General features: G+C 49.7%; 1 protein-coding gene and 1 pseudogene across 2 annotated transcripts; one reads left to right on the top strand and one right to left on the bottom strand.

Annotated features, from left to right (window-relative positions):
- Window positions 1-6,377: 6,377 nt before the first annotated feature.
- On the bottom strand, window positions 6,378-47,579 carry FLT4 (fms related receptor tyrosine kinase 4). Of its 2 annotated transcripts, none has more exons than XM_040241376.1 (30): window positions 47,488-47,579; window positions 33,705-33,801; window positions 32,789-33,033; window positions 32,478-32,590; window positions 32,191-32,353; window positions 31,838-31,977; window positions 31,397-31,565; window positions 30,984-31,101; window positions 28,281-28,435; window positions 28,030-28,192; window positions 26,426-26,552; window positions 25,156-25,264; window positions 23,813-24,175; window positions 23,388-23,534; window positions 23,158-23,289; window positions 22,893-22,999; window positions 22,480-22,615; window positions 21,902-22,006; window positions 21,241-21,354; window positions 20,986-21,074; window positions 20,715-20,865; window positions 19,925-20,019; window positions 19,430-19,552; window positions 18,075-18,186; window positions 16,808-16,907; window positions 16,347-16,452; window positions 15,597-15,748; window positions 14,431-14,551; window positions 13,262-13,347; window positions 6,378-8,259 (listed from the first exon to the last, which is right to left on the bottom strand). In XM_040241376.1, exons 1-30 carry the CDS (start codon window positions 47,552-47,554, stop codon window positions 8,067-8,069), a joined length of 4,098 nt encoding a protein of 1,365 aa, XP_040097310.1. In that variant the 5' UTR covers window positions 47,555-47,579; the 3' UTR covers window positions 6,378-8,066. The 2 variants fall into 2 exon arrangements, with proteins under 2 accessions (XP_040097310.1, XP_040097309.1); XM_040241375.1 differs by having other exon boundaries at window positions 26,426-26,555.
- Window positions 47,580-60,475: 12,896 nt separating this feature from the next.
- LOC120864954 lies at window positions 60,476-60,584 on the top strand (annotated as a pseudogene).
- The last annotated feature ends 10,021 nt before the right edge of the window (window positions 60,585-70,605 follow it).

Here is a 70,605-nt window from a genome sequence, read left to right on the forward strand (position 1 = left end):
TCACAATAAACTGTGGAAAATTCTGAAAGAGATGGGAATACCAGACCACCTGACCTGCTTCTTGAGAAACCTGTATGCAGGTCAGGAAGCAACAGTTAGAACTGGACATGGAACAACAGACTGGTTCCAAATAGGAAAAGGAGTACGTCAAGGCTGTATACTGTCACCCTGCTTATTTAACTTCTATGCCGAGTACATCATGAGAAGCACTGGGCTGGAGGAAGCACATGCTGGAATCAAGACTGCATGGAGAAATATCAATAACCTCAGATATGCAGATGACACCACCCTTATGGTAGAAAGCCCAAGAAGAACTAAAAAGCGTCCTGATGAAAGTGAAAGAGGAGAGTGAAAAAGTTGGCTTAAAGCTCAACATTCAGAAAACTAAGATCATGACATCCAGTCTCATCATTCCATGACAAATATATGGGGGAACAATGAAAACAGTGGCAGACTTTATATTTTTGGGCTCCAAAATCACTGCAGATGGTGATTGCAGCCATTAAATTAAAAGACGCTTACTCCTTGGAAGAAAAGTTATGACCAACCTAGACAGCATATTAAAACACAGAGACATTATTTTGTCAACAAAGGTCCGTCTAGTCAAGGCTATGGTTTTTCCAGTGGTCATGTATGGATGTGAGAGTTGGACTGTGAAGAAGGCTGAGCGCCGAAGAATTGATGCTTTTGAACTGTGGTGTTGGAGAAGACTCTTGAGAGTCCCTTGGACTGCAAGGAGATCCAACCAGTCCATTCTAAAGGAAATCAGTCCTGAATATTCATTGGAAGGACTGATGCTGAAGCTGAAACTCCAATGCTTTGGCTACCTGATGGGAAAAACTGACTCATTGGAAAAGACACTGATGCTGGGAAAGATTGAAGGTGGGAGGAGAAGGGGACAACTGAGGATAACATGGTTGTTTATCATCACTGACTTAATGGACATGAGTTGGTGATGGACAGAGAAGCCTGGCATGCTGCAGTCCATGGGGTTGCAAAGAGTCAGACATGACTGAGCGACTGAACTGAACTGAACTGATGCTTCAATAAAAAATATAATCCATGTTGGATCCATTATTTTATATATATAACTATATATAGTCATTACTATGATGTTTTTCTGATTTAAAGCGAAATGCAATGAAATCTTTCCACGTCCTAAGTGCATCACTGGTCCTTAGCTCTTCTCTGGACATCACGTATCTTATGGAGAGCATCAGCCCTGAATATAAGTAACTGGAGAACACCTAGCATGTTGTCAGAGGAGCTCTATGGGCCTCTCCCAGCTTCTGGTGTGTATCTCTGTTCATTCTGCTCATGAGCCAATTGTCTTGCTGTATCTCACTGTATTCACTGTTCGCTGAACCCAGGGTGAAGTGAAGTGAAGTGAAGTGAAGTCACTCAGTCGTGTCCGACTCTTTGCGACCCCATAGACTGGGGCCTACCAGGCTCCTCTGTCCATGGGATTTTCCAGGCAATAGTACTGGAGTGGATTGCCATTTCCTTCTCCAAGGAATCTTCCCAACCCAGGGCTCAAACCCATGTTTCCCACACTGTAGACAGACGCTTTACCGTCTGAGCCACCAGGCAAGTCCCAGGGTAGGCAAGGCTAAAGCTGAGATGCTGGAAAAAGACTTGAGGAGCCGTAGGAATTGCAGACACCTTTATTCTCTCCTGGCTGACTCGGCAGCCGTAGCATAACCTAACACTACACAACCTCTCTCCTGGCTGACACAGCAGCCATAATGGTATTCTCTCCTCGCTGATGCAGAAGCTGTATCAGTAGACACACTACATTCTCTCCTCTCGTGGCGTGGCTGACACAACAGATACAGCCATGACGCAGCATTAAACCCGCCACTTTCTAGGGGGAGCTCATATAGCCCGTGACCAAGCGAGTACCTCGTGACGTGCATGCACAGTGCTACAAATGATCTCAGCTGCTACATAGTCATTATTTACAAAACGTGGGGTGAGAGAGCCTGAACAGGCCATCTTGGCCAGTTTGCTCTCTCCCCACACTCCACCTGCTGAGGGTCTCTCACCTCATATTCTATGCACAGTCCATCTTCTGCGATACTCCCCTGATGAGTAACGCTGGCCCTTGAACTTACATCCTGCAACAGCAGTAGCTACAACAAACAGCTACATCTCCAATACTTTGCAAAACGCAACGCCGGACATCACCTGGAACTTGGGTTACAGTCCTTGCACTCATGGGGCTGGAAGAGCCACCCACCACAGGTGCAGTGCCTTTATCTTCCATGGCCAAGTTCAGTCTACTGTCTGTCCATGTGAAATTGCAGGAACATCTCCACAGGGGCAATTCCACTGCCGTGGGATTTTTTTTTTTTTTTTGCAGCATTCACAGTCCATTCACATGATCACACTTCTCTAAATCTGAGGACACAGTCTTTCTAATGCACTGTCTACATCCTAGGACACAGCCTCTACAGTACTCTGTTCTAAATCTGTATCACAGGACACAGCTTTATAGTACACCTTCACACAAATCAGCCCACATTGCATCCACATAACCCAGCGGGACCCCTGCCAGCTCAGGCCCTCTTTGGGATCTTCACATTTTCAAAATGGAGTCTTGCATGCCATCCCTCTACTTCTCTCAGTGAGGACCCACAAACACCCCATAGGTGCTGGGCTCACCCCTGTGTTCCAGAATCACAAAAGGCAAGCTGCCGAGGTTTCCCCTTGCTTTTTGCCAAAATTGCTTACCCAAGTCGACCAATTCCTCCTGAGTATATGGGTGATATGTCATGAACTCAGTCACATTGGGGCCCTTTGAGGATGTTCCCCCCTGGGCCATAAGGTGCTCACGCTTCACTTTTTGCTGCACAATGGGCCTCCCTGCCAAGTGGGAACCCTCAGTCTCATAACGTTCATCATCACCGTCACTTACCGCCTTGCTGTCAGAAATGCTGGGTTCTTCAGTGCCACAGGGTTCTTGCTGTAACGCCAATATGCATTGCTCTAGTTCTTCCAAACGTCTCTGCACATCGCACACTAGCATGGCAACACATAGGGCATGATCCATATTTGCCTTCAGATCAATCAGGAAAATCCACCCCACAGTGCCAGCAGCAGTCACACACTGTCTCCAGCGGATTATCTGGGCTGAGTGCCCGGCCTCAAGAGTTGGCTTGGCACTGCTAAAGACAAGCGGCCGGAGGGATCCACTGGGGGTGAGGGGGGCCAGTGTCTGTGCTGGACGCTGCTTTCTGGGTTCCCCCTGCAGACAGTGAGCACTGAGTTCATGGATCCTGTACGTCTGAGGGCGCTGACAGGGCTGGGCGTCCTGGCCGACCCACTCGGGTGTCCCTCTGTCTCCCCAGGAGCCCAGCATTGCCACTTCATCCAGCAGGTCCTGGGTGCTTCCAATACTGCTCTCCCCTCTCTTCTCAACTATTTCTTCTCCCATTTGGACGCTGGCCCCTGCCCAGACCCGAGGAAGTCAGGAAGTCCCCTTCCTGGGTGTGGGTCAGGCCCCATGCCCCCATTGTTCTGTTGTCCTCAGGGCTCTTCCCCTGGCACTTGGATTCTTGGACTGAGAATGCCCTGGACCTCAGGCAGTGTGGGTAGAGTAGGTTTAGGACTGGCTTTTATAGAAGTCCACTTAGGAAAAGGGATTTTTCTGCATATCTAGCCTGGATAAGGACCCTCCTAAGAGTGGAACTTCTCTGCCCTTCTGGCATCTTCCAAAGCACTCCTCTCCTCTCCTCCCCTTCAGAGATCACTCTGGTGCAGCCCAGCCTCTTCCCACCAAGGTGTCACCCAGCTCCCGCGGGGTCCTGTTTTGCTCCTCTAAGAGGTGTGCTTCATAGAGCATGCATGCAACTCGAAGATTGTTGCCGCTTTCTCTAAACTTCATTTTGGGCTCCTAGGCCCATAGGCTGGGCTCCTGTCAGCCTCTGCGCCTCACCTCCACCCACCTCTCCAGATCCCTCTTTTCTTCTGACTCAAGGCCTTCAACATCAATCTTCATCCCTTGCAAAGCTCTGCCCACATGTCACTCCTTACAGTGGGGACTGTGGAGAAAGAGACTCGACCGTGTTCCAGGGCCTAGGACGATGTGTGGCTCAGAACAGGGACTGATGCTAAGGGGCAGTGGTGACATTACTGCAGAATCAAGGGACTCTCAAGTGTACCCTTGGCCTGATTCCTCCTATAGGAGGTGACTCATGACTCTCTGGTAGAAATGAGCAGGAGTGTGAGGCTGGGGAGGAGAGGAGGGGGGATGAGGGAGTGAGTGGGCAGCCTGCAAGGGGCTGGGGCCTGAGAGAAGAGACGCTTCCAGGAAGTGGGAGGGGCTGAGGGGTCGAGAGGTGGGAACACTGTTGCCTGGTGAGATGCTCCCTGACAGTGCCCTGCTGGCTGTGCTCCGATTCATACCGAGTCTCCGGTGCTCTGGGGACATGCAGTGCATCCCTGAGCATCCAGCCCAGGTGGCACCAAAGAGGCCCACGAGGGCAGCCCAACTTGGAATTGGGCACAGTCGGGACACTGGCTTCCACAACCTGTGGGCACACTTTGGGCTGGGTAACCAGGCAGGCATCTGGATGGCTGACTCCTAGGTTGAGACATACACCAAGGAAAAGTGGCTAAATTCAACCAATGATATTATAAAGTTAAAATGTCCAAACTCAGTGGAAGTCTTTTCTGTATCCACGTTAAGGATTATTATAGAGGTTAAAATAACAGCAAGCTCAGTACCACCAAAAGCTGCCTTTGTGGGGAGGCACTCTGTCCATGAGAGTGGCAAACAAGGCTGGGACAGTGGGTATCACCTCTAGGGGTGCAGGCATCCCTGAGGAGTGAGAGAAGTCTGAACAGGGTAAATGACAAGGGCCCGGCCACAGGGTGGCTTCTGGCTCCTGATCTTTGCTGGGCCTCTGTCTGCTCCCGAGGTGTCCACTGGGCTGACTGCTGCGTCCATGGGACATGGCCCACTTTCCTTCCTGAGCCTCTAGCATTGCTACTGGTCTAGCCCTTCTGAGGCTGTGTCCAGAAGGCCAGTGTTACACACCAATCTAAAGTCACTACTATGCCACTTGTGAAATCACGCGAACATCCCAGGGCAGGGCTATGGAGGGAGACTGAAGCTGGGGTCTTAGCTCAGAATCCCCCGATCTTGAGGTTCAGGCATGTCCTAGGTCATCCTGGAGGCACGCTTCACCTGTCCTGTCCTGTCCTGTCCTCATCTGTGGTCTGTGATGGAGATGTGCATAGGCTGTTTCTGGAGGGGGCAGGTGAGACTCGGGGAGGTGACTGTGAGGACTGAGCTTGGGCTGTGTTCTCAAGTCCATGGGCCACCAGAGCTCAGGGCCTGAAGTAGCATTGGGTTTTAGTAGGTGAGGACAAAATGCTGTCACTTTACTGATAAAGTTAATATTTGAGGAGTGCCCATTCTTAGCTCTCAGAAGCTAAGTTAGGCACTTCTTAAGTGAGTGGAGTTGAGTCCCAGTGTCCCAGTGCTTCCAGCGCCCTCTGCTGGTGGCTTTGGGGGACTCCCCAGCAGAGTGAAAAAGCTGGCTTAAAATTCAACATTCAAAAAACAAAGATTATGGCATCTGGTCCCATCACTTCATGGCAAACAAATGGGGAAAAAGTGGAAACTGTCAGATTTCATCTTTTTGGGCTCCAAAATCACTGAGGACAGTGACTGCAGCCACGAAATTAAAAGACACTTGATCCTTGGAATAATAGTTATGACAAACCTAGACAGTATATTAAAAGGCAGAGACATCATTTTGCTGACAAAGATCCATATAGTCAAAGCTATGGTTTTCTACATAGTCATGTATGGATGTGAGAGTTGGACCATAAAGAATGCTGAGTGCTGAAGAATTGATGCTTTTGAACTGTGGTGTTGGAGAAGACTCTCGAGAGTCCCTTGGTCTGTAAGGGGATCAAACCAGTCAATCCTAAAGAAAACCAACCCTGAATATTCATTGGAAGGACTGATGCTGAAGCTGAAGTTTCAATACTTTGGCCACCTGATGTGAAGAACTGACTGATTGGAAAAGACCTTGATGCTGGGACTGAGGGCAAGAGAAGTGGGTAACAGAGGATGAGATGGTTGGATGGCATCACTGACTCAATGGACATGAGTTTGAGCAAACTCTGGAGATATTGAGGGACAGGAAAACCTGGCATGCTGTAGTTCACAGGATGGCCAAGAGTCAAACACAACTGATTGACTGAACAATAGCAGCGTTTGGGGCAGAGAAAGGGGGCATGAGCTGCCTCTACTGCCATTTCCTTTGCATGGCTTGTCCAGTAGCCTTGTAGGGCTGACGATCAGGTGGGAGGAAGGCTAGAATAAAATCTTAAAAGAGATCTGGAATTTAGCTGAGACTCTATTCACTGTAACTCAAGACTGGCATCAAATTTATTATTATCTTTTGTTAAATACTTTATCTTTTTGGAGCATACGTCCTGCAAGGGGCAGGGGGAGGCTTTTTTCTCAGTACATTTTTGTGTGTGCAGTTATGTGACAGGAGCATGGGTGGACACGTGTCAGGAGGGGTCTTGGGCCTGGGCCACTGCACAAAAGTCCTTGAGAAGCTTCTCTGATGGAAACACCCTCTGGACTTCAACCAGGTAAACCTGAAACCCAGGTCTCACAAGCAGGTGATATCAGGGGAGAAGGACACCTGGGGACAGTTAGGGTTACAGCCACACTTACAGTCAATATATTTTAAAGGAACAATATACAACGTGGTGGTGGGGGGGGTGCGGTGGTTCCTGCCGGGCATGCCCCTGCTCACTGCACAGCCGCCTGTCCTGCAAGCGTCTCATGGTGGGGAGCGGGGTGTCAACCTCCGTGATACTAGGGATGAGGGTCTTTCTCCTGGAGTGTGGGTGGCCAGGCAGTGCGGAATGGTCCAGCCTCCAGAGGGCCCTCCACTGTTCTGTGGCAGCAGAGGCTTGACCTGCCAGACCACTGATGTCAGGTACAGATAAGGGGCAGGAGACAGGGGCCTCCATGAGGGTGTAGGGACATCTGTGGATTGCCTCTTGGTATACAGCAATATTGGTGGGTCCTCTGGGCCAGCCCCAAAGCCTTTCTTAAGGAACCCATAGTATTTGGCTCTCATAAGGATGTTCACAGCTTGGGTGGTGCCTTGGATAGCAGATCCAGGCCCCAGAGGGAAGAACCAGGTGGCTTTCCAATGGGCAGCTCTAGACCATCAGATGACTCTTCCAATTCTGGACCAGGCAGGTACAGCTGGGGGCCTTCTCCAGAAAGAAGTGGCAGCCACAGTGGGGTCTTTTATGACAGCAGTTGACTGGGTGTCAGAGGCAAGAATTTTCCAGATTCAGAAACACCTTTCCTGGGTTCCCTTCAGACTGAAGTTTTTAAAAGTAAAATTTTCACAGCAGCTCAAATAGCCTCTGAAATTCTAATGAAAAAAAAAAATGTTGAATAGTTCTCAGCACTCAGGAGAAGGCTGCTGTAACTGGTTTAGAACTGCAGAGATGGCTACTCTGAGCTGCTTGGTCAGGCTAAGGAAAGGAGGCCTCCATTCCTCTCCACTCAAATTTCTCATTTGTTGCTTTGAGTTGGAAATATGGCACCTTCTCTGAGCCTTGGAGAGGCTAATGAAGAAAGCCATTCCCACGGGAAGGGGCAGGGCTGGGAGACCACAGTTCAACCTCGACTATTATGTTATTCTCATATTTCTCATCAGAAGTCAGGGATCACACCATCTACCATGCTGAGAGAGGCACCCAAAGAGATATTTCCTATGAGAGTGCCCAGCCCAGAGCTGGCCCCTGTGGATGTTGAACTAAGTGGAATCTGAGTCTGAAGGGGAGGAGGGCCCCAGGGATCTGCAGGGTGTCCTGGGCAGGCATGGTGGTGGAATTGAAGGGAACGCTGGAGCCTGGGTTTTACTCTTCCTAGTTAAGGAGGAAGAAATGTTTCCTGGCCCATATTAGATGAGACAAGCTTCCAGCCTGGGTCTCTAGCTCTCTGTTCACTGGCCAGGCGTGACCCCCACCCACTGTCAGAGCCCAGGGTCCAGGGTGGCTTGTCCGAAGCTGCTTTAGTAGCTGCTGTCTGTGAAGAAGGGCGCTCGGGCGGCTGGGGTGCTGGAGCTCTCCTCCGGGGGCCCTGCCAGCTGCCCGTACTCGCTGTTGTAGAACACCTGGCCCTCGGGCCCCGGGTCGGGCCGCCGCCTCCCTTGGGGGTCGAGGTGCGCCGCGGTCACGCTCACATTCCTGCCTGGTCCTTTACAGCTGCTGAGACAGGAAGGTGACATCAGTCAGAAAAGAAGAACGATTGGCACTGTGGTCAGGTCTGACTGGAATCACCAGAAACAACCAGAGCAACAAGCAAAGCCAATGGAAACACACACAGATTTGACTGAAATAGAGAAACAAAGCAATGTGCCTGCCGGCAAACACCTGAACGTTCTTTGTCGCGCCTGGGCGCGGGACGATGGAGAAAGCCCGACTCCATCCCTCCAAACCTGTTTCTCTCCCAGTCTTGCTCATCTCTGTAAACGGCGGCACCAACGTTGATTTACTGTCTCAAGCACCCAGGCGTCACCCTTTCCTCCTCCCCTTCCCTCACCCCTCACTTCCAGCCCACTCAGCAGCCCGGTCCTTTCGGGGCTGAAATGCACGCTCCGCCTCCCTTTAGAGTGAGCTGCCACCACCGTGCGCTCTGTACTGCCCTGGCACGTCTTTTTCTCCCGCTCATGCCTCCCTATAGGCCAGCCTTCAGAGATCCTTCAAGTTACACCCTTCAACACAACTCATTCACTACAACTCACTCTCTGAATAAAGTCCAAGCTTCTGCCCCTGGGCCAGAAGGCCCTGCAGCTTCCTGCCCCCTCCTGCCTCACCGACGGCCCAGTGATTCCCCCTCCTTAGCACACATTTTCTTTGAGATTTCTGCAAGTTTGGTTCATTGTTTTTGCTTTGCATGTTGCCATTGAAAAGCCTGATGCTTCAATCTCTCTCTCTTTCTCTCTTTTTTTGGTGACTTGGTGTTTTACCTGAATGTTTATCTCTAGCCGAACCTGATACTTCAACTAGGAAATGTCTCAGAGTTTACTCTTTTTGGACCCGTTTTCCCAGGTACCCTTCTAATATGTAAATTTGGTCTCCTTTTATTTAAGAGCATTATCTTGAATTACATACTTAAATATTTGTTCTATTTCACTGTTGGCATTTTTCTTCTTCAGAGACACCAGTTGTACATATGTGGGAGTTTTCTATTTAACTTCTAAAATTTTCACATTCCTTCTGACCCTTTAGACCTCTTGATTTATTCTTGACCTCTTTTCATATCTATCAAATGTGCCCTCCACTGCAAGTCTGATCATATTCAATTGTCCCTTGGGCACTCTGCTCTTCATTTTTGAGAGGATTTGTCTTTTATTTCAATTCTTTCCATAAATTTAGTCGGCTCCCATTTGATATTGTCACACTTTGTCCCTTTTTATTCTGAATTTTTGAATTTATGATTCATAGTGCAGCTACTTATTTCATTATGAATTTATGCCACTGTGTTGTACCACAGTTTTTCCATGCTGTTTTTGGAGTGTTTATGGCTACTGAAAGGTTTTAATTCTGATTTCCTTTTTTATTCTTACAATAACTGTATGGATATTGCTCATTTTTCTCTGTTCATGCTTATCAGGCTGAGATTACCTTATGGGTTTGATCTGGACTGCAAGGAGATCAAACCAGTCCATCTAAAGGAAATCAGTCCTGAATATTCATTGGAAGGACTGATGCTAAAGCTGAAACTCCAATACTTTGGCCACCTGATGCAAAGAACTGACTCACTGGAAAAGACCCTGATGCTGGGAAAGATTGAAGGCAGGAAGAGAAGGGGACAACAGAAGCTGAGATGGTTGGATGACCTCACCAACTTGATGGACATGAGTTTGAGCAATCTCCGGGAATTGGTGATGGACAGGGAAGCCTGGCGTGCTGCAGTCCATGGGGTCGCAAAGATTCAGACATGGCTGGGTGACTGAACTGAACCGAACTACCCTATGGCAGGAGGGCCAGGAATGTAGGTGTCTCTGTAGCTTTCTTCATTCAGGAGTACTGTAACACCATAACACCTTGAATCCAACTGCATCTCTCTCTCCAAAGGCTCCATTTATGTCCCATGCTGTATCACCAGTGGGGACTCGCCACTCACTTAAGAGGGAGTGCTGGACACCTCCCCAGCTGCTGCTGTGCAGCCATACTGACCAACCACAAGCCTAGCGCTTTTAGATCTCCTTTTCACCTAGAGTTGGATGAACTGCCATGTCACAGGGATCCTAAGTCACATGGTGTCCTAAGTGCCGCTGAAAGGCCTGGGTGAGTCACCTTGAAGTGAGAATGAGTTAACTTCCCACAGGGTGAGTACTAACCAGTGGTTAACAGAAGATAGGAAAGAACTGAGGAGATAAACTCCTTCCTTTTCCCTGACAGATGCTTTCAGGGTACGTTCCATCCCACCTCTACATCTGTTTGGGGAATGTTCCATTTGCCAAGTGACCGGCTACACCTCTTTGTGGCTCATCACGGTGTTTCTAAGGGAACCTGGGAAGAGAATAATGTCTTCTGTCGCTCCCATCATGATGTGCAGTTTCTGTAATGAAGAGACCCTTGGGCGTGTAACTGTCTTTTCAACTCTTAATATAATCTTGTTTCTATAAGACCCCTCTCCCCGACCAGGCACCTGAGATGTACATTCCTCTCCTGCTCACTGTCCTTTCAGAAGCAGAGCCTTCCTAAGGCCACTGTCCTGGTGCTCACACTCTGCAGGCTCCTCAGTGTGTGAGGCCATGGTCCCAAGGACCTTGACGGTCCCCTCTCAGGGGGCAGTCCCCAGACGGCTCTCCTGGGCCAGGCTGCGGGCATGGCTGTGCTGGTTCTGCTGCTGAGTTCCCTACTCACACACACCTGGAGTCTCTCCCTTGCTTATGTCACAGTCACGGGCTCTGAGAGGTCTTGTTTCATGTGCTGATTTTAGAAAGATGTGTGGAGACTGGAATTTAAGTAGTTAACGTCTTCTGGCTCATCCTCTTACTGAAATAGTTTTTGGGGAGATTAAAAAAAAAACAACTGTTTGGTAAAGAAAAATTAGCCAGAAACTATTTTTGTTGAATAAGTAAAAAGCATTAATTTTTCAAAACTTGGTTACTCATACAGGTTACGTGACAGAATCAATAAAAACAAAGAAGGAGGCCAAGATGCATGCTCGAGGTGCAGCAGTCATCTGCAGGCATGCGACCCCACGAAACTCCGTGTTCACAGTGCTGCAAACATGCCTTTGCAGGCTGCTGGGAAGATAACAGATATTTGGCTAAGTTGCAGAGATCTTAATGATACCTACAAGAAAGGCGAAGAATGACCTCAGCTATCCTGCTGTGATACAAATTAACACCTGTGGTCTAGGGTAAACTATTCAATGATAACACCTACTGATTCAAAAACAGCCTAGGCAGAAGACAAATAAAACTACACCAGATGACCCCAAAAGGGGTCCCTGAAAGACACAGGTGTCACACAAGGATCTGTAAAAAGCAAAAAAGAGCACTGTTTTATATTAATATAATATTTTAGGTTCTATCATTTAAACAGCTATGAGCAAGTCAATTACTAAAGTAAATAAGTAGAAGTACAAATGGATACAGGGCACATGAAAAGATGCTCAATATCACTAACCATGAGAGAAATGAAAATAAAAATTACAGTGAAATATCACTTCACACTGGTCAAAATGGCCACCACCAAAAAAACACACAAACAATAAATGTTGGAGAGGGTGTGGAGAGAAGGAAGCCCTTCTTTACTGTTGGTGGGAATGTAAATTGATAGAGTCACTACAGAGAACAGTATGGAGGTTCCTTAAAAAACAAAAAATAGAGCTACCATATGGCCCTGCAATCCCAACTCCTGGGCATATATCCAGAGAAAAACATGATCCGAAAGGATGCATGCATCCCAATATCCATTGCAGCACTGCTTACAATAGCCAAGTCGTGGAAGCCACCTAAATGTCCATTGACAGAGGAACGGATAAAGATGTGGTACACATATACATTGGAATATTACTCAGCCAGGAAGAAGAATGAAATAATGCCACGTGGAGCAACATGGATGGGCCTAGACACTGTCATACATACTGAATGAAGTGAGTCAGACAGAGAAGGACAAAGATCATATGACATCCCTTACATGCGGGTGGAATCCAAAAAGACGTGATACGAAACAGAAAGAGACTCACAGACTTAACGGATGGACTTGCAGCTGCTGGGGGAGAAGATGAGTGGAAGGGACAGCTAGGGAGTTTGGGATGGACATGTATACACTGCTGTGTTTAAAATGGCAAGCAACAAGGATGTACTGTACAGCACATGGAACTCTGCTCAATGTTATGTGGCAGCCTAGACGGGAGGGGAGTTTGGGGGAGAATGGACAAGTGTATTTATGGCTGAGTCCCTTCCTGTTCACCTGAAACTATCGCAACGTTGTTAGCCAGCCATACCCCAATACAAAATAAAAAGTTAAAAGACTGCGTGCAGAAAGATACTAATCTTCACTTATGGTTCTATACGCAACAGAGTATCTGAGGCTATTGCCCAGACCCATCTTTAATGTGCAGTTTCCACTGGATTTTAAGAGATGCTGTGTGAAAAAAGAATTGTGTGTTCTAATGAAGTTGAAAAAAATGGATCAAAAGTTTTAAAAAAATATGTACTCATTAAACTATTTAATGTATACCCTTAAAAGTTTAAATATTCAGATCTATTTTTAAAGAGTGGAGGTATCTTCTTGGAAAATGGAGGTCATTGTTTATGGAGTTCACCCCCCCATGCAAGCACACTGGAAGATTTCTCTGTAACTGTATTCTCATCAAAGAAGTACAATAGCCAGCTCTAGGTCACAGGATCTGTGGCCTCCCCTGGCTGAGGGAAGGGTGTTACATCCATTGGACACAGCAGATGTTTCTTGGTTTCACAAAGAGGTTATTGTCTAGTATCTGTCAAACGGGAGGGAGGTTTTTGGGGACCAGCACCAGGGTGCTGGGTCAGGACAGTGACGAGGGGTGGGGCTTATGGGAAGGCTGGTGGACAAAATCCTCAAGTCCCAGTGTGGTCTGCCTTGAACACACAAAAAAGTAATTTGGAGACAGGAAAAGTTTCAGGTAAGAGAGTGAGAGGCACATGGAGGCCCGGCCTCCCTGCGCTGGGCCCTGGCCAGGGGCGTGCTCCAGAAGCCCTACCTGAGCCTGCTCTCTTCTCTGTGCCCGCTCTCCAGCTGCTCAAACTCCTCGGAGGCCAGCACCATCCCACTGTCCGTCTGGCTGTCCTGTGCAGAGAGATCACGCCAAGATTGTGGGTGGGCCCCAGGAAGGCCTGTCTGTAGCCAGCTGCCCCTCAGACCTGCCCCACTGCTGCCTGGACACTCATCCTGCGTGTGGGAAACAGGCCTCCGTTCCATCACGGAGGCTGTCGGTCAGGGTCTCACGCCCCTGCCGCAGAGGGAGGAACTGCGGCTGGCGGGGCCATGCCCTATGAGTCAGGAGGGTGGCAAGACTGGGACGCCCCTGTTGGGAGATACACAAGGCGGCCATACACCTGTTCAGGACACAGCAGAGCAGGAGCATCGGGAGAAACAGGGGAAGTCTAGAAAGAATCTGACAGCTCCCAGTACAGAAAAAGGATCCCCAGATACGTCCAAGGTTTGGTGGGGCTATGTCACAATCAGTGTGACTTGGAGTGGTCTTGACTTCTGTGGAGGTGGACTGAACCGCACTCTCATTAAAGATGGGGGGCCCTCCCCCTACGCCTTTATCTGACCCTGGGGATGGGAGCTCAGGTCTGCACAGTGCTGGTTCAGGGCACCCATCGCAACCCCTGTACCCAGCCTCCCCTGGGCCTGTACTCACTCCAGCCCCATCTGGATGGAGGCTAGAAGGCTGTGCTTTTACACAACGGTCAGATTGCCTCCAGCCTCACTGAGCTGTAAGAGGTCTCCTCTGCTTGACCGCATCTGAGAACATGAGTGGTCTTCCCATGCCTCTTACCCTAGACTTCTTGTCTAGTGACACCATCTTCTCCTCTCCGGTCACGGGGCCCGATGGCCACCCAAGGGGGGCCCTGACTTGGGTCGATCCCAGGAGAACCGTCTAGAAGGAGGAGCTGACTTTCCACTGGGTTTCTACTGGGGTTTCTACCTTGCTGGGAGAGAGAGGCTGGGTGCTGGGAAGGGGAGGCCCTGGGTGGGTGAGGAGGGCACAGTGAAAGGAGCAGAGACATGGTGGCACTGGGCTCCTTGTGCTGAGCTGGCTTCTGCCACGAGCCTCAGGACTTCCTGACGTCCAGCTCCCTGTGGAAGGAGTCCAGCGGCCCTGACCTGGGGCGGCAGCACAGGCCCACTCACCCCACTTACCACTATGGCCTTGTAGGTAGTTGGGGTCATGGGAAATTCCTCAAATGTTTTCATCCTGGAGGAGCCCTGGGTTTGAGTCCCTCTGGCAAGGCATCCCGGAAAGGACACACAGTTATAATATCTGTGGGGAGGAAACGGTAAGGGCTGAGAAGTGCAGTCCAGCACCCCTCCTGAACGCTCTCTCCACCTTTCCTTCTGCACCCCTCTCCTCTCTGGAAGGACCCCAGGGCTGGGGCTGAGTACAGGGGCTGGTCTAGACGGCTCCCCAGGTCCCCAAGTCTTGCCTCTGCTCCCAGGCAAGATGAGCGAACCTCCCTGAGGCCACTGCTGGGGAGGATGTGGGAAGCAAGCAGCAGAGGGCACCTGGCCTGGGTGTGACGTGGAGCTGGAGAGAGACTTGGGGAGGACTTCCCTCCAGGATGGGCCACCCTATGCAGGGCAGGCAGTACTGATGTGACAAGCCCCTGCCTGACCTGCACGTGTGTACGTGTGTGTGCACATTCGAGTGCCTACGGCAGGGCTGGTGGAAGGAACCTGGCAAAAACCAGTTGGGTGTTCCTGTTCCCCAGGCTCGGCTTGCTCTCTGCTAGGGAAGATGGCATGGAGAGTCCCGAGCTCTTCTCTCAGCAACACCAATGCGAATGTGGATGTATGACCTTCTTGGAATGTAAATATTCACTGGCCTCTGACCCCAAACTCTGGATACTTAGGCTCCATTCTAAATCCTGCATAAGGTTAGTGAGTGACCAGCCCCATTCTCAGGGTCCCTGGGAACGCGCCCCTCTCCCTGCCTGCTCCATTTTCTTTCCTTACAGGGAGGAGCTGGCCAGGGCATTGTGCCTGAGAGGGGCGCTCCCTTGAAATTGATGACGGAGGGCCTTTCAGGGCCTAGGAGTGTGGACAAGCAGAGGAAGCCAGAGGGAGGAACTGAGGGGGCATGGAGAAAAGCAATGTTGAGAGGCCACATGGGCTTGGAAGGACTCGAAACTGACCACACCCACCAGAGCATCAGCGATGCTGTCACTTAGCTCTTTGAATTGATAAACAATGGCCTCTTAAGTCCTTATCATTTGCTTTTCCTTGATGACTGATGAGGATAAAACTTACATGTCCAAACTGCTTTCCCCTTGCCCGGGGGACCCTTGGATCTGAAGAGGGGGGCTGACCTGGCGGCCAGGCTGTGCTGGTGCAGGCTCAGTGGGCTGTCCTCTGTGTCAGCATCCATCTCTGTGATGTGCGTGGCCGTGGTGGATGCCTGCAAGAAGCTGCCTTCCTCCGAGCTCTGAGAACCACAAGGAGCCACACAGTCCTCATCTTCCTGGCAGGAATGGCACAAAAAGCCAAGTTCAGAGGCCCCTAGGCCCCACATCACCCCTACTCCTGCGCTCAGGACTTCTAGAGTTCCTGATCCTTTAAGTGCTGTTCTCAAGGGCTCCCAGGGCTAAAGGAGCTGGGCAAGTTCTCCCCACAGCCCTTCCAGGTGCCCCGTCTAAGGAGGAGGCAGGCATAATAATCGCATCCTCGTTCCAGAGCCTGGCTGTCCCACAGCCTCGAACATTGGTACTTCCCACCCTCACCTTGGGCACCACTGGCCACCAAGCGCCCATCTCGAGTCCCTGAGGCTGGGGCAGGAGGCAGCTCCCTGCTTCTTTCTCTAGGTCTCAGGGCTGCCCTGAGCCAGCCCTGAGCTGGGGGAGGGAGATATAAGTCAGAGGTGGGTGCAGGGGGCAGAGGGGCCAAGAGGGAGGTAGAAGAACATGGCACTCTTCTGCCAGGAGGTGGGGGCTCCTTGCCAGCTCCCTGAGAACCAGCCTGGGCCTCTTTGTGGGAAAGTTGGGCTCTGACCATCCACGTGATGAGCCCTGGCTTGGGGGCCAGAGGTCACTGCAGCAGGACAGGGAGAGTCGGGGCCTCACCTGCTGGGCCCTGCCCTGAAGCAGGTTCCCCAGGATCTCCACCAGATCTGAGAACGCAGGCCTCTCTTTGGGGTCTCCCGCCCAGCAGCTCAGCATGATGTGGCGTCTGTGGGGACAGCTGGATGCTGGACGGCCGTCTGAGTGCACCCCGCACCCGACCCCAGCAGACCTGTCTCCCACCTCCTGCCGATCCCTCACACCTGCTCTGCCTGCCTCCCTCCCCTGGGCTTAGCCCGGGCCGTCTCCTACCTGCAGGGAGGAGAGCTGTCAGCAGACCCATGGTGGAGTGAGAGACGGTGTCTGCAGGCCTCCAGCTCGGCTCCTGTGCCTGAACCCCCTCCCGCCTCCCACTCCTGCTGGCAGGCCCCGTTTCCCAAGCCTGCACACAACCCCCCTTACTTTTTCCTGGTGCCCACCCACCCCAACGGCCCCTCTGCCTCGCGGCTTCCCAAGAGACTCACATGGCAGGAGTGGCTAGCTCTGGGGCCCGCATCCGGGTGCCCTCTTTCAGCCTCTGGCAGAACTCCTCATTGATCTGCACCCCAGGGTATGGGGAAGCCCCTGATGGTAGAACAGGATGGGGGCTGGGTGGGGAGCAGGCTACTGCTGTTCAGCTCAGGTCTGAACCGCCTCTGCCCCGGCCCCTTATGGCAGGAGCTCACCCTGCTGTCCCCCTCCCCTCGGACGAGTTCTTTGTTTGGTTAAGAGGATGGTGGCACCCGCTTGTGAGAATTGCCATGAGCATCAGAGCTTTCACAGGCACACTGGCAGAAGCACTTCCCATCCTGGGACCGTCAAGGTCAGTAGAGCTTTGCTGAGCCAGCTGAGTGGCCCTGTCACAATGCCCCCCTTCAGAGGAGACTTCTCCAGTTCTTCCTTAAGTCCTGTGTCTCTACCAGCAAAAGGGACCTAGCTCCTGCAAGCCATACAGTAGTGGAAAGGCCCTTTTAAGACAAGGGTCTCTCCCTCAAACCCTGCACGGCTCCCAGTAGACTTAAATTCCAGGCCCTCACCCCAGAGGGCCTGCAGAGGCTGCCTGGACCACCAATACAAGCTTTTGTGGCATCTCCCAGTGCTGACTGCTTACATCCTGCTCAGCTCCCCAGCACAAGGACCACGGCCCTGACCAACCCTGCACCCTGGACTGCTGTTTTGCAGGCCCTCTTGCCTCCAGCACCCGCCCCCCCACCGTCGTTAGCCTGCCCCTCCTGGCCCCTCTGGCTCACGTCCAGCACTGTCCTTCCTGTGCTCCCCCTGCGCTTTCATCTTTACTAACAGTATTGGTCATGGTTGCCATTCAGCGTTTTCACTTTTCTGCTTGTTTCCTGCCTCCCCCCCGCCCTGGTTGGGGCCCCTCATCTTGGATCCAGCAAAGCCCGGTTTACTACGTGAGGCGTTAGCAACTGTGGTCGTCGAGGGAGCAGCCGGTCTCCTTCCAGATGCTCCCCAGCCCCATGAAGGCAGGAGCAGTGTCCTCAACGGCTTGTGAGGAAGGGGCTCGGCCAGGGAGGGAGGGGTCTAGGGAACTCCTACGGCCTTTCCCTCTGTGACGGGTGACGAGCCCAGGAGCTGGTAGGTGGACACAGGGTTCTGCCCTGGGCACAGGCTGGACAGGAAAGGGGGACCCAGGGGGCCCTTCAGGCACCTGTCTCAGAATGAGCGGGATTGCTCGGCCCAGGTGTGCACCTCTGCTGAGCCTGCCCTGCCCTGCCCCCTTCCTGTACTCACCCAGGGAGAAAATCTCCCAGAGCAGGACCCCAAAGGACCACACGTCACTCTGCGTGGTGTACACCTTGTCGAAGATGCTCTCAGGGGCCATCCACTTCAGGGGCAGCCGGGCCTGTGGGATGGACAGTGTGTCCCAGTGGGGAAGGGAAGAACGGAGAGAGGCCAAACCCAGGGCCATCCCTCCCCTGCCCCTGCTCTCCCCAGGACTCTGGAGTCACCGCACAAGAAAGTGCTCTGGTCAGGCCCACCCTGCGTGTATGCAGATGGCTCGTGCAATTGCTCCGTCCCTGCTACCTCCTCCACTCCATTCCACAGGTGCCTGGTGACTTCTTTGAAGGCTTCTTCCCTGCTACTATTCTGGGCAGACATCCAGTCCCTCTCTTCCCCTGTGCTCTCCCAGAGAAAACTTGCAGCCTGTCTCCAGCCCCAGACCCCCTGGCCCAGTGTATTGAGGGATGCTGGATCCCTGCACACCCTCACCAGCTCCACCTCTATCCATTCACCTGGTCCCCACACTGGAAGCCTGGCATCACTCCTGACCCCTCCTCTGGTGGCTCCTAATGTGACTTCCCTCCTATGGCTTTGACCTGGGAGCCTTGAGGCCCATGGGCCTTCCTGACTTGCCTCTGCCTCCACCCTAGCACCATCCCCCAACCCCTCTCTTGTTATAGCTTGTAGAGGGAGTTTCTGGACAGCTGACTGTTACCTCCACATAACTGAGAGTTAGAATAAAGGACAAAAGCCTGCATGGTGGGCCTCTCATTGGTGTCTGTTGTCTGTTGTAAGTCGTGTCTTGCAACCCCATGGACTGTAGCCCACCAGGCTCCTCTGTCCATGGAATTTCCCAAGCAAGAATATGGGAGTGGGTTGCCATTTCCTTCTCCATAACCTGAACCCAATTTGCCTGTCAACCTCCCTCTAAGCCTCTTCATTCATCCCCTGGGGCAAAACCCTAAACAAATTTAGATGCCAGATGCCTGCTTGGCTACCTCTGAGCACCACCAATGAGACACAAGTTGCACCTAGCACCCGGGTATTTTTCTGTAACTGTGGTACACTAGGTGTGTGCACCTCGAGGACAAACAGCATGCACGATCTACCTCTGCATGGCCAGCCCCTACGGAGCAGGTGTGTGGAGTCAGGGCCCACCTAATGGACCCAAACGGCCAGACACGAGCTCCATCTGGAGCCCTGGGGCCCTTGTTTGTCAGCTCCTGTCTCCACTCACCTGCTCTAGGTGCCTCAGCAGGGTCTCCAGGATCCCTGTGGGTGCAGGTCCTCGGACCTTCCGGGTGGATGGCAGTGCGTCCCCACCCTGCTCCCAGCCCCCAGCCCTCTCTGTGGCCTGTACTCACGCTGCCCTTGCGCACGTAGTCAGGGTCCTTGTAGATGTCCCGGGCCAGGCCAAAGTCGCAGATCTTCACCACGTCGCTTTCTGACAGCAAGATGTTTCGAGCGGCCAGGTCCCTGTGGATACACTAGGGGGTGGAGAGGAGCAGTGAGGCGGTCAGGGTGGGCCCCTGTGACCACACCCGCACCTAGCGCTCCAGGATACCCTGCGTGAGTCCTGCTCTCTTGAGGACAGATTTCGGTGTGCCCCACGACTTGCCATGGAGAGAGCTGGCGGCACTGTGTGGACAGCGGAGAAGGCTGCGCAGTAGCACAGACTGGCTCTATACCTAGCTCTGCCTCTGACTAGCGGAAAACCTTGGGAGTTCGGTTTCTACCCTTTGGACTCAGTCTACAGCTCTGCAAAGTGGGAGAGATGTGCCTTGACTACAGCTTCTCTGCGGGGTAAGCTGGTGAGTTTTGGCCTTTCTCCCCTCTGAAGAGACTGCTGGGGCAGTCACCTTTCGAGAGGCCAGGAACTCCATCCCTCGGGCCACCTGGAAGCTGTAGCAGACAAGATCTTCCATGGTCAGCGGGCTCAGCCACAGGTCCTTGGCTGCACGAAGAAGTGAGGCTGGCTAGGAGGGTCCTCAGCCGTGACTCCCGCTTTCCACCCAGCCCCAAAGGGAGCTCTTATGTGTTCACTGACCCTGGCTGTGTCCCTCCTGGCCAGGCTTAACAAGCCCGCTGGTCCCCTCTCCTGCCCCTCAGCTTCCCTTCTCTCCGTGGTACCCACTAACTACTCCCAGAGCAGTGAGTACTGTTGCCACACTAGACCTCTGCCTCTGCGACTTCTGCCTGGATGGCTCCCCACCGTGTCTGCAGGGCAAACTCTTATTTATCTGCTGCGGCTAAGTCGCTTCAGTCGTGTCCAACTCTGTGCGACCCCAAAGACAGCAGCCCACCAGGCTCCACCGTCCTTGGGATTCTCCAGGCAAGAACACTGGAGTGGGTTGCCATTTCCTTCTCTAGAGACGACCAAATCAAACATCAGAAGTCTCACACCCCCAGGAGGTTGACCACCCGTGAGGATTAGGATTTTGAGCTTTGACATTAGGGAGCACGGCTCGCTGGCTATGGCGCCCTCTGGCGGGAGCATGGGTGCTTTGCTTCCTGAGGAGGCATCTTTCTAAGGCAGAGTGCATTTCTTACGCTCCCATGTTAAGTCCCTCCAGGAGGGCCCCAGCTTGGCTTATCCCAGGGTCCAGGAGCATGCCAGCCGTTTTAGGTAAGGGGAAGCCAGACTCTTACCTTCTTGGACTGGAGCGGCCCGCCCCGCCCCGCCCTTGCCCGTTAGAAGCCTTGTGAAGAGGGCCATGTCGCGGTTCCCTGGCCTCCTTTGGTCAGCCTTGGCGCCCTCCACCATGGAGCAGAAGCGCCTTTGCTGCTCAGCAGACTTCTCCTGAGATGCACAAAGCAGGTCGGAGCGGGAGGAGGCTCGCCATCTACTGGAAAGGCACTTTCCGCCCTCCCCACCCGGCTCACCAGCAGAGGCCTGGCCCTCGGTGGGGCGCCCACCTACCGCGCAGGGATTGAAGGCCTCCCGCTTGGCGCGCAAGAAGTTGGAGAGATTGCCATACTTGCAAAACTCCACGATCACCATGAGAGGGCCTGGGGCAAGGCAGGAGGGTGCGCTGGAGGGCAAGCAGCACAGCCAAGGACCCGCCCCCAAGCCCTCCTGTGTCCAGCCCATCCCAGCCCAGCTGGCCCTTCACACCCACAAAGATAAGGGCACCTTGGGGCTTTGCCCTCCCCGAAGGGCGCCCGAGTTCTTTACCATTGGGCTTGGTGCAAGCCCCCAGGAGGTTGACCACGTTCAGGTGGTTACCAATGTGGATTAGGATTTTGAGCTCCGACATCAGGGCGCGATGCTCGCTGGCTGTGGCGCCCTCTGGAAGCAACATGGGGGCTTTGCTTGGTTCCCGGGCCTACCTGGCACCTGACCCAGGCCCTGAATATCCCTTTTTCCGGGCCACTAGCTCAGACAGTAAAGAATCCCCCTGCAATGCAGGAGACCCAGGAGTCCCAGGTTTGATCCCCGGGTCTGGAATATCCCCTGGAGGAGGAAATGGCAACCCACTCCAGTATTCTTGCCTGGAGAATTCCATGGACAGAGGAGCCTGGTGGGCTATAGTCCATGGAGTAGCAAAGAGTTGGACACAGCTGAGCGACTAGCACTTTCACTTTCAGCTGAGCTGAGGCCTGACCAGCGTTCTTGCTGGTGGGGGTGCAGTAAATACCACTTCCCTCTCTGAGGCAAAAGGTTTAGGTGGGACTGATAAGTATTACTCAGAGGTGAGCCCCATGGATTCCCTGTATAACCTCTGGTAAGAATCTGTTCTGAACCTGTTTCCCTTCCAGCACCACAGACCCACCAGCCCACCCAGAGGTGCTGATCCTCACCAGCTAAGCCACCCCTTCTACCCACGACCCCACACCTTTCAGCATTTTCACGGCCACAGTGTCACAGCTGCTGCCCTTGTTGATGCCAAAGGCTGAGGCTTCCACCACCTTCCCAAAGGCCCCATGGCCGAGGACTCTCCCTGTGGGGGCAGGGAGCTGGTTCCAGGTGAGCTGTATGGGGGTGTGGGTGGAGAGGACTGGGCAGAGGGGACAGCCCCTGTGGAGGGCCAGGAAGGAAGGCCCAGGAGGGGGAGGAAAGTCAGGAGCCCCCTTGCCAAACAGGAAGTGCATGGGGAGCAGGGTGGGGAGAGAGGGAGGAGAGAGACAGACAGGAAGGCCTGCATCCTCTCCCAGCAGGTGTGACAGGCCCACCCTGCTCAGAGCAGCAGGAAGTGGCCCCGGGGGGCCTGGGAACTGAGAGCCCCTATAATAGTTCTGGGGATGCGTGCCTAGATGGATAGGTCAGGCCAGGTGGGGGCCAGGTGGGACTTTCTGGCATGAGTTCTGAGAATGGAGGGATTGCAGGGCTCCAGCCTGCCTGACCCCAGAGCAGCTGAAGCAGTGTCCGCCCAGCAGGACTGGGTGGGTGAAGCAGGCTGGGAGCGGGTCTCACCAAGGTGCAGCCGCTCCCGGGGGAACTCCCACTGACTAGCGTCGTAGGACAGGCATTCACACTGCTCCTCCAAAGGCACCTCCCCGGGGTCCATGATGATGGACAAGTAGCCAGTCTTGATGTCTGCATGGGTTGGCTGGGGGGTGGGGATGGGCACAGCTCACTGGCTCGGCCATACCATCCTAGCTTCAGTAAAGCTGCGCTCAGGACAGATGGCCTCTTCTTAGGGACTTCCGATGTAGGAGGAGACAGATGGACAACCTCTTGTCCTCTAAGAGTGCAGCATGGAGGGGTCTGGGGGGCCTCCCAGGATACAAGGCTTCCAGGTGAGTCAGGGTGAACCATATTCCTTCACTTAAGGGCTGGGCAGGGTGGAGAGAGCCCATGAGCAGCTGGGGACGAGGAGTGCTTACCCTCCTCATGTTGCAGAAGATGAGGAGAAGGAGGACCCAGAAGAAGACAGCGATGACTCCTGTGCCAACGAGGATCACGATCTCCATGCTGCCTTTATCCTCAGAGCCTGAGTGGGCAGAAAGAGGGGGTGGCTACTGTGCACATATTGTGAGCGGGGAGAGGGTGCACCCTTCCGGCGGGCACAACTGGCAGTGAGGTGGCCATGAGGAGACGGCAGCGAGTGCGGGCAGAAGGTGGGCTGGGGGCGCGAGGGGGAGGCGGGACCTTCCACAGCCACGCTGGCAGAGGAGTTGACGCAGCCCTTGGCGTTGCACACACTGCACAGATACTGGCCCGCGTCCTCCTCGCGCACGCGCTGGATGCTCAGCCTCTGGTTCGAGTCCGCCAGGTCGATTCCTGCAGCGAGGGCGGTGGATGTTTGAGTTCAAGTAGGTCTGGGGCTTTGGCCTAGAGAGCTTCTGGACCCCACCCTCCACCCATATCCATCCTCCTACCGGACTCTTCTTCCAGCAGCCTCTCATCTTTGTACCACACGATGCTGGGTACGTGCGCCCCAGCCACTGGGCACCGCATCTCCAAGGAATCGCTCACGTTCACCAGGAGGTCGCTTAGGTTCTGTGTGAGCCGTGGGGCTTCTAGGGCTGGGGGCGGGGTCGAGAGAGAGCTGAGTGGAGCTGCAGAAAGCAGGAGGGCACTCCAGGAAAGGGCCCTCCAGTGCTAGGAGCTCTCCAAGCTGAAGGGTCAGGGTTTGAGCTCAGGGTGGGCAGGGCTGTGCACCCCCCGGAGGGGAAGGAGAGGGGGATGGGTGCTCTTGCAGGATCGGGCTTGTGAATGGGCTGCCCGGGCGTGTGCTGGGCATGGGGGAAAGGCTCCTTGGGGAGCGCCGCCCGGCCTGGCCACTCCGGCCCGGGTGCCTCACCCTGCACCGACAGGTACTTCTTATGGCAGTGCTTGTCGTGGCTGCGCCGGTCCTGCACCTCGCACACGTAGTCACCTTCGTGTTCTGGTGCCACACTGGGGATGGTGAGGGTGAGCGTGGCGTGGGGCTCCCCGGGCGCCACCTCCTCCAGGCTGGCGGCCAGTGGCGTGGCAAATAGGTGCACGCTCTTGCAGTCAAGCAGCAGTGGGTTCCCCTGCGCGTCATGCAGTGTGGACAGGTTGAGGCGGTACCAGTGCAAATGCTCATATGTGTAGTTGTCGGCCCGGCAGCTCAGGCGCACGGCCTGGCCCTCCAGGGGCTCTTCTGATGGCTCTGACTCTATGCTGAAGCCGTCGGGGATGGCTGGGGAAGGAGGAGGAACCACTCACTGTGACACCGAGGTGCTGGCGAACCTACCCACCTGCTCAGGGACTCTCTCTTTCTCATTGACCTTTGAACTCACTCAGCTCTCAAACAGGGGTGTACGACACCCTGCCTGGGCCAGGGACACCACTCTGGAGACCTCTTCTCCCTCTCGCCGCCAAGAGACCAACTCTCCCAAGTCAGTTCCACCAGGGGCTCCTCCTGCCGTGCCTCCCTCTAGTTTTTCCTGAACAAGCCCCAGCTGGGTACTGCCCCTACCTCTCCCAGGAGCCCAGGCCACCAATGAGTTTCTTGCCAGCAGCTGAGCAGGTGCACGAGGGCCCATTCTCCCTCACTGCTGAGCACGCTCCCACCCCTGTCCTCTTCTTGACAGTCTGGTTCCATTAGCCTTTGGCAGTGGCTCCCGATTTCCTTTTGCCCCTCTGGCTGCCCACTGTCGAGCTCCTATGGGCTCCTCTCTCCTGCAGAGTGTTTTCTTTGGCTCGACCTCTCTTCCAGGTGCCTGCATTTAAACCTCTGGGCCCAGTGACTGTCCTTCCACAGTCTTCCTAGTGTTCCTGAGGTCATTAACAGGTTTGAAAAATCTGAGGCAACCATGGACCTTCTTCCCAGGGCCAAATGCACATAAGAACCAGCTGCTGTGCAGGATCCATGGCTCAGGAAGGGGGTGGGAGGGCAGTGGAGGTAGGTGGAGCTGTGGGGAACAAGATGGCACCCCTTGGGAGGCACCTCCTGGTCTAAGGGCACATGGCGCTGCCTCATCCCAGTTCATACGCCTGTAGCCTCCAAATCTGTCCTCCTGCTGAGGCCCAGAGGCCCGGGGGGCTGGGGCTCCTCCTGGTGCCTCACAAGACACTCACTGGGTCCCCAAAGCAGGCGTATTGTCTCCTCCCAGGCCTAGCATCCTCTTGCGCCCACCTGGTTCCTGACCTCTATCCAGGCCTGCCCAAATCACTCACTGGCCACGTAGAAGTAGATGAGCCGCTCATCCTGGCCCACTTTGTTGAAGACCACGCACTTGTACATGGCGGACACATTGGCCTCCTGGATCACCAGCTTGCTCACCGTCTGGACAGGATACATGTCAGGTATAAGGATCCATATCCTGCCTACGTTCCCCTACCCTAACCTCCTCTTTCTGCATGGAAGTTGCTGTGCCCACCAGAATAATGGGGAAAACTGAGGCTCTGGGCTGGAGATGACCAAAGGACTGGTGAGGCAAGGAGAAGGTGATGAAGTCCTTGGGCAGCAGCAAGAGGTGGCTCCCCTGAAAACTCAAGGGACAGCATGATGGGCAGCTGGCCTCAGCTGTGGCTGGGGTCAGAAGGCAGTGTGAGGCAGGGCCAGAGAGGCCTCTGGCTGCAGATGGGCTCAGGCTGCTGCCATGCTGAGGACGCGACAGGGGCCTGGTGGCACTGGGTTGGTCCAAGCCAGAGTCCGGATGCATGCTCTGGTCACATCGAGTGTCAGCCTGTGGTCCCAGGAGTTGCTGTGTGAGGCCCCTGTGACGTGCCCACAAACACTTCAGGGCTGCCCCCTGTGATGTGCCCACAAACACTTTGGGGCTGCCTGCAGTGCCTCTCAGTGCTCTGGGTCATGGCAAGGGGAGGAGACGGGGTCCAGGGCTCCAGAAGGACCCTGGCCTGGGGGAGTGGGCAGCTTGGAGGCAGAGGAAGAAAGAGGGCCATAGGCTCTGCCTACCAGCCCAAGAGCCCACCCCCCAACCTCAAGCTGGGCACTTCCTGGCCAGCCTGGAACAGGAAGAGGCTCTGGAGGTGTGTAGGAAAACAGGAAGTGACTGTAGGAAGTGGGTGCCTTTGTTCAGTCCTTCCCCTGCTCGGCCTCTTCTAGGGATTGCCCCCAGCCTGGGCCAGCCGTCTTTGGGGAGGATAGAGCTTGTCCCCAGCCCCAACTGTCCCAGCCCTTGCTAGTTTGGACCCACAGCCGTGAATCTCAGCTTCCCTATCTGGGAAGCAGCGGTAGGTCAGGCCCCTGCAGTCTATTGCAGGCAGGGAAGCTGATGTCCAGGGTAGCTGATGTCCAGAGACACTGCAGAAAGGTTACTGACTCTCAGCTGCTATTGCAAGAACTCTGCAAGTCCAGTGGAGACTGAGAAGGCTAGGAGAGGACCCCACCTCTCCTTCTGATCCCACCTTTCTTCTTCTGAAGAAAGGACCTCACCTCTCTCTTCTTCTCCCCCAGCCACTCAGTGGCCTGGCTGGTCCATACCTTATTTTTGCCCTCTACAAACTCCGTCCAGGTGTCCAGGCTCTCAATGGGGTTCACAGCACCCTGTGTGGTCACCTCCCTCCAGTCCTGGCACTGTGGCATTCGGTCTCGCTGCGGCCGCCGCCGGCTGCTGAAGACAAGGAAGGACAAGGGCAGTTAGGGATCCAGGCAGAGAGGGACTACACTAAGGGTAGGGTCAAGCTTTTCTCATACTCAGGGTCCTCTCATCTCGTGGTGGGGAAGGTTGGTCCCCCAAAGTAAGTGAGGAGAGCAGGGGCTTTGTTTCTGGCACACTGTTCAGGGCTCAGCAACCCATTCTGCATGGGCTGCCAGACACAGCCTTACCCAGTAGACCAGGATCTGTGCACCACACGCCTGTGACTCTGTGCCAGTCCTCTGGTCTGCTGTGCCCCCTGCCCCTAGCCACATGTGTCCCTTCCTGCAAAATCCACCTAGATCTCCTGGGGCAGCCAAGTCACTCCTGTTAACTCCTGCTACAGGAAGCCCTCTCCTTCCGTCCCTCTTCTACAGCTGCAGCCCCTCCCTGGGATGGCTGTGCATCCCAGCACCTTTGGTCTTCTGCTGGGATGAGGGCCTAAGAGGGAAGGCGTGGCTCAAGGGAGGCTCTTGTCTGCCCCTAGGGAAGCAGGACTGGCCCTGGGGCTCTGTAATCATGCAAGGCATAACAGTAGCGCATCAGCTGGAAACACATTTGGAGGTGCCAGTGATCTGCAGCCTCGCAGTCCAGAAGACTCTCTTATGAACCCCGAATGTTGTGGGCTGGCCACCCCTACTGAACCTCCCTAACTGACCATGCCAAGGGCCACAGTCTCTCTGCCAGTGTGGCTGCCCCGTCTCCCTTGGTTTCCCAGCTACTGTCCTTCCCCAGCCTGGGACCCTGTCCCTTAGGATCGCTTGCTAAATGGCAAATGTGACTAGTCCCTCCCCTGCTCAGCACCATTCACTGTCTCTCTAGTGCTTTCCAGACCACTAACCACCTTGGCGCCCTCCGTTCCTGGCCCTTGCTGGTTCAAGTTTTCCGTTCTCCTGGACTGACTGTCCCACTGGCACCCAAGTAGGGCAGTGTGGCCCAGCAGTTAGGCAAGCTCTGCTGCTTACTGCCATGACATTAGGAAAGTCATGTCCCTTCTCCAACCTCACTTTCTCCTCTCTAAGGGGTCATGATGAACACTACACAGATGAGCAGGTAAGCCTGGACATGCTTAGTGTGCCTTGGAGTTCACTCAGTACATGCCTTGCAAAACCAGCCCTGCTTGGTGAGGGGTGTCCTTCCTAGTGCCCAGAGGCATGTCCTTTGGTCCCCTCCAGACATGCAGCTGTGTGTCTGGGGAGCATTGCTTTCAAGGCAGAGGATGGTGGGGGCTTCACCATCCTTGTGTCCAGCCTGGCCTGACAGTACAAGGGAGGGTCTGAGCCTTGTTCAGGCAAGGTGAGGTCAGGGATTGACCATAATGCCTGAATCATGATAGGGTTTGGGTTTAAAGTGGAGCTATGGGGAGGGGTGCTGGTAGTGAGAGGGGGTTATGGTTGAAGTTGGGGATGGGGCTGGGAAGTAGGGGGAGGCAGGGTGGAGCCATACTCACAGGCTGCGCTGGCTGAAGGTCCTGCAGGGCGTCCACGGCCGCCAGTACCACTGGATGCCGAGGGGAGGAGGCACCCCGTAGGCCGTGCAGGTGAGGGCCTGGCGACTATGGCGGGAGTAGATGCTGGGGGAGGAGGCCTCCTTTTCATGGATGTGGGGGGGTACTGGAGACACAGGCAGCCAGCCAGTCAGTCAGCATACCCCCAAACACCCCCCATGCCCCTCCCCCTCTGCTGCGCCGCCCACACCTACCGTTCACCACCAGCTCCAGGCTGATGTTGCGCCTCAGGCCAGCGGCGGTGTTCCACAGGGCCAGGGTGTAGATGCCTGCACTGGCCTCCGTCACCTCCCTGAGCAGCAGAACATGGGGACTGTGGCGCCCGGACACCGCCTTTCTGTCCTTGTACCTGGCCCAGGGAAGGAGTTCAGGGGGCTGTGTGATCTCCACCCCAGCCCTGGCCTGTCCCTCCTTCCCTGAAGTGCCCAGCCCTGACCACTAGGACACAGTCAGGAGATGGCAGAGGCCTCCCCGCCCCACACCTGCTTCTGGACTGGGGGATAGACGGCCGTGCACCCCAGGCTCAGGACCAACGAGAGTCCCCAGGGGCCCTGGTCTCTGCCACAGGCTTCCCGGGGCTGAGCTGTGAAGGAGTGGAGGCGTGGTCCCCGAGGGTGCAGCTCAGACCCTGCCCACGTGGGGGTCCGGGAGCCCTGACTCTGACTCTGCCCTTCCTGGAGCTCTCCAGATGCGTGGGCTTCTTGTTGCCCTGCCCCCTTTCCCAGGGCCTTTGTACTCACTTTCCTGCTTCGCTTGGATGCTAGACACCTGCAGGGCTCCCTCTCTCCTATATTCATCACCCAGCCATCAGAGCAGCTGTGTGGACCAGGAGCTGGCCCTCGGCCCTGTCCCTGCTCGTCTGCACGCTAGCGTTCACACACGCGCCTGTTGCTTGTCGGTTCCCACCCTGAGCTGTACGTACGGCCACTGCTGTATGCCCTATGTGAAGAGTGGCACCCAGCACACATAGGTATAAATGGATGACTCATACCCCAAAGGAGACTCCTCTCCAGTCCTGAGTTGGGAATGAACCCAAGCTCTGGCCTCTGCCTGGAAGTAGCCCTGAGGCAGGCATCGTCTTCTGGTTTACTAAGCCAGAGAGACACGAGGAAAGCAGAGCCCTCGGGATGGAAAGTAAGAGCGAGGGGCATGCAGGGGACTGGCTCTCAACTGCTGCACCACAGCCCATTTAGAAGAGGTTTGACTTGCCAGAAGTCACACAGCAGGGCAGGGCAGAGTAGGGCCAGGCTGGGAGGCCTGCTGGGCTCTGGTGCAGAATCCTGGTTGCTACTTGCTGTGTTTGTGATCCTAGGCACACTCCTTCATTGACCCAAGCCCCCGAGTTTCACCTGAAAACCAGGGAAACCAAATGCTCCTTCTTGCAGGTGTGGTCAGGTCTCCCAAGATACGGCCTTGGGGTCAGTGGGGTGCTGGACACACAAAGGCTGCTTTGGGGGGAGGACCAGCCTGTCCACTAGATGTCTGTCTGTTCACTTGCTAGTAATCACCACAGGATTACCTGGAAGAATGGACCCTGGTGGGGCTATGCTCACCACTAATGCCCTGGGGCAGGTGTCTCAGTGGACAGTGGGCCCAGTGGAGCACTTCTTGGAGGCAGATATTGACCAAGTGAGGAAAAAAGAGAAAGGGCCAGATGTGGTGGGAATGGCAAGAGGAAGTCAGCTGCCTAAGGATCAGGCCTGGACCAGATCTTTGATGCAACAGAGCTGGCCACCCTCCCAGACAGGGTCAGTACTACTGGCCTTGGAAAGCAGGGGACAGGGCCTTAGCCCAGACTGCACCAGTGCCCTTCAGGATACTATCTCAAGTGTCCTGATCCTGCACCAGGTGGCCCTGACGGACCCCAAAGCCTGTGCCTCACAGGGAGAGTCACAGAAGTCCCAGGCCCAGGGCTTCCAGGGCCCTCTCAGGAGAAGCCTGCTTCCGGACTATGGCCAGAGAAGTGGGGTGCTGGCTGAGAATGTCTGGGCTGCTTCTTGCCAAGCTCTAGCCTTTCAGAAAAGGTCATCCTGCCTGGTTGGAGGTGCTCCAGGCTAGAAAGGCGAGGCTCCCCTGGCCAATTGTGAAAGGACAGAGCAGATGAGTCCCAGGAGGCACAGGGCTTGGGCAGGAATGCCCTTTCCCTTTCCTGGCCTATTTCCCTCCTGTGTGTGATGAGAGTCAGGCTAGAGTGTGACCTCCCAGGATCAGGCTGTATGGACTGCTCAGATGGCTGAAGGGTGCACGGTGGGGTGCTGTGCCTTCCCGAGTTCTCGGGGAGCATCTGGTGAAGGTAAAAGCCACCACTGAGGGACCCCTCTCTGACTCCTGGCATACCCTGCAAGGAGTATCTTACTCTCAGGTCACACCCAGGAGTGGGGATCTCGAATTTGTAGGCCTCCCGGAAGCTCAACTCACTGCCACACTGCTCTCGGGCCCAGCCCAGAAATCCTTGTGAAACTCTTATCATATCTCCAAAATTCTGGTTAGAAGTATCCTGGGGGAGGCAATTTGTTTGGAGAGGAGCCTAGGAAACCTGAGCCATTTCTCTATGATCCCCTCCAGCAGGGGCCCTCAGGGAGGCTGAGTGGGTGCAGGAAAGAGTTAGATAAAGCCCTGTGCTAGGCCCACCACACCCACACATAACAGGAGGCCAGTATTCACACTCTGAAATTTCACAGTTTAGCAGCAATTCAGGCCAACCTTCCCTCCAGCCAAAATATCACATGATGTGTATATTCCTTGGAATCTTCATAGGCGTCCCCCACTCCAGGCACAGGTCCCCATCTAGGTCTCAGGAAGTAGGCCCTGATGGGGGGCATTTTGCCCTTCCCTCTCTGTGGTTCTTTCTTACACTGGACTTGGTGGGTAGGGAGGGGCAGGAACAGGGGAGGTACCATTGGAACTCCGGTGGGGGATAAGCTGCCAGCTTCACGGGCAGCTTCACCAGCTCATCTCCTGCTGTGGCTTCTAGAACCGGACCCTTGAGCCACTCGACGCTGATGAAGGGCTTCTCTGTCAGACAGGAGACATCAGGGTAAAGCCAGGGCTGGTGGGGCTGACCCACCGCCACCCAGGGATTCGCAGCCACCCCCAGTTGCCAGATGCCCTGCTCTCTGGGGCGTAGGAACTGGGCAGTCCATCCATTCATGACCCTCCCTTCCCTCTGGCTGGACTCCACATGACTCGGGTGCACCACGACCTATGGCCCGGGGCCCACACTGCACAAGAACCCTTGTGCTCCAGGCTTGACAACTGACACCCAACCTAGCCCAGGCCACGCTGGGCACAATGGCCTGACAGGCCGTACCATGCACAATGACCTCAGTGCTCTCCTGGAACTGCTGGATACCGTTGTTGGCCTGGCACACGTATGGGCCCGAGTCACGCTGGCTGACGTTGTGGATGGTGAGGATGCTGGAGAGCTCTGTGTGAGTCTGCTGGGAGCGCCGCTCTGGTACCCACTTACCCCGCTCTGCCTGCCCAGGACCAGGGGAAGCCCAGGGTCAGAGCAGGTGGGCTCTGACAGAACTGACTCCCATAGGCACACCCCCCAGCCCAACCAGCAGCAGCTCCAGAAGCCTGGGACTCAGACTCTGACTTTTCCTTGGCATAGGAAAACTTCCCTATCAGACAGGGACTCCTGGGACAGAGGGAAGTACGAGTGGGCCAGACCAGGGCGAGTGTGGGCCGCGACAGGGATTCCTGGGGATGATTCAGGTACAGCCCCTTCCAGGGATGCTGAGCTCACCTGCTTCCCTGGATAGTTCCAGTCAAAGGTGACACCTGAGTTGAACTCGGCCCACACGGTACAGTTCAGGACTAGTTTTTCCCCAACCAGCAGCTCCAGTGATCTCTTGGGGAACAGCTGGATGTCATAGAGCTCATTGCCTGGTGACACACGCACAGGAACCCCCATGCCCTTTGTAGGACAGTGCATGCAGAGTACAGGGCACAGGGCATCCCCTGAGACCAGCCAAACCATGGTCCCTACAGCCCCACTGCTGGGAATTAGAGGGTTCCTGTCCTCTTTCTGCTCTTCTCCTCCCAGGACATGGGGAGTAGTCACTGGGGAGGGCCCTACAGCCCCAGGCAGCCCCCTACCTGTGATGTGCACAACGAAGGGGTTGGACAGGAAGGCCTGGCCGCCCCAGGTGGTCTCACACTGCAGGTACAGGGCATCGCGCAGCAGAGGGGTGGGCACCCGCATGCCGCGGCGGTCGTCCCACACCACCTCCTGTCCATCAGGCTGCAGTGCTGAGCTTTGCTGTAGGGACGCAGTGGCTGTCAGGGCCCAGCTACGCCCTGCCCGTTGGCCAGACGAGTGGCCATTTTCCCAGGGACAGAACCAGAGGGCCAGATCTAGGGTGGAGATTGGGGTGGGGCTGTACCGAGCGCAGCGTGACGTTCAGGCCAGGGATGGACACCAGGCAGGGCACCCACGTGGAGTCCTTCCTATTGACCAGGAGTGTGTCTGGCTTGTTGATGAATGGCTGCTCCCAGTCTGAAGAGAGGGGACAGGGTGTGGGAGGGGAGGCGGGGCTCAGGGAGTGTCTGCCCAGGTGTGGAGCTGCAGGGCAGCCCCCCTCCCCCAGGGTCCCAAGGCTGGGGTTGCAGCCACAGATGCCAGCCACCTCTTGAGGACCCAGGACCCTGCCCATGGCTCCTGAGTACCCTTGGGATGGGTGCTGGGTCCCCTCACCTCTCACAAACACATAGGTGCTGGCTGCAGTGGTGCCCTCGATGCGAGCCTTGATGTACTTGTAGTAGCAGCGGTAGCTGCCTGTGTCGTTGGCGTGGGCCTCCTGCAGCTGCAGAACCTTGCAGTAGGGCCGGGCGTCTGTGCCTTCACAGTCTCGCACAGTCCCCGTATCCTCACCATCCTTCTCGTCTGGGACTGGTGCATCCTGAGCCCCGGGCCAGGCCCACTCCAGGGGGTGCTGCCCCCTGGCGAAGGAGGCAGGACATCAAGAGAGGCCCAGGCCGCAGCCCTGGGGGACGGTCCCTGTGGAGCCTCTCAGAGGCCCAGCCTTGCTCACAGCCGATCTCACTCAGAGGTCAGGGCAGACCAGCACTTGGGCACATAACACAGGGCAGGGTACCCCTGAGCCCCCTGGGGCCTTTGCCTGGTTCCTGGGCCTGCATTTGGCAGGCTGTCCTTCAGAAAAGCCCGAGCCTCAGATTACAGCTGGGGCTGAAGGGAAGATAACAGCTTGGCGGTCTGTGCAGGTGGGTCTGGGGCCAGTGAGGGTGGCAACCTAGCATCTGTGTGGGCTGACCTGGGGGTGGGCATGGGGTGGCCCAGGTCAGTACGGGCTGACTCAAGAATGGATGCAGGGGATAGATCTGTGGTCTGGGAGATTGTGAGGGCTGGGTATGGGTGAAAGGGGGTAGGGTGCAGGATGCCTGTGTCTACAGGGCAGGGGATGGCCTGTGCCTCTAGGAACCTACACTGAAGCCACCTGGGAGCACCCCTAAGCCTTGAGGCCTCTCTGCCTTGGGGTTGGGGTGCTGCCTTCTGAGTCCTTTGCCACCATCAGCTCCGCCTTCTGTAGTCTCCTTGGCCTGCTAGGTAGGAGGGACTCAGGCCCAAGCCCCCCTGGGTGAGGGCTGAATACCTGCAGGAGATGGACAGGCTGTCACTGGAATCGATGACATATGTCTCTTCTGTGATGTTCAGGGCTGGTGGGGTCATGGAGTAGCCACTGGCCAGGCCTGGGTTGGGAGATAGGGTTAGTGTGGGATTGGGTCATACGTTTACATGACGATATCGATCTGGTGCTGGCGGGCCCCTCCGCAGGGCAGGTGCTGCCTAGCCTTTCAGCCCAGAGCAGGACTGATTCGACCCAAGACATCTGGGAACCTCTGCCTCAGGCTCAGCCTGCCCGCTGGCTGCAGCCCCAAGTGAGCCCTGATTGAGGCCTGGGCTGAACTCAGGCCTCTGGTCCCCCAGGAGCAGAGCTGCCGACATGAAGTCAACAGGGGAGACCACAGGCTTCCTCCTACATTAGGCGAAGCCTGCAGTACATTTCCTTGGCATTAAGACCCCCTCTAGCCACTGCTTGTGAGGGGGTCCTGCACAGCGCAGCCCCCCAAACATGCCCCAGACTGAGGCCTTGGTTTCTCCCTGGGATTCTTCCTGTGGCCTTGCTCTCTTCTACATCCCATGGAATCCATCTCACATGTGCTTGGTTCCATCAGTTTCTCTTTGCCCCCAAGGGACCTTTGGGCTGCCCTTGCTCCCTGCTGCCTGCTCCCCCTGCCTCAGCCCCTCCATGATTCCAACAGGTCTAATCCCCAAACAGAGAACTGCCTCGCCTGGTTAAACACTGTCCTGTAGCCCTCCAGGACCTCGGCCCTGCTGCCCACGCTGCTTCTTAGTCTCCATCCTCCTCCCAACAGGAAAGCGTTGCGTGCATGTGTACACGTGTGTGTTGTCTGTGTGCATCGGCGTCTGTGGGCATAGATCTGCGTTTATAGGACTGATGATGTGTGTGATTTTGTGTATGTGTGTTACTGAGATGTCTGTGTGCGTGCACGTGAACTTGTGTGTGTGTGTGTGTGTGCGCGTATGATCCTGGAGGAGGGTGGGAGCAGGCCCCAGGGGAGGTCTGGGCCTAGAACTCTGGCAGATGCATCCTGCCAGGACCATCCTGAGACAACAGGAAGTGAGGACTGTGTGGCTGGAGGCCCAGGGCTGTCTTCTGTCCCTCCCCCGAGTCCCTGTCCTCCTGGGGCGCACAGCCTGCTGCCCTGCCCTAGGCCCCAGTCCACAGATCCAGTTCCTCTGCCCTCCCCAGTTCAGCTTCCTGAGGCTTAGAGTCTTGCCCTGGCAGCAAACTGTGGGAGGCAGACCTTGGAGGAATCCCCACTATAGTTGGTTCTACATCACCCTGACCCCAAGCTGCCCTAGAAAGCAGCATAGGATGGCACACTCTGCACACCACGATCTCATTTCAGCATCACATGGACAAGATAGCTGCCAGGGTCTGGCCTCTTGCTGGCCAGACTTCTCTATGTACCACACCACCACTGGTCAGAGGCAGACGGTCCTCACTGAGCATCTAATCTAACTAGCATCTAGTCCAGCCAGGGAACATGAGGCCCTCCAGCTGGATTGTGTGGCCAGCTGCTGGGACCACTATGCAGTCTCTCCTTAGCTTGAAATCAGTGCACCCCTTCCTGGCACTCAGGACAGAGGCCCCACCCTGGGGTCCCCAGGTGGGAAAGTAGCAGGTCATTCCTTCCCAGGGTGGGTACCGGCTCCCCATCACACTGCCTCCCCTAGCCCTGGGGCTGCTCAGGTGGAGAGGCCCCACAGTGGGGAGGATTCCTTCTGGTGGTGAGGGGCCAGGAGTGGATGCCAGGAGGACACCTCTCAGGCGGGTTTTGAAAGAGAAGTAGGATTTGCCAGGCAGTGGAATGTGAATAAAGCCACTCTACAAACTGGCTTCCGACCTACAGAAGCAGAGGAGGCGCAGGGATGATGGACTTGGGTTTGGACGTGTGAAGGGTGAAAGAACCAGCTCCCAAGTGGACCACTCAGGGTTCAGGCCTGAGGCTGGCGTTTGGGCGCCAGAGCAGCCAGGCAGCGGCCAGGACCTGTTTGCCCTGGGCCATTTGTGCCCCATTGTGAGGGCTCTAGTGTTATGCTGGGCCGGGAAGGTCAAGCGGGGGCCCCCTTCCCTGTGGCGCTCCTCCAGGGCATGCTCTTGGCACTAGAGCTACGGCAGTCACCAGTCCAGCCTCCTTCGGCAGCTCTCCTTTGCTTCCAAGACAAAGCGGGGAGACCCCAGGCCTCTCCTGTCTGCCCACTCCTCTTCTTTCCGGCTTTATCGAGACATCTGAGAGGCACAGACTTCTCACTATTGTCCCAGAGTGCCAGACTTCATCTTGAAGTCTCTGTGTTCATTTTCACCCTGGACATTTGTACTTCCTTCCCTCCTGTGGATCTCCCTCTTTAGGTTCTAATTCACGAGTCCCTCTATAAGGGGCCGTCACTCAGGAGATACTCAGGCGGTGCCTGCCCCTAGGCTCATGCTGCTAGAACACTTACTAGACTAAATCATGGTTTTCTGGTCACATCTGAACAAAGACTGCATTTTATTCATCTTCCTAACCTTAGTACAAAAGAGATACACACCCAAAATTGAGGATATGTATTCAAGAATACGTGGGCAAACTGGGAGATTGTTGAGCGACAGAGAGGACTGATGTGCTGCAGTCTATGGGGTTGCAGAGTTGGACATGATTTGGTGAGTGAACAACAATTCAAGAATGGTAGGATGGATGAAGAATGATCAGATGAATGGATGGATGAATATGTGGAAGGATGGTGGGCTGAGTGGCTGGATGGGGTATGGAGCCTATAGGAGCCTCCTCCCTAGAGGCTACCACACCACCAAAGGAAGCATCTGAATCACCGTGCTAAATGGGAGGTTCATCCATTATGCTTGCTGACCCTTTCACCCATCTGAGAGCCTCTCCTTTATTGCCACATGCCCTGGTGCTCCTTTTCTCCGCCGCCTCCCCCGCCGCCGCCACTTCCACTGGACCCTGTGTGAGCAGTAGTCTGTACTGTACACATCACTGGCCTCCTCCATCCTTCCTGCCTTAACTGAAATCTGCATTTCTGAGGACACCGCTGCCCCTGGGGTGGTGACTGCTCGCCATTGCACACGTTGGAGAACTCCTTGTGGTCACTTCCCCTTTTCCAGCAGCACCACCCACTCCCCACTAAAGCTGTCATCAGCCCTGTCCTGGTCATTTCCCCTCATTCTCTGCTCCTGGCTCTTCAGGCCCCCCAACCTCAATCCAGGCCATTTCTCAGAACTTCGGCAGCCACAGGACTGAGTCACCAGCACCCCGCCTTCGTGGTCCTCACCTCCACTGTCCCCCGCCTCCCTGCAGCCCCTCACTTCCTGGGCATACCCAGGTCTTGGCCCACCCCAGAAGCTGTCCCCATCAAGTGCCTATTTTCCTGTTCTTGCTTTGCCTCCTCTGTCTCCTGCTGAGTCTCACCAGCGCTGTCCTCCAGCCTCATCAGAACGTCCAGGCCAGGAACCCCTCTGCACTGCCACTTCCTCCTGGCCCCACCCCTCTTCTGGCACTGCGTGGCCCACAGCCCATCATTCTGAATGCTCCCCAGCCCTGCAGTGCCCATGTCCCTGAGAGGCCCAGCATGCAGCACAAAGCCCGGGACCCATGCTGCCTCCCCTCTCTCCTGGTGGCAAAGCCTGAGCGGCCTTGGGCTGAAGTCCAGGGCGGTCCCTCCTCCTTCCCTTTCAGCACTAATGAAGTAGAGGCATCAGATGGAGACCCCTCATCTTCCCACACTCAAATCCCACACCCTTCCCATACCCACATCTCTGACATTCCTGCTCCCAAGGCCAAGCCCTCCAACATGTCGGGGATCCCCCCCCCCAGATCCGACCTCTGCAGATCATTTCTTTCTTTTCTGGCTACCAACTTTCCTCTATGCAATCACCTCCCATCTTGTAAACAAACAAACAAACAAACAAACAAAAACTCTCCTTGATCCTATATTCCCTTCCCCTTTTCTACCCCCATTCATAGCAAAAATTCTGTTCGCTGCCTCCTTCCTTTCACATTTGCTCATCTTCCTACAGAGTGCAGCCTCCCTCTACTCCCTGGAGCCACTGGCAAGGTATCCTATAGCCTCTGTGCCGCTGCAGGAGACTCTCCAGGGCAGAGAGCAGAGCTGTCCCCTCTTCTGCTACCTTCTGTGAGCTCACCCTCCCCTTGTCTTCCATCCCTTCTGCCCAGCACCAAATACTGCTGCTCTTAAGTGGTCGTGTATTAGGTTGGCCAAAAAGTCCATTCAGGTTATTCCATACGATCATATGGAAAAACCTGTACAACATTTTTGGCTGACCCAGTACTTATAAAATCTCTGCCTCCAGCCCAGAGCCCCTTCTCTCAACTGTAGCTTCAAAGGACAAAATCATGCTTAAATTTCGTCAATGACATTCCACTATACTTCAAGGAACATCCAAACTTCTGACTGTGGCCTGCCCATCATCCCCTTTCCACACCCTCCTGACCAGGAGGTGTGACCACTCTGGCCTCCTGCTCTTGTCTTCCAGCCCCCGTGGCCCCAGGCTGTTCCATATCATGCCACGCTCCTTCCTACCCCACCCAGGCTTTTACATACACCACTCCTCCTGATGAGCCTCTGCTCACACACCTTGTACAGCCAGGCCCTTCTCACTTTCAGGCCTCAGCTTAGACATGGCCTCTGCACTCCCACCCCCCAAACCTATTCTTGTCATAATATGTAATTTTGTCATTTACTTAGGTTATGTTTTTCCATTTCCTCTCCTAGACAATAAGTTTCAATGGGATAAGGACCCAAACAGTCCCTTTTCCAGCCCACTCCATGCCTAGCACCACACTTGACACAGAGCCAAGGCTCCATAAACCCTTGTTGAATGAATAAACAAATGGACAGATGAACAAAAGGACAAATGAGTGGATGGATGGAAGGATGGATGGATGCAAGGGTAGAAATGTGGAAAAAAGAAAGGGTGGTAAGATGGAAGGACAGATGGACAGTCAGATGGAGGGATGGGTAGAAAGACGAATAGATGGATGGAGAGAAGGATGAATGAATGGCTGACTGAATGAATGGTTGGTTGGCTAAACAAACCTCTGCAGTCAACCTTTGGGTTAAAACTCTGTCAAACCTTGTGACTTTGTAAAAGATTCCAGTTTTAAAGGCCAGGTCCCCTGGTGACCATGAATAGCCCAGACTGCCCAGCAGCTGGGGGAGATTCAGGCCTGTGCTGCCATGCCTGAAGCTCTATACTGCCCAGCCCCCACATGCAGCCCCAAAGAAGGCGCATCCTTCCTGCCTGGCTGTTGTCTGTCCCTGCTGTCCTTCCCTTCCCGAAGCAGGAAGCACTGTCATCCCGGCCTCTACTGCACTCCCCCTGCCTTCCTGTTCCTGGCCCAGGAACTGGCTTCTTCCTTCCCCTGGCCAGCAGCCCTGGCCCCCTGGCCTGAGCAGAGCAGTCAGGGTAGGCGCCAGGCCGAGGTCAGGGGGGCCAGAGTGCATCCCTCCTCTTCCCTGTGCTGTCAGCAGCCTTGGGCAGGGGGGCCCTGGGGTCAGCCGCAGGTGCTCGGTATGGGAGCAGCACACCGGGATCCTGGGTGAGAGCAGACAGGAGGGCAGGAAAGCCGGTGGGCTAGATGCTGACCACATCCCAGCACTTAGCGCCTCATTTGGTCCTTACACTTACTGGAAGGGAGGGACGGATTGGGAGTCCAGTCAACAGGGAGGACACTGAGGCTCCAGCCTCCACGTCAGCGGTAAGCAAGCAGCAGCTGTGCAGGAGCCCAAGTCTGCCCAAGTCCAGGCCCGACCCTGCCTGGGACCCAGCCCTCACACTTCTCCGTCTCCTCCCCTCCATTGCCACCGCTAGTGCCAGTCTCCTGACCTCTCTGCTCCCTAGCAGTCTCCTCCCTGGCCTCCAATTTGTCCCTCAGCCCAAAGGACACCTTCCAGGGCTCCTTGTGGCCCTCTGGATCTGTAAAGGCCCTTGGCCTGGCCTTCAGAGCTCTGCCCTGCCCCACTGGTCCCCTTCCTGGCCAATTTCACCTCCCAATGCTTCTGCCACACAGTCAGGATATCAGCCACACCCAATGTCCCCCGCTGAGCACCCCAGGAACTCATCTACCACAAAGGAAAGGGCTGTATCATTGAGTGGCTCCTGAGGGCCAGGATGTCACTGGGCCACGTCTCTGTCCTGAGGCCCAGCACAACCAACCCAGGCCCATGATATCAGGATGGTGCTCCAGCTCGGGGGTGCCATTCCACCTCTGACAGTGTGTGGCAGTAGTGGTTTTTGCATTTCGCAATTTCCTATTTCAGGCCCTGTCATGATCACCCAGTGGGTAAGAGGGGCTGTACAGCAGTTCTGGTAGTCAGATCCATGGTCTCCTGAGCAGCTGTGCCCTGCAGACTGGAAGCAAGCTGAAGGGGAAGCACCGGGGCCAGGCGAGGCCAGGTGGGGGCTCTATGCAGCAGCCCCAGGGCTCAGCCAAGCTGGAGAGCCTGCTCTCCCTTCACTCTTGGGGCCGGGCTTGTGCACTGACCTCGGGGGAAGGCTCACGGCGTGTTCTGCCTTGGCGTTCCCCCCAGCTCCAAGTAGATGGCAGTCTCTGTGCTTCCCGAGAACAAGGGTGAGGGCATCGGTCCTCCCGCCTCCCGCCCTGCGGGGCTGAGAAGGCTAAGCCGGGAGGGGCTGTTCAGAGAGAGTGCTCAGCCCTGAGAGCCCAGCCGTGTCCCCAGCAGTGTCACTCTGACTGTATGACCTTGGGCAAGTCACTTCCCCCATCCACACTTATGACATGAGAATTGTCCCCAGGATCACTGAGAACCACAGACCACAAATAACGTACTGTCACACGAAGAACCGTGGTAAGAATATGCTGTTGCGGGCTGAGGCACACTGAGAGCCTCTTCCAGCCTTGGAAAAGCTTTGCCTTTCAGAGCTGGAACAGCTCCTGTGACTTGGTGCTCTGGCCACAGTGCTAAGGTTTGGGGTGGTCAGAGAAAGTCTTACCAGTGGAAGGGAGTGTTCACATGAGTTGAAAAGGACTTTGTAGAATGAATAAGAAATCGCTGGAGGAGAGGGCAGAGGGCAGAGGGCCATGTGGCAGAGTGCTGGTGACCTTGGGCTGTCAGGCAGGCAGAGCTGTCAGGGCGGTGGTGCAGAGCGTGGGGCAACAGGCCTCAGAGTGGGGCCATGGGTCACAGGCCTAGCCGTAGGCTCTTAGCAGGCTCATTTAACTGGAGCCCTGCTCAAGGTGAGCTTCCTCCTCCTAGAGTGGGCCCCAAGACTTCAAGCCCACCTCTGAGCTCCCCCACCCTCCCTGGCAGCTCTCCTGAGCTCCAGCCCTGGGGGGCTCTGCTTCCCAATGTTTCCTGCCAAGTGCCCCCAGCCCTAAGACCTAGACCATCCCCACTACTGAGGAGGACAAGCAGCCACAGGGCAGCACAGAGGTGTCCCCGAGCCCAGATAAGCAAGCATTTCAAGGGTAGAGAATTCCCAGTACTGGCAAGGCTGTGAGCAAACAGGCACTCACAGAAATGAAAATTATGCTCATTCACTTTGACCCTCAAATTCTGCTTACTCCAATACATCCTGTTACGACAACAGACAACAAGCGCAAACACTTTCTGTGTGCCAGCACAGCCTACACACTTGTGCGTACCACACCCCTCTATTGCCCCCCTGAAAGAAGAAAGTGAAAATGTTAGTCACTCAGTCATGTCCAGCTCTTTGTGACCCCATGGACTGTAGCCTGCCAGGTTCCTTGGTCCATGGAACTCTCCAAGCGAAAATACTGAAGTGGGTAGCCATTCTCTTCTCCAAGGGATCTTCCCAACCCAGGGATTGAACCCAGGTCTCCTGCATTGCAGGCAGATTCTTTACCGTCTGAACCACCAGGGAAGCCCCCTGAGGTGGATACTATCTTGATCATTTTGCAGATGAAGAAACTAAGACATAGAGGTTAAGTCAACTAGTCAGAGATTACCTTTGGGTGACAGGATTATGGAAACTGCTGTTTACTCTATACCTTCTCAGAACCAGCATCAACAGTAGAGTGGCTGGAAGCACCAGGGTTGCTTCTCACCTCTCCCTACCACCCTGGCAAAGTGCTTTGCACTTCCAGAGCTCCAGCACTGAGCAGTAGGTGTCCTCTAGCCTGAGTGCGACCCCTTGATGTTCTGGGACTGCCCTTTTCAGCCCCTTTCCTTGCCATCCGACTGTCTGGCCAGCCTCAGTGTCCCATCCCCTGGTTACCACACTTTTCTCTTCCCACTCCAGGCCTTTCGCAGTGGTTAGAGGATCCTTTGAGAACACAAATCCTTCTTCTACCTAAAACCATTTCCTGCCTCTCTGCTGCTTGGAGATGGAATCTGAGTTTCTCATATGACTCTCTAGTCACTCTTGTCACTTGCCTGGTACCTGCTCCAGCCCTAGCCTTGCATTTTTAGGTTCCTGGGAGCCTCTCTGCATATTTCCACAGCTTCATGCAGCAGCCTGACTGATTACACTCAACAGTTCCTCAATGCAAGGATTAGATGGTGGCATCACTAGCATGGGACTTGGCCCTGGATTGCTCTTGACTGGCTTTGAGGATCCAGGGAACAAAATTAGAGTGCACAGCGTGTGGGCAGAGGTGGAGGTGGGGATGGAGGGGCAGAGGCCCTGCATTGAAGCACGCACACCTGTCAGGGGCAGATCCAGGGGGAAGCAACGTGTCTAGTGGCATGCTGTTTTTGAAAGCTCTCTGGGGCATCTAGGTGAAAATGTCCACGAGGTGGTCAGCAATTTAGGACCCCACATGCCCACCTTGCTGGAATATGGACACACCAGCTATGCCTGCCACTTCCTACTCCTTAGCCCTTATGCCAGGTGGCACCAGACCCCAGACACCTGTCACTTCCCTCAAAGCTGCTCAGACAATCTAATGAGCCATTGCACTCCTCTAATTTTCTAATTAATTTGACTAATCTCCAAAATGGGGACAATAGCCTATGTCACAAGGTTAAAATCTTCACACACCCTGTGTGGAGAAATTTGATTAACCATTTCAGACTGAGGTGGGACTCACTGGTGGTGTGTGCGCGCGTGTGTGTATGTGCGTGTGTGCATAAGTGCTGCTTCCCACAAACAAAACTTCATTAGGTAGAATTCTGAAGAGCTTTGAGGATGGTGTTTAGGTGGGATAAGGATGAGAGCCTCCCGTGAACCTACCCTACAGCTTAGATTCTGTGCTCCTGGGGCACACAAGGGGTGGCGAATGAAGCTCTCTTCCTGCCCTAGTAGATCCCTCCCACTTGGTGAAGCATGACCTTCTGCCTGAAATTCTTAGCAGCCTCTCGCATGAATGTGGAGCAGAAGAAAGCTCACACACTGAGGCCGTGGTGTGGGTGCAGGCTAGGTGGATATGGGGCTCGGGCTCCTCTTGGAGGAGGCCCTCTAGCAAGAGGGCCTGTACCACCAGCCCAAGGGGGACTGGGGGGCTGAGGAAGGTTCAGATCTGTGTTTCAGAGTGGTCTTGCTAAAGCAATTTTTGGAAGCAGGGAGTTTTGGAGAGGCTGAGTGGGACTGTAGGCTGCTTGACTTTCCTCAAGGGGTGAGATGGGGGAAGAGCACCCTAGTATGTACAGGGCGCCCCGTGCAGCAGTCATGGGTGCAGCCAGCTTTACCAGGCAGTTGCCCTGGCCTTTCTGGGGTCAGGGCTCTGCTCTGTGGCGGCAGGACGGGCAGTGTTATCAGACAGCCCAGCTGGCTCAGAGGTGGCCCCCCAGTGCTGCTAAATCTGGGCCACGGGCTCCTGCTGCAGGAAGAGGGAACGCAGGCAGGATGTCCTCTCCTGTGGCCGACAAGTCCTTTCCCATGAACCCATGCTGACCTCACTGGCCACGTGGCGGGGCTCTCCCACTTGCCACCCTGACTTGTGCGTGCTCACAGGACCACCCGCACCCCATCCGGCCCTCGGAGATGGGGGTGGCCTGGGACACTGGAGCCAGGCAGGTCTGTGCCTCTTTCAGGCCACACCCAGCCTCAGTGGCAGCCAGTCCCAAAGCCTGCATCTTCCTGCTCCCAGACTTCTCCCTTCAGTGTGACCGGAAAACGGAGATCCCAGAGGAAGCCAGTGTCTGAAAAGGATCGAAACTCAGGAATCCCTGGCTCCAGCTGGACACGTTGGCCATGTCTTGTTCAGAGGTCGGTGCAAGGAGTGTGGGAGTCTCTGGACTCCTCTCCCTACCCACCCCCCTTCGCCAAGGGATATCTCAGGACTGTGGGGCACAGACTAGGTCCTAGTGGAAAGAAATCTGCATGGTGGGGGGAAACACCACAATGGCAGCAGGAGGGGTGTAAGCTAGATGCAGGAAAAACCTTCCCCTCATGACTGAGACCCCACTTAATTTCCCTGGATTCCCTGACTTCCCTCTATCATATCACACTCCCAACTTTCTTCCTTCCTGCCTTTGACTGGAGGCCCTGCCTCCCCAGTGGAACGCCTCATCTTTCCCCATCTCCTCCTCTTCTCAGGGTTCCCATCTGGTAAACAATTTCATGACCTATTCTGCCACTTCAGCCAGAGACTGGCACTCGTCCCTCTCTCCACCATCCCCTGCTGCCTCCTTCCCTGGAATATCTCCTGGGTGCACCCGCAGCCTCCTTGTTGTGGCCTTTTCTGCTCTTGCCCCTCTGGCGATGCCTTCAGGGGAGTCTGACCATGTGGCTCCCTGCTACACGCCCCCTTCCAGGTGTGCCGCTAGCTCTTGTGTCTCCATTTCCTGTCTCTTCCACCCCATTGCTCTGCCCCCAGGACTTTAGCCTCATCTGATCACCATCTGATTTTTCTGTCTCTGGGCCTTTGAGGCAGTCTTTGTCCTACTTGGAACCCCTTTCCTGGAGTCTGCAGACCCCTCAAGGAAGCTCCAAGCTGGAAGCAACTTGGTGGAGCCCACACCACCAGCGGGACCACACTGGGCTCACTGAGCACCATCACCCCTGGGCCACGATGTCATGTTTGTGCCCCTGCAAGTCTGGCACTTGAGAAGCTCCTGCAGAATGGACTTGGTCCAAATCTTCCCTTTGCCACCCTGAGCAGACACTATAGCTTTCACCTTGTACAGGACTATAGTCCCCTTCACTGGTTAGGCCGCCTGCCACTGCCTGGGGGTCAGGGTGGGGATGGCACAGCAAGGAGATGGCCAGACAGTCCCCTTGTTACACCTCATGCCCAGCCTGGCGCCTGGTCATGTGGGCACTGTGCTGTGGAGAGGCAAAGAGTCCTTCAGCCACACTGACCCAGTGCCTCCAGCATGCTGGGTATGTGAGCACACCTGTATGTGAGTCCTCAGAGCACTGAGCTAAGGCCAGTGCTCTACCTGCACTGACTCACATGCCCACCCCACTCCCACACCTCTGTCCACGCCTGGCTCTGGCTCAGGGCTGAGGAGCAGGGACGGTAAAGAGCTGGGATGGTCATGAGTGTCTCAGCCGTGGCAGGAGCCAGTATCCTCATGGCAGGCCAACCAAGCTTCCTGGCAATTGCCTCCTTCCCCACATGTCCCTGAGCTGACTGCCCACTGTTCAGAGGCACAAACAGCCTCTCTAGAGTCTAAGCCCCAGGAGATAAAGGCTGTAGGAGGTGGCCTCTGCCATCTACCTTCTCTAGAGGGACACGATTGGGGTAAAGAGTCCAGCCCCAAGCCCAGCCCCTCAGAGCTTGCCAGCTTGTTGCAGTGCTATGCGTGGGCAAACTGAGGCATAAGGAGAGGAAGGGAGGGGTCCAGGCAACACAGCAAGGAATTTAGGGGTAGAGCCAGGAAGGAGCCAGCTCTGGGACAAGCACCACATCTCTGAGGGTCGCCTTCAGGCCAGGCTGCTCACCTGCCAGCACGTGGCCTCCCACTGGGGCTGCACTGGAATGTCTGTGCTTCTGCTCCAGCACCCCCATCAGTCTAGGGGCTTCTCAGGTCCTCTTCAGCCCCAAAGTGGGTGGCACAAGTATAAGGCTCAGGGACTGTGGCAATGGTCTGCTCTCAGTGGGTTATCTCCCTACCAGCCGTGCCCTGGTCCAGCCAAGGCCGTCCCCTCCATGGTCCCCTTAGCTTCATTCTCTCTCTTCTCCCTCACTGCCCAACTTTGGTAAGAATCACCTGTACTCACTGCGAGACTGACTTATCCCCCCTCTGTCTGCCACCTTGCACTCTGCTCCACTCAGGAGCACCAGGACATGAGTCTCTCCTGGTTTTCCTTACACCCTGCACGTTGGATGTTTTCTATCTCCCTGGAAGCCTCTCACTCTCTGGTCCCCTCTTTGGGGAAGATGGTCTCATCCTGGGACAGCTTCCTCTTCAGCCTCTCTCCTGAGCCTTGGACACTATACCCACTGCCTGCTGGATGTCTTCTCAAGGTGGGATCTCCCACTCCTCAGCCCTGAAGTCCAACCATGGCACCTGTGAAAGCCTGGTCCTGGGAAGTGTGCAGGGGAGCAAAGAAGGGCCAAGAGGCAGCCCCTCTGCTCAGACCTGCCCTGACTTAGAGGCCAGAAGATGTCTTCTTCCATCCTCCTCCCCCTAGGTTCACCCACACTTCCCTTCACTCCACTCTCCCCAGCCCTTCAGCCCATATAGACACAGAGAATGGGGTTCTGGTATCCCAAAGACCTGGGTTGAACATGTCCTTTACCACTGGCTTCCTGAGGACTTTGGGGAAGTTACCCCTGTCCTTGGTCCAAGTGTTCCCATTTGTAAAAAGGGTCTAACATTTCCTTGTGAGCATTAAAAGAAATGAAACATGTAAAGCCAGTATTCAAAGCCAACAGTGTTTAAAAATAGAGGTATCCATTTCTCCTTTCAGATTTTTCAGAACTACTCCCTCAAGCACTGGGGACCCATGATCGGTCCTCCGCCCTCTGACCCCCAGGGTCATTGGATCTCTCATGGGCTTCCAGCTCATCTGCCTCTCATTCCTGATGCTTTCCCCTTGACATCTCCAAACAGCCACCCCTTCCCTCACCCCCCAAATTCTCTTCCCTCCAATCCCTCAGAGGCAACCTTTAGTCATGCTCCCATCACCTGTTTCCACACTGCCTCTCCTGTGTTGAAGACCCTTCTTTGCAGCCCCTGCCTTATGATCCTTAGCTTGGCCATCCAGGGTGCGAGCCCTCAAATATGGCGAGGGCCGGCCTTCTACCTCTCCTGCAATGCTGATCACTGACGAGCTGCTGACTCAAGATCAGCCTCAAATTCCAACACCTGCACCCAGTCTTCCCGGACTACGCCTGATTCCCTCCATCCCCCAGCAGTCCTTGGCCTGGGGAAAGTGAACAGCAACCAGAGTTCCCTCAGGAATACTGATCTCGAGCGCAGACTAGAGTCGCGGGGAAGTGCGCCTCCGGGACTACGACCCGGCGGGGACTGCAAAGGCGCTGGGGGACAACCTCAGTGCGCGCGGATCGCAGGATAGAGTATGCGGTGCCCCGACTCCGCAGAAAAGCGTGTAAGCAAGCGAAGGATCCAGGCTGAGGATGCAGCGCGAAGGGGCCCGGGTCCAAGGGAGCTGAACCATAGACCGTGGAGTGAAGTCGAGAACCCATCTCCAAGCTGCTGGGCTGCCCCGCGGCCCGTCCTCTCCCTTTCCTCATCCCGGCAAGCCCGGCCCGACTCTCTGTGCTCCTTCCGGGATCTGAATTCCTGGCTCTCAACCCTGACTCCCCTCGTGCCCAAGGGTCCCGCGGGCCCCGTCCCCCGACCGGTCTCGCGTCCGGGCAGTCCCACCATTTGCCCAGGGAAAGCGTCCCCGCTCGTGGCCAGCTGCGCACTGGGGCAGGCGGAGGGCTCACCACGCTCGTTGTCGAGCAGTCCGAGGCAGAGCCACAGGCGCAGGCACAACGCGGCACCCCGCTGCATCTCCGGCCGCGGTGGCGCGGATCAAACGTGCGACCGCAGCTCTCGCTTGAGTGTGGGCGCGAGGCACCGCGCAGGCGGGGCCGGGGAGGGGCTGCGGCCGGGGCGGGGCTCCCGCCGCGGGCCTTGGAATCGAAAAGCAGCCCTCGCACCTCTTAGGACCGCCCTCTAGCCTAGGAGACTGCCGCAGAGATGTGAGGGTGCTGGTGGGAGGGAAGGCTGGCCCGTGCCCCGCTTCCGAGTCAACCACAACCCTTCAAGTTGGCCACTGTGAGTTAAAAAGGGCATGAACCCAGCCGCCAAGATTGGACAAAACGTGGCAGCACGTATTTTTCTGTAATTTTCTTCAGTTAATAAATACTATGTTTAAAGTAGGAAAAGGAAGAAAGCAATATAATTTAAAATAGCAATATATCAAATCTTTGAGACCATTCAGTAAACTTTATCTTACCGCCTACGTGGTGTAGATGGAGACTGTACCCTTGGGCCAGGCACCCAGTATAACTAACCTCCATCCTGCAGGCATGTCCTCTTTAGATTTCCTCCAAATAGTTTTGCTCTGAGCTCATTCATAAGTCCTTTCATCAGGTGACAGTTTGCTCTCTGACTTGGCAACCCTTTCATAGACTTCCTTTCTCTTTTCAGTTCTGTCTCTAGAATTTTCCTATTTAAAAGCAAATCCCATGAGCATGACTGTCTCCCTCTCCTGCTTTCATAACCACACTTTTACTATCCCTCCCCCTACCACCTGCAAAAGTCCATTCATCCTTGTCAGAAACCATTGTTGAAAACAATTGTTACTAAATCTCTAATGCAAGAAAGAATGGAACTTAAGTTGTAATCATATATGGAATATTTAATAAATAATGTGAAAAGTAGGCAACCAAATAAATGAAGTTAGATCCTTTTCCTCAACCACATGTTGATTTTCTTTCAACTTTTGTTGTTAGTTTTAATATATTGAAATTTAGTTTTAATATATTGTATTTAGTTTTAATATATTGATATATAATCAATGTATTATAAATGAAAAATTTAAAGCAAACACTTCTGTTTCAGTCCCACAGATTAAAGAGTATAAAATGGCACAAGCTTTCCAGAAGTTTGCCCTTTCTCCCCCTTAACCCCCAAATCCTGGCTTTATCATTTCCCTGCTTTTCTTTATCATTTTATTCCCCAGATATGTTTTGCTTGCTTTTAACCTTATTTAGATGGATTCATTGCATAATCTTTTGCTCAGCATCTTTTGTGAGATTCATGTGTATCGCTATGAAGACCTATGAAAAAGTGAGTGTTAGTCAGTCAGTCTTGTCTGACTCTTTGTGACCCCATGGACTGTAGCCCACCAGGCTCCTCTGTCCATGGAATTCTCCAGGCAAGAATACTGGAGTGGGTTGCCATTTCCTTCTCGAGGGGATCTTCCTGACCCGGGATTGAACCTAGGTCTCCTGCATTGCAGGAAGGTCCTTTACACACTGAGCCACTGGGCATGCCCTATACTTCACTGAAGACCAACACTCATTTTCACTGATGCATAGTCTTCTGTGTGATACAACACAGTTCATTTGTGCACCTACTGTTGATGGAAGTTTGAGTTGTTACCAGTTTCCAACTTTTGCTGCTACAAACATGTTTTTTGGTATACATGTGCCCTATTCTCTAAGTTATATGTACAAGAGTGACACTACTAGATTTCTTCTACTTTGTAGTTGGTACCAACTATTCGTCCATTATTTATACATTTTGCACTGTAATGAGTTCCCTGTGTTCCACACCTCCACTGACACAGATTGTCAGTTTTAATGTTCGAATTCAGCCATTTTAATTGATTTGTAGTGGCATCTCTTTATGGTTTTCACTAGAGTTTCCCTAATTAATGTTGAATTTGAGAACATTTTTTATAATTTTCCATTTGAATGTCAAGTCCTTTGCTTCTTAGCACTTCTTATTGTCTTTTTCTTATTGCTTTGTAGGTTTATTTTTTTCTTTTGGCTGCTGAAATGTTTTAATCTATTTTAAAAAAAATTTTATTTTGTATTGGGGTGTAGCCAGTTAACAATGCAATGTTGTGATAGTTTTAGGTGAACAGTGAGGGGACTCAGCTATATATGTATATACATGTATATATGCACATATATATATACTCCCCCAAACTCCCCTCCCATCCAGACTGTTACATAACATTGAACAGTGTTCCATGTGCTGTAACACTAGGTCCTTGTTGGTTATCCATTTTAAATATAGCATTGTGTACCTGTCCTTCCCCTTGGCAACCTTAAGTTTGTTCTCTAAGTCTGTGAGTCTCTTGTTGTTTTGTAAGTAAGTTTCTTTGTATCATTTCTTTTTAGATTCCACATATAATGGATGTCATACAAGATTTCTCCTTCTAAGTCTAACTTACTTCATTAAGTATGACACTGTCTATGTCCATCCATGATGCTGCAAATGGCATTATTTCGTTCTTCTTTATGGCTGAGTAATATTCCTATATATATATATATATATGTACCACATCTTTATCCATTCCTCTGTCGATGGACATTCAGGTTTCTTCCATGTCTTGGCTATTGTAAACAGCACTGCAATGAATATTGGGATGCATGCATCCTTTCGGATCATGTTTCTCTCTGGATATATGCCGAGGAGTGGGATTGCAGTGTCATATGGTAGCTCTATTTTTAGTTTTTTAAGGAACTTCCTTACTGTTCTCCATAGTATCAATTTACAGTTTACATTTCCACCAACAGTGTAGGAAGATTCCCCTTCTCTTCACATCCTTTCCAGCATTTATTGTTTGTGGATTAAAAAAATTAATTAGTTTGTTTTAATTGGAGAATAATTACTTTACAGTATTGTGGTGGTTTTTGCCATACATAGACACGGATCAACCATAGGTGCATATGTTCCCCAACTTGAACCCCCCTCCCATCTCCCTCCCCACCCCATCCCTCTGGGTTGTCCCAAAGCACCAGCTTTGAGTGCCTGCTTCATGCATCAAACTTGCACGGGTCATCTATTTTACATATGGTAATATACATGTTTCAATGCTATTATCTCAAAACATCCCACCCTTGCCTTCTCCCACAGAGTCCAAAAGTCTGTTCTTTACATCTATGTCTCTTTTGCAGACTTGCATATAGGATTGTCATTACCATCTTTCTACATTCCATATATATGCATTCATATACTGTATTGGTGTTTCTCTTTCTGACTTACTTCACTCTGTATAATAGGCTCCAGTTTCATTCACCTCATTAGAAATGACTCAAATGCATTCTTTTTTATAGCTGAGTAATAGTCTGTTGTGTATATGCATCACAACTTCCTTATCCATTCATCTACCAACGGACATCTAGGTTGCTTCCATGTCCTAGCTATTGTAAACAGTGCTGCAATGAACTTTGGGGTACATGTGCTTCTTTCAATTCTGGTTTCCTTGGTGTGTATGCCCAACAGTGGGATTGTTGGTTCATATGGCAGTTCTATTTTCACTTTTTAAAGGAATCTTGTTTGTGGATTGTTTTGGTAATAGGCATTCTGACTGGTGTGAGGTGATATCTCATTGTAGTTTGGACTTCCATTTCTCTAATAATTGGAGATGTTGAACATCTTTTCATGTGCCTATTGGCCATCTGTATGTCTTTGGAGAAATGTCTATTTAGGTCTTTTGCCCATTTTTTGAGTGGTTGTTTGTTTTGATGCCATTAGGCATCATTTGCTATTTGTAAAATTTGGAAATTAATCCCTATTGGTCATATCATTTGCAAATATTTCCTTCCAATTTTTGGGTAGTCATTTCATTTTGTTTATTGTTTCCCTTACTGTGCAGAAGCGTTTGCATTTATTTTTGTTTTTCTTTTCATTATTCTGGGAAACAGATTGAAGAAGATATTGCTGTGGTTTATGTCAGAGAGTGTTCTGCCTATGTTTTCCTCTACGAGTTTTATAGTATCTGATCTCACATTTAGGTCATTAATCCATTATGAGCTTATTTTTGTGAATGGTATTACACAAAGAATGATCTAATTTCATTTTTTTACATGTAGCTATCCAGTTTCCCCAGAACCATTTGTTGAAGAGACTGTCTTTCCAACATTGTGTAATCTTGCCTCCTCTGTCATAGATTAATTTGTCATAGGTGCCTGGATTTCAGGGTTTTCTATCCTGTAACCTTGATCTATAGTTCTACTTTTGTGCCCGTATCATACTATTTTGACGAATGTAGCTTTGTAGTATAGTCTGAAGCCAGGGAGCCTGATTCTTCCAGGATTATTGTTCTTTTTCAAGATTGATTTGGCTATTTGGGGCCTTTTGTGTCCCTATACACATTTTGAGATATTTTTCCTAATTCTCTGAAAAATGTCATTGGTAGTTTGATAGAAATTACACCGAGTCTATAGATTGCCTTGGGTAGTTTAGTCATTTTGACAGTATTGGTTCTTACATTCCACAAACTTGATATATCTTTCCATCTGTTTATGACTTTGATTTCTTTCATCACCATCTTATAGTTTTTGGAGTACAGGCTTTTTATTTCCTTAGGTAGGTTTATTCCTAGGTATTTTATTCTTTTTGATGTGATAGTAAATAGAAATGTTTCTTAATTTCTTTTTCTGATCTTCCATTGTTAGTGTATAGAAATGCAACAGGTTTCTGTGTATTAACTTTGTAACCAGCAACATTACCAAGTTCACTGATGAGCTCCAGTAGTTTTCTGGTACCACCTTTAGGATTTTCTACATATAGTATCATGCCATCTGCCATTAGTGACAGTTTAACTTCTTCTCTTCCAATTTGGATTCCATTTACTTCTTTTTCTTCTTTGATTGCTAAGACTTCCAAAACTATGTTGAATAAAAGTGGGAAAGCAGATAGAAGAAGTAAGAACTACAATCCTGCAGTAGCTAGAATGAAAACCCCAACACAGAAGGTTAATCAGAATGAAGAAGCAGAGTGTTAGTTCCCCAGATGAAGGGACAAGACAAAATCCCAGAGGGGGATTCTGGTTCAAGTTGGCAGAGTAGAAGAACCTGTGCTCCTCTCCTCCTCTGCAAACACCAAAATTGCAACTAGTTGTTGAACAGCCATCGACAGGAGGATGCTGAAACCCAGCAAAAAAAGATACCGTACATCCAAAGACAAAGAGTAAACTGCAACGAGATGGTAGAAGGGGTGCAAACACAATAAAATAAAATCCTGTACCCACTCAATGGGCAACTCACAACCTGGAGAACCATATAATACCAAAGAATCCCACTGTTATGAAGGTTCTGAGCCTCATATCAGGCTTCCCAGCCTGGGGAGCTGGCAAAAGAATTGGAAATCCCCAGGAAGTCTGACTTTGAAGGCCAGTGGGATTTGATTTTAGGACTTCCACAGGACTGGGGGAAACAGAGACTCATTCTTGGATGGCACATACAAAATCTTGTGCACACTTAGACCCAAGGGAAAGGAGCAGTGATCCCACAGGAGACTGAACTGGACTTACCTGCTAGTGTTGGAGGGTCTAAGTGGAGGAGTGGGGTGGCAATGGCTCACCCTGGGATGAGGGCACTGGCAGCTGTGGTCCTGGAAAGAACTCCGTGGCATAAGTCCTCTTGGAGGTCACTGTTAACCCTATTACAGAGTTCCCATAGACCCCAAGGCTGCGTCCCCACAGGCCAAGCAACTAACAGGAAAGGAAAGCACCACCACCCATCAGCAGATTTTTAGATTTAAGTTTTACTAAGCTTGGCTCTGCCCACCAATGCCCTGTTTCCCCCACCACCAGTGCCTCCCATCAGGAAGCTTATACAAGCTCTTAGCCCCATCCATCAGAGGGTAGCAGCAGAAGAAAGAAGAACCACAATTCCACAGTGGCTAGAATCAAAATCACACCACAGAAAGTTAACCAGGATGAGATAAACATAGGGTTTTGTTCCGGATAAAAGGGCAAGATAAAACTCCAGAAAAACAACCAAATGGAGATAGGCAACCTTCCAGAAATAGAAATCAGAATGATGATAGTGAAGATGATCCAAGATTTTGGGAAAAGAATGGAGGCAAGAAATAATTACCAATGATCTAGAAAACTAAAGAACAAACAGAGATGAACAATACACTAAAAGGAATCAATTAGCAGAATAAGTGATGCAGAAGAATGGATAAGTGACCTGGAGGGCAGAATGGTGGAAATCATTGCTGCAGAACAGGATGTAGAAAAATGAATGGGGAAAAAAGACAGCCTAAGAGACCTCTGGAACATTAAATGCACTAACATTCGCATTATAGGGGTTCCAGAAGAAGAGAAAGAAATGACCTGAGAGAACGTTGAAGAAATAATACCTGAAAACTTCCCTAATATGGGAAAGGAAATAGTCAACCAAGTCCAGGAAGCATAGAGTGTCTCGGGCAGGATAAACCCAAGGAGGAACACACCAAGACACAGAGTAATCAAATGAATGAAAATTAAAGACAAAGATAAAATAGTAAAAGCAACAAGGAGAAAACAACAAATAACATACAAGGGAACACCCATAAGGTTATCAACTGATTTCTCAACAGAAACTGTATAAGTCAGAAGGGAATGGCATAATACATTTAAAGTAATGAAAAGGAAGAACCTATAACCAAGAATATTCTAACCAGCAAGACTCTTGTTCAAATTTGACAGAGAAATCAAAAGGTTTACAAACAAGCAAAAGTTAAGAGAATTCAGCACCATCAAACAAGCTTTACAACAAGTTCTAAAGGACCTCCTCTAGGCAGAAAATGCAAGCCTAGGAAAAGACCTACACAAAATAAACCCAAAACAATTTAGAAAATGTTAATATGATCATATATATCAATAATTACCTTAACTGGAAATGAATTAAATTCACAAACCACTAGGTAAAGACTGGCTAGGCAGATGAAAACACGTGCACATATATAATAATTTTCCTTCCACTTACCACATCATTCCACTTAACCCCCGAATTGTATGTAATTATTTTATATTGTTAGGTTAATCATGTTTCCTTTATGGCTTGCAATTGTAATTATATTTTGTCTGGCTATTGATTGTGAAAACTGGCAAAGATCTTTACTATTGTGATTATGTCAGTATTATTCACTTAATACCATTGTATCATGATTGGTCAACAGAAAACTAGAAAAAATAGAATTAAAATGATGAGAGTTAACATTCTTGTCTTTTTCCTGATCTTAGAGGAAATACTTTCAGGTTTTCACTATTGAGTATGATGCTAGCTGTAGGTTTGTCATATATGGTCTTTATTATGCAGAGGTATGTACACTCTATGCCCACTTTTTAGAGAGATGCTACCATAAGTGGGTGCTGAATTTTGTCAAAAGCTTTTTTTGTATTTATTGAGATGATCATATGGTTTTTATTCTTCAAGTTGGTGATATGGTGTACCACATTGATTGATTTGCACACGTTGAAAAATGCTTGCATCCCTGGGCTTTCCTTGTGGTTCAGTTGGTAAAGAATCTGCTCACAATGCAGGTAAGCTGGGTTTGATCCCTGGGTTGGGAAGATACCCTGGAGAAGGGAAGGGCTACCCACTCCAGTATTCTGGCCTGGAGAATTCCATGGACTGTATAATCCATGGGGTCCGCAAAGAGTCAGACCCAATTGAGCGACTTTCACTTTCTCACTGGGATGAATCCTGCTTGATCATGATGCATGATCTTTTTAATGTACTGTTGGATTCTGTTTGTTAGTATTTTATTGAGGATTTTTGCATCTTTGTTCATCACTGTAATTTGTGTGTGTGTGTGTGTGTGTGTGTGTGTGTGTGTGTGTGTGTGTGTGTGTGTGTGTGGTATGTTCGTCTGGTTATGGTATCAGGGTGGTTGTGGCCTTATAAAATGAGTTTGGAAGTTTTCCTTCCTCTACAATTTTTTGGCACAATTTCACAAGGATAGGTGTTAACTCGTCTCTAAATGTTTGATAAAATTCACCTGTGAAACCATCTGATCCTGGACTTTTGTCTGTTGGGAGGTTTTTAATCACAGTTAAAATTTCAGTGCTTGTGATTTGTCAGTTCATATGTTTTATTTCTTCTTGGTTCAGTCTAGGGAGATTGTACCTTTCTAATAATTTGTCCATTTCTTCCAGGTTGTCCAATTTTTTTTTGTCATACAGTTGCTAATAGTAATTTCTTATGATCCTTGGTTTTGGATTGGTGCTTTTGAACTGTGATGTTGGAGAAGACTCTTGAAAGTCTCTTGGAATGCAAGGAGATCAAAGCAGTTAATCCTGAAGGAAGTCAATCCTGAATAGTCATTGGAAGGACTGATGCTGCAGCTGAAACTGTAATACTTTGGCCACCTGATGCAAAGAACTGACTCATTGGAAAAGACAATGATGCTGGGAAAGATTGAAGGCAGGAGGAGAAGGGAGTGACAGAGGATGTGATAGTTGGATGGAATCATCGACTTGATGGACTTGAGTTAGAGCAAGCTTTGGGAGTTGGTGATGGACAGAGAAGCCTGGCATGCTGTAGTCCACGGGGTCACAAAAAGTCAGACATGACTGAGCGACTGAACTGATCCTTGGTATTTTCATGGAGTCGGTAACTTCTCCTTTTTCATTTCTAATTTTATTGATTTGAGTCTTCTCCATTTTCTTCCCTTGATGATTCTGGCTTAAGATTTATCAATTTTGTTTAAAATTTCAAAGATCCAGCTTTTAGTTTCATTGCTGTTTGCAATTTTTTCTTTGTCTTTATTTCATTTATTTATGCTCTGATATTTATGATTTCTTTCCTTTTTAGTAACTCTGGGTTTTGTTTGTTTTTCTATCTCTAATTGTTAAAACAATTAGATGTAAACAAAAAACCACATAAAACAATTTAGGTGTAAGGTTAGGCTGTTTACTTGAGACTTTTCTTGTTTCTTGAGGAGAGATTAAGTATTGCTACAAACTTCACTCAGAATTGCTTTGCTGCATCCCAGAATTCTCAGATAATTGTGCTTTCATTTTTCTCTAGATATTTTTTGATTTCCTCTTCATTCTTTTCAGTGATCCAGTGGTTGTTTAGTAGCATATTGTGCAGCCTCTACATGTTTGTGTTTTTTATAGTTTTTCTTCTTGTGGTTTATTTCTAAAGTCATAATGTTGTCATTGGAGAAGATGCTTGATATGATTTCAATTTTCTTAAGTTTACCAAGGCTCATCTTGTGGCCCAGCCGGTGGTCAGTCCTGGAGAATGTATAGTCTGCTACTTTTGGATGGAATCCTCAGTTATGTCAAACTGATCTAAAGTGTAATTTAAGGCCTCTGTTTCCATATTAATTTTCTGTCTGGATGATCTGTCCATTGATGAGAGTTGGGTGTTAAAGTTCCCCACTATTATTGTGTTACTCTTGACTTCTCCCTTTATGGTTATTAGAATTTGCTTACATATTGAGGTACTCCTATGTTGGTTGTATATTTGTTATATCTTCTTCTTGAATTGAACTCTTGATCATTACATAGTGTCCTTGTCTCTTATAACAGTCTAAGTTTTAAAATCTATTTTGTCAGATACAAGTATCACTACTCGAGCTTTCTTTTAATTTCCATTTGTATGGAATACTTTCTCCCATCCCCTTACTTTCAGTCTGTAAGTGTCCCTAGGTCTGAGATGAGTCTCTTATAGACAGTGTATGTATGTGTGTATATATATATATAAGGATTTTATACATATATATATATATGTATATATAAAATCTTGCTTTTGTATCCACCCAGCCAGTTTATGTCTTTTGGTTGGTGAACTTAATCCATTTATATTTAAGGTAACTATTGATATGTATGATCCTATGGGGCTTCACATGTGGCTCCCTGGTAAAAAAAAGTTGCCTTACAAGCAGGAGATGTGGATTAAATCCCTGGGTCAGGAAGAGTCCCTGGAGAAGGAAATGGCAATCCACTCCAGTATTCTGGCCTGTAAGTCCCTTGGGGAGAGGAGCCTGGTGGGCTACTGGGTTGCAAAATAATCAGACACAACTTAGTGACTAAAGGAGGAGTAACAACAGTAATCCTATTACCATTTTCTTAATTGTTTTGGATTTATTTTTTGTAGATTTTTCCTTCTCTGTGTTTCCTGCCTAGAGATGTTCTTTTAGCATTTGTTGCAAAACTAGTTTGGTGATGCTGAATTCTCTTAACTTTTGCTTGTTTGTAAAACTTTTAATTTCTCTCTCAAATTTGAACAAGAGTCTTGCTGGTTAGAATATTCTTGGTTATAGGTTCTTCCTTTTCATTACTTTAAATGTATCATGCCATTGCCTTCTGACTTGTACAGTTTCTGTTGAGAAGTCAGTTGATAACCTTATGGGTGTTCCCTTGTATGTTATTTGTTGTTTTCCCCTTGTTGCTTTTAATATTTTATCTTTGTCTTTAATTTTAATCAGTTTGACTACTATGTGTCTGCGTGTGTTTCTCTATGGTTTTATCCTGTCTGAGACTCTCTGTGCTTCCTGGACTTGGTCAGCTATTTCTTTCCCATATTACAGATGTTTCAGCTATTATCTCTTCAAATATTTTCTTGGGTCCTTTCTCTCCCTTTTCTCCTTCTGGGACCCCTATAATGTGAATATTGCTGTGTTTAATGTTGTCCTAGATGACACCACCCTTATGGCAGAAAGTGAAGAGGAGCTAAAAAGCCTCTTGATGAAAGTGAAAGAGGAGAGTGAAAAAGTTGGCTTAAAGCTCAACATTCAGAAAACGAAGATCATGGCATCTGGTCCCATCACTTCATGGGAAATAGATGGGGAAACAGTGGAAACAGTGTCAGACTTTATTTTTTGGGCTCCAAAATCACTGCAGATGGTGACAGCAGCCATGAAATTAAAAGATGCTTACTCCTTGGAAGAAAAGTTACGACCAACCTAGATAGCATATTCAAAAGCAGAGACATTACTTTGCTGACTAAGGTCCATCTAGTCAAGGCTATGGTTTTTCCAGTGGTCATGTATGGATGTGAGAGTTGGACTGTGAAGAAGGCTGAGCGCTGAAGAATTGATGCTTTTGAACTGTGGTTGTGGAGAAGACTCTTGAGAGTCCCTTGGACTGCAAGGAGATCCAACCAGTCCATTCTGAAGGAGATCAGCCCTGGGATTTCTTTGGAAGGAATGATGGTGAAGCTGAAACTCCAGTACTTTGGCCACCTCATGCGAAGAGTTGACTCATTGGAAAAGACTCTGATGCTGGGAGGGATTGGGGGCAGGAGGAGAAGGGGATGACAGAGGATGAGATTGCTGGATGGCATCACTGACTCGATAGATGTGAGTCTGAGTGAACTCCGGGAGTTGGTGATGGACAGGGAGGCCTGGTGTGCTGAGATTCGTGGGGTCACAAAGAATCGTACATGACTGAGCCACTGAACTGAACTGAACTGAGAGGTCTCTTAGGCTGTCTTCATTTCATTTCTTTTTTTTTTTTTTTTACATTCTGTTTTGTGGCAGTGATTTTCATCAATCTGTTGTTCAACTCATTTATCTGCTCTGTCTCAGTTATTCTGCTGTTTATTCCTTCTAATGTATTGTTCCTTTCTGTTTGTTTTGTAGTTCTTCTATGTTATTGGTAAACATTTCTTTCACCTTCTCCATTATTTTTGTAATATCCTGGATCATTTTCATTATCATTATTCTGAATCTTTTCCTGGAATGCTGCCTAGCTTTACTTTATTTAGCTGTTTTGGGGGATTTTTACCTTGTTCCTCCATCTGGGACATAATCCTTTTTATTTTGATTAGCTTTCTATGATTGTGGGTTTTGTTCTGAAGCCTGTGGCATTGTGGTTTTTCTTGCTTCTTCTGTCTGCCCTCTGGTGGATGAAGCTAAGAGGCTTATGTAAGTTTCCTGATGGGAGGGACTGGCTGTGGAGAAAACTGGGTCTTGCTTTGGTACTCAGTAAAACTTTAACTTGATTATCTGCTGATGGGTGGGGCTGTGCACCCTCCCTGTTGGTTGTTTGGCTCATGCCAGTGGTTACCTCCCAGGAGTGCTGCTGCCAGTATCCTGCTGCAAGTTACTGTTGACCCGTGCCTCCACAGGAGACCCTCTAATACTGTCAGGGAGGTCTTTTTCAGTCTCCTGCAGGGTCACTGCTCCTTTCTTCTGAGTCCTGTTGTGGACAAGGTTTTGTTTCTACCCTTCAAGAGTGGAATCTCTGTTTTCCCCAGGCCTGTGAAAGTCATGCAATCAAATCCCACTGGCCTTCAAGGTAAGTCAGACTCTCCGGGGATTCCTAGTTTCTTTGCTGGATCCCCAGGCTGGGACGCCTTACTTGAACCTTCACAACAGAAACATGTGAACCTTCACAACAGTGAGAGAACCTCTTTGGTTTATTTTTCTCCAGTTTGTGGGCTGCCTGCCCAGTGGGTGTGTGATTTGATTTGATCATGATTGTGCCCTTCTACGGTCTTGTTGAAGCTTCTTTTTTTCCTTGGACATGGGTATCTTTTTCTGGTAGTTTCCAGCACCCTCCTGTCTATGACTCTTCAACAGCTAGTTGTGATTTTGGTGCTCTCACAGGAGATGAGTGCACATCCTTCTACTCTGTAATCTTGAATAAATCTGTTTTTGTGGTTTTGATTGGCATTTCACTCATGGTTGGTGATGTTCAACCTCTTTTCTTGTACTTACTAGCCACTTGTACAAATTTGGAGAAATATCTATTCAAGTCATTTGCCCATTTTAAAAATTGAGTTTTTATCCCTTTACCCTTTTTTCCCTCATGTGTTTCTTTTGCAGAGAAGAAACGAACTCTGACTCCATGTTGGAAACTGTTTGTTTTCATTGCTTTTGTTATTATAATCATACATAACTGCCTGCCTCAGAAGACCCTGACCTGTTACCTGAACGTAAACTAAAGTGCCTTTGTTCAGCTCAGAGAGAGATAATCTGACCCTGCCCACCTGTGAATAGAAGACATTAACACACCCCCAAATTTATGGCCATACCATCCTGAACGCACCCGATCTCAGAAGCTAAGCAGGGTCGGGCCTGGTTAGTACTTGGGCAGGAGACCGCCTGGGAATATCGGGTGCTGTAGGCTTTTGGGGCTTCCCTGCTGGCTCAGAGGTTAAAGCGTCTGCCTACAATGTGGGAGACCCGAGTTCAATCCCTGGGTTGGGAAGATCCCTTGGAGAAGGAAATGGTAACCCACTGCAGTATTCTTGCCTGGAGAATCCCGTGGACGAAGCCTGGTAGGCTACAGTCCACGGGGTCACAAAGAGTCAGACATGACTGAGCAACTTCACTTCAACTTCAACTTCCAAAGACTAGAAATGTTTTGCAAGACGGAAGATCCTTTCACTTTACTTCCCTACTGCCTCTCCTTCTCTATTCTGCCTTTTGACTTTGGTTCCTTATAGCCTCTCTTTTTGGCCCTGCAAAAGAACGTGGCTTCCAAACCCCAACAAGATGGTTACTTTGAGATATTAGTCTACCATCGTATGTCTTCTCTCAACACCTTGTCCCTTGGATTTATTGGCCTCTTGTGCAGTGAGCAGTGAGCTTGTACTCAATAACATTGTTTTTGAAAATATGTATGTTTGTATTTATTTAGTTGGCTGCACTGGATCTTAGGTTTGGCACACCAGCTCTTTGATCGTCCTTGTGGCATGTGTGTTCTTTTTTTAGTTGTGTATGTGAGATCTTTTATTTGTGATGTGTGGAGTCTTTTGTTGCAGCATGTGCAATCTTTAGTTACTGCATATGAACTCTTAGTTGTGGCTTGTGGGATCTAGTTTCCTGACAAGGGCTTAGTCCTGGGCCCCTTCTACACTTGGGAGTGTGATGTCCTAGTCACTGAGCCAACAGGGAATTCCCCCTAGTGAATTTCCATTCAGTTCAGTTAAGTTGCCCTGTCGTGTCCAACTCTTTGCAACCCCATAGTCTGCAGCACGCCAGGCTTCCCTGTCCATCACCACCTCTCAAACTCATGTCCATTAAGTCGGTGATGCCATCCAAAGATCTCATCCTCTGTTGACCCTTTTTCCTCCTACCTGCAATCTGTCTCAGCATCAGGGTCTTTTCCAATGAGTCAATCCTTTGCATCAGGTGGCCAAATTGTTGGAGTTTCCAGCTTCAGCATCAGTCCTTCCAATGAATATTCAGGATTGATTTCATTAGGATTAACTGGTTTGATCTCCTTGTAGTCCAAGGGACTCTCAAGAGTCTTCTCCAACACCACAGTTCAAAAGCATCAATTCTCTGGTGCTCAGCTTTCTTTATGGTCCAGCTCTCACATCCATACATACATGACTATTGGAAAAACCATAGTTTTGACTATATGGACCTTTGTTGGTAAAGTAGTGTCTCTGCTTCTTCATATGCTGTCTAGGTTGGTCATAGCTTTTCTTCCAAGCAGCAAGTGTCTTTTAATTTTTTAATCACTGCAGTCACCATCGGCAGTGGTTTTGGAGCCTGAGAAAATAATGTCTGTCACTCTTTCCACTGTTTCCCCATCTATTTGCCATGAAGTGATGGGACCAGATGCCATGATCTTCGTTTTCTGAATGCTGAGCTTTAAGCCAACCTTTTCAGTCTCCTCTTTCACTTTCATCAGGAGGCTCTTTCAGTTCAGTTCAGTCACTCAGTTGTGTCTGACTCTTTGCGACCCCATGAATCCCAGCACGCCAGGCCTCCCTGTACATCACCAACTCCCGGAGTTCACTCAGACTCACATCCATCGAGTCAGTGATGCCATCCAGCCATCTCATCCTCTGTCATCCCCTTCTCCTCCTGCCCCCAATCCCTCCCAGCATCAGAGTCTTTTCCAATGAGTCAACTCTTCTCATGAGGTGACCAAAGTACTGGAGTTTCAGCTTTAGCATCATTCCTTCCAAAGAAATCCCAGGGTTGATCTCCTTCAGAATGGCCTGGTTGGATCTCCTTACAGTCCAAGGGACTCTCAAGAGTCTTCTCCAACACCACAGTTCAAACGCATCAATTCTTCAGCGCTCAGCCTTCTTCACAGTCCAACTCTCACATCCATACATGACCACTGGGAAAACCATAGCCTTGACTAGACGGACCTTAGTCAGCAAAGTAGTTCTTCATTTTCTGCCATAAGGGTGGTGTCATTTATGTATCTGAGGTTATTGATATTTCTCCATGAAATCTTGATTGCAGCTTGTGCTTTATCCAGTCCAGCATTTTACATGATGTACTCTGCATATATAAGGTAAATAATCAAGGTAACAATATACAGCCTTGACGTACTCCTTTTCCAATTTGGAACCAGTCTGTTGTTCCATGTCCGATTCTAACTGTTGCTTCTTGATCTGCATTTGGATTTCTCAGGAGGCAGGTAAGGTGGTCTGGTATTCCCATCTCTTGAAGAATTTTCCACAATTTGCTGTGATTCACGTGGTCCAAGGCTTTAGCATAGTCAATGAAGCAGAAATAGATATTTTTCTGGAATTCTCTTGTTTTTTCTATCATCCAACGGATGTTGGCAATTTGATCTCTGGTTCCTCTGCCTTTTCTAAATCCAAATTGAACGTCTGTAATTTCTCAGTTTATGTACTGTTGAAGTCCGGCTTGGAGAATTTTGAGCATTACTTTACTAGCATGTGAGATGAGTGCAATCTGCGGTAGTTTGAACAATCTTAGCATCATCTTTTATGGGGACTGGAATGAAAACTGACCTTTTCCAGTCCCATGGCCACTGCTGAGTTTTCCAAATTTGCTGACATATTGAGTGCAGCACTTTAACAGCATTGTCTTCTATGATTTGAAATTGCTCAGCTGGGATTCCATCACCTCCACTAGCTTTGTTCATAGCGACATTTCCTAAGGCCCACTTGACTTTGCACTCCAAGATGCCTGGCTCTAGGTGAGTGATCATACCATCGTGGTTATCTGAGTCATTAAGATCTTTTTTATATAGTTCTTCTGTGTATTCTTGCCACCTTTTGTTAATATTTTCTGCTTTTGTTAGGTCCATACAACTTCTGTCCTTTATTGTGCCTATCTTTCCATGAAATATTCCCTTGGTATCTCTAATTTTCTTGAAGAGATCTCTAGCCTTTCCCATTCTGTTGTTTTCCTCTATTTCTTTGTATTGACAACTTAGGAAGGCTTTCTTATCTCCTCTTGCTATTCTTTGGAATTCTGCATTCAGATGGATATATCTTTCCTTTTTTCCTTTGCCTTTTGCTTCTTTTCTTTTCTCAGCTATTTGTAAGGCCTTCTCAGACAACCATTTTGCCCTTTTGCATTTCTTTTTCTTGGAGATGGTCTTTATCACTGCCTCCTGTACAATTTATGAACCTCTGTCCATAGTTCTGGCACTCTATCTAAGACCTAATCCCTTGAATCTATTTGTCACTTCCACTGTATAATCATAAGAGATTTTACTTAGGTCATACCTGAATGGTCTAGTGGTGTTCCCTACTTTCTTCAGTTTAAGTCTGAATTTTACAGTAAGGAGTTCACGATCTGAACCACAGTTACCTCCAGGTCTTGTTTTTGCTGACTGTATAGAGTTTCTCCATCTTCAGCTGCAAACAATATAATCAATCTGATTTCAGTATTGACTACCTGGTGATGTTCATGTATAGAGTCATCTCTTGTGGTGTCAGAAGAAGGTGTTTGGTATAACCAATATGTTCTCTTGACAAAACTCTGTTAGCCCTTGCCCTGCTTCAATTTGTACTCCAAGGCCAAATTTGCCTGTTACTCCAGGTATCTCTTGATTTTCTACATCTGCAATCCAGTCCCCTATGATGAAAAGGACATTTTTGGTTGGTGTTAGTTCTAGAAGGTTTTGTATGTCTTCATAGTGCCATTCAACTTCAGCTTCTTCAGCATTAGTGGCTGGGGCATAGGCTTGGATTACCATGACAGTGAATGGTTTGCCTTGGGAATGAATAGAGATCATTCTGTCATTTTTGAGACTGCATCCAGTACTGCATTTCTGACTCTTTTGTTGACTATTATGGCTACTCCATGTCTTCTAAGGGATTCTTGCCTTCAGTAGTAAATGTAAGGGTTATTTGAATTAAATTCACCCATTCCAGTCCATTTTAATTCAGTGATTCCTAAAATGTCAATGTTCACTTTTGCTATCTCTTGTTTCACCACTTCCAATTTGCCTTGATTCATAGACCTAATACTTCAGGTTTCTATACAGTATTGTTCTTTACAGCATCTGGCTTTAATTCCATCACCAGTCACACCCACAGCTGGGTGTTGTTTTTGGTTTGGGTCAAGCAAAGTGAAAGAAAGTGATTTTGTTGGATAGTTTCTATTGTAGTTTTTCAAGTTTCTTGGTATTTTTCAAGTTTTTCTTCTGCTAATCTGCTATTTAACACTTCCAGTGAATTGTTTATTTCTGCTGTTGTAATTTTAACTCCAGGATACCATTTGATATTTTTATATATCTTCTTACTATATGTTCATTTTGTTCATTTGTTTTCCTTTAAGATTCTTCAACATGTTTATAACTTTTAAAGTCATTGTCCACTTATCCCATCATCTCTCTAATTATGGTTTTGTTTCTGTTGACTGGTTTTTCTCTTGGTTTTGTGTCACATTCTCCCAGCTTCTTTGCTTATCTAATAATTTTTATTAGATTTTAGACATTTTAAATGTTATATATCTATGAATATCTAGGCTTCCCTGGTGGCTCAGCTGGGAAAGAATCTGCCTGCAATGCAGACCTGGGTTTGATCCCTGATTTGGGAAGATCCCTTGGAGAAGGGAAAGGCTACCAACTCCAGTATTCTGGCCAAGTCCTTATGAAAGGCAAACACAGCTTAACACGCAACAAAAAACTTGAGGTGACTCATTTACAATTTTCTGGAGTACTTTTTATGTATAATCTTATCTTGAACTTTGTACTATAAATTCCAACTGCCTTGGCCTCCCTAATTCTAAGATATGTTGCCTTATCACAGCAGGTCTATTAAGCCTTTTTTGGGTTTCTTCTCCTTGTGCCATGATATAGAAAGCTGAAATTTTAGTATGATGGTTGGACAATTTGTAGAAGTCACTTTGATTTTCAATACCTGAAAAACATTGTTTGACAAATTTTGTATGGTTTTTCTAATTGTTTATAGTCAGAGGGAAAATTTGTTATGGTGAAATTACTCTTCCAATTTTGGTTGAACTTACATTTATGTGTATACTTGTTATCTAGATATTGTCTGTTTTAAACTCTGTTCAGTTGTTTTGTCAGTTATTTTTTATGTGATTGTCTTTTTGTTTTTAATCTGTAGAACTTCTTTATGCAGGATACCTTTGCTAGACATTTATTGTAAATATCATCTACTCAGTGACTTACTTTTGCATTACTTTAGTGCTTTTATTCATAAAAAAATCTTTTTTTATAAATTTATTTATTTTTAAATTGAGGGATAACTGCTTTAAAGAATTGACTTTTACACTATCTTTGATAAATATAAGTTATTTGAAAGAATTTTAGTGGAATATGGAAGTTATTACATTTTACATAGCACCTTTTCTAATTTTTCCTTTTGTGCACATTTGTGTATTCTCTTTTCAAAATTTCCTGCTTACTCCAAAGTCATGAAGATGGTTTTTTCCAGTTTTTCCCGTCAATACATTAATTTTCCTTTCTTCATTTAGATTGATTACCTACCTAGAATTGATTTGTATATAGTATAAGATTGATATCAAGATTTTTTGGATTGCTATTTCATTGATTTAGCATAACTTATGTAAATAACCAACCTTTTCTCACTACATTTCATGGATTTGTTATAATCCATGTCACCTTATATGGATTAGTCTGTTTCTAGACTGTTATGTTTCATTTGTCTACTTGCCCATTTTACACAATGCCATGCAATTTTAATTATGGTGGTTTTATATTAACTTTCAATATATATTCATGTTAGGTTGTGAAATTTATGCTTCTTTTTCCAAAGTGTATTGCTTTTTATTGGCTTTTTCATTTCCATATTAATTATAGAATCAGCTTGTCAATTTTCAGGAATGAAAAATATGCTAGTACTTTGATTGAAATTATACTGAGCAATTATCATCTTAATAGTTTTCACTCAGGAATATGTTATGTCCATCCATTTATCTAGCTTCCCTTTCATTTATACGTATAATATTTTATAGTTTTGATTTACTTTATTTTATTGTAATTCAGATCATAGCGTTTTATAATTTACAGTATTATTTCTTCTTTGAACTATGGGTCATTTAGAAATATGTTGTTTAATTTAAAAATACTTCATGATTTTTTTATTTATAGTTTAAAATTATGTTATAAGAGAATGTATTCTTACTGAGTTCAATCTAATGAAATTTGCTGAAGCTTGCTTTGAGGATCAGCATGTGGCTTATCATGGTAAACTTACCAGTCTTGAAAAGGTTGTTTGGTGTAGCATGGTGCTGTACATGGTACCTAAATCAAGTACTTTAATCATGCTGTCCAAGTCGTCTATATCCTTAACCTTCTACTTGTTTGTTTTCTTGTTCTGAAAGAGGCATGCTAAAATTGTTAATTTTTGTTTTACATAATTTCAATATATTATTATATGTTCATGTATCTGCTTTGTATGAGTTAATGAAATTGGGTTTTTTAACTTTTTAATGGATTAATCAAGTATTTTATTTTTTTCTTCAATTAATGTGAAGTTTGCAAAGGCGGCTATTATCCTTTACTTCTCTCTGTATCTATGCCCTTTACAATGTGCCTTGGCAGCTTCTATCATCAGTTTTATGTATTTTGAAGTAATATTGTTAGAGGCATGAAAATTTAAGACTACTTATATCTTCTTATGGAATTGATCCTTTTAGCTATATGTAATATTTGTAACTTTTATCTCTTGTAGTACAACTTAACTTAAAGTACACTTTGTCTGACTTTATCATAGCCATGCCAGTTTTTTGTTTGTTTGTGTGTGGTTTATCTTTTATTATGTTTTTCCTTCCAATCCATAATCAATTCTGTTTTAATTCACCATATAGATTCTTAAAACTCAACATACAAAATTCCACAATTAAAATCACAGAGTATATCGGGGAAATGCGACCAAGTGTTAGGGGAAGCACACTGACTGAAACTGCTCATCCTGACCAGGCACGATAGTAACCATTTGCACGAGTTATTTTAAAAGTTCCATATCGCCTATCTGCAGGTGGCAAGAGATGTCTATAAGCTCACCTTTTTTGGCCCCCCTCTCCTGCCTTCTTCTCCCTCTTCTTTTAATCTGGCTTCCTTTCCTGTCTTTGAAATCTTGGAAGACCTGAGATATTTTCACTTATTCTGTTAGTACTTGGATATGAAGTTCTGTGTATCTATAGGAGGTTTCCTGAGAGACTGTAATTTTGTATTTAAGGGAGTGTCTGATTAGGACTGCCAGGTTTATGTGTGTGTTTTATGCTTTGTATTCTGTGTTGTGATTTGTGATGGCTATTTTGCTTTCTGTGGCCACCATTTGGTTTAGACATACTGCCATTTTATTAGAACTTGAGACCTGGGCTCAGGAACACTTATCTAGACCATCTCCAACTCCTGAGACTGAGGAAAAATGTGAAGACACCTGTAAACATTTTATTTATTCTAATTACTATTTATCAACTAGCAAATTTTATATTGTAATATCTAATTCATGACTAAGTTTAGAAAATGAAGCTAAATTTCTGGTTGTGTCTGGATAATACTGCTGTTGTTAATTTATAAATGAATCCTATTTAACTGACTTAAAGTAAAGTTCATTCAGTTCAGTTCAATTCAGTTGCTCAGTCGTGTCTGACTCTTTGCGACCCCATGAATTGCAGCATGCCAGGCCTCCCTGTCCATCACCAACTCCTGGAGTTCACTCAAACTCATGTCCATTGAGTCAGTGATGCTATCCAGCCATCTCATCCTCTGTCATCCCCTTCCCCTCCTGCCCTCAATCCCTCCTAGCATCAGGGTCTTTTCCAGTGAGTCAGCTCTTTGCATGAGGTGGCCAAAGTATTGGAGTTTCAGCTATAGCATCAGTCCTTCCAATGAACACCCAGGACTGATCTCCTTTAGAATGGACTGGTTGGATCTCCTTGCAGTTCAAGGGACTCTCAAGAGTTCTCCAACACCACAGTTCAAAAGCATCAGTTCTTTGGCACTCAGCTTTCTTCACAGTCCAACTCTCACATCCATACATGACCACTGGAAAAACCATAGCCTTGACTAGATGGACCTTTGTTGGCAAAGTAATGCCTCTGGTTTTTAATATGCTATCTATAAGGACTTACAAATCAAACAATTCCAAATTAAACTAAATGAATTTCATGTTCATGTGATCTAGGAAGTATAGTACCTGGTAATATACACATGTCTTTAGAACCATCAGTAAGTATAATACTTCTGTTGTACCTAGACTTACTAGAGGTCAAATATGACTGTATTCTATCTGTTACAAATCTGTCAACAGGAAAAGGAACTCAATGTAGAATAAAACTTTTCAAGGAAGTGTTTTCAATAAAAGAAGGTGTGAAAAAGGAAAAATTACTGAAATGAGTGAGTTATACATGATCAGGATTTTCTAAGATTGGATTGCATTTATTTGGGTAAAAGGATTTTGCTAGGAATGTCACAGCCATAGGAAAGTTGGTCAGAGCCAACTAGGTCCAAGATGGCAGAGCTGACTTCCACTAGACCTGGAGTCTCAGTATATACCCCCATTATAACATAACAGCAAAATAAGTGACACACCCACCAGCATTGGCTAAATCTGACTGAATGTTCTAAACCCTCTTGATTTTTTGCATAAAAATTCCTAAGTCAAATTCTATTGCAGTTTTTTTTGACCTCAGCTAACTTTGGGATGCTTCAAAGGGCCGCTGAAACATCCCAAAGAGAGATATTAAACCAATTGTATTTATTTGGTAGATTAAATTAGATAGGAAGTATTATCAAAAGAGTAATAAATCCTCTCATGTTATATTTTATGGTAAATATTGCTAATATAGATATATTAGAAATTATATAGAGTTACTAAAATTCTGATATGTTCTGGTATTCTAATGGGAAACCTGATGACTTCACAAAGGATAAAAAAAGGACTGAATGAACTGGCAAATGTGCTTATAACTTTTATGGTTTCTATCTGAAAATTTACAGGTTTGAATCTATGTTTTTCAGGAGTAGAGAAAACCTTCCCCTCAAACTAATTATGACTGTAATTTAAACTTTATAAAAAAAATGAAACATTTATCTTTTCTATCTGATCCTGGAAGTTGGAAACTCTTAGGTTTCTTGTAACTTTATTAGATAAATTAGAAAGATTATCTCACTAACAAGTACAAAAATCTCAAGAAATTTTTGATAACTTGAGAAGGGAGGGATTAGCCTAAAAAATCTATGATAAGCCTTTGGCATGACTTTCTTGGCTGTGAAAGGTTTTATTTTAAAAGTTCAGTCTGAGACTCTATAAAAGTTTCAGCAAAGCAAAAAAGTCTATGATCAATTAGTGAAGTGAAGTGATCATTTATGGTTATATAAATCATCAGGCCAAGTGTATTGAGACCAGACCTATTTTGCAAACAAGCTAGTCTTAATTTGGTTGTATTTGGTAAAAATGAGGGTGATTTTACGGAGAAAAATATGTTTCACTGAATGTTAAATCTCAATTTGTTAGTGGAGGTCTGTGTCTATGAAGACTCACTTCCTGGATAGTTCTTTGCTGGTATGGGATATTAATGTAAAATTTAATTGAATTCTTAAAGAAGACCCTAAGTTTGTTTCTGAAGCTATCTCAGTAATCTGTCCTTGGATGAAGATTAGACACCTCACGACCTGCAACCAGGACTGGAAAAAGACATAGTTTAAGGGACTATCTCCAACCTGGATGGAAGAAACTTTTTATCAGGTACTCTTAACTAATTCATGCACAGAAAAATTGAAGGGAAATCAACTCCTAGATTAATTCCCACTTCCAAAGGCCCCTACACAGGATTGCCCTATAGAGAGGACAGCTGACCTGATTGCACCTTAGAAAGATGCTCAAACAGAAGAAACTGCATTATACTAGGACAAGACGATGATGACATCAGAAGTGGACAGGTGGCCCAAGATCCTCAGCAGGACTTGAATGATCATTTATAAT

The sequence above is a fragment of the Oryx dammah genome, unplaced genomic scaffold (genome assembly GCF_014754425.2).
Source record: "Oryx dammah isolate SB20612 unplaced genomic scaffold, SCBI_Odam_1.1 HiC_scaffold_5, whole genome shotgun sequence".
NCBI lineage: Eukaryota > Metazoa > Chordata > Mammalia > Artiodactyla > Bovidae > Oryx > Oryx dammah.

What these genes read in the sequence shown, in the direction of transcription:
- FLT4 (XM_040241375.1), bottom strand. Translation starts at nt 47,554, where the DNA reads ATGCAGCGGGGTGCCGCGTTGTGCCTGCGCCTGTGGCTCTGCCTCGGA. An exon ending in TGCCAGCGTGGCTGTGGAAG is followed by an intron (nt 23,000 to 23,157) that starts GTCCCGCCTCCC and finishes CTGCCCACTCAG; the next exon opens with GCTCTGAGGATAAAGGCAGC. An exon ending in TCTTCTGCAACATGAGGAGG is followed by an intron (nt 22,616 to 22,892) that starts GTAAGCACTCCT and finishes CCCACCCCCCAG; the next exon opens with CCAACCCATGCAGACATCAA.